Here is a 68,643-nt window from a genome sequence, read left to right as displayed (position 1 = left end):
AACTGCAGAGTGAACCAGAGGATGGAAGATTTTTCTTTTCCTTTTTTTTTATTTTTTTAAAATTAAAAAAAAAATTTTTTTTGCCAGGCAGTTAGACAGTGAGAGAGAGAGACAGAGAGAAAGGTCTTCCTTACGTTGGTTCACCCCTCAAATGGCCGCTGCGGCCTACTGCGCCGATCCAAAGCCAGGAGCTAGGTGCTTCCTCCTGGTCTCCCATGGGGTGCAGGGCCCAAGCACATGGGCCATCCTCCACTGCCTTCCCGGGCCACAGCAGAGAGCTGGACTGGAAGACGAACAACTGGGACAGAATCCGGTGCCCCGACCAGGACTAGAACCCGGGGTGCCGGTGCCACAGGTGGAGGATCAGCCAAGTGAGCCATGGAGCCGGCCACGAAGATTTTTCTCTGTCTCTCCCTCTCCCTCTGTAACTCTACCTTTCAAATAAACAAAATAAATCAGCCATACCGCTCTCTGCAGACCCCAGACCCTCAATGCAGCAAATGTCGATCCTGGCTCTTGAAGTGCACACAGGACCCTGTTAGCACTGGAGGTGGGGGTGGGGGACGGACTGTGGCCCAGGGACAGCCCCTGCTCCTAAGGGACTGACCGCCACGCTGTGGGAGGAGATTACAACAGTTTCGGGATCCTGGTCGGCTCTCTTGCATTCTCGTATTTCCATGCGCCGCACTTGGGGCCACAGCGTGGAATGGGTTCCAGCAAGCTGAGCGGAGGAGGCTGGACTTGCAAACGGATGAGGAAGGTGGTGACAGAGCAGGAAAGTGGCTTTGTCCTTTCAAAGTGACTTTCCCTTCGGTAGAGAACAATAGACGGCTCCTAGGTCAGTGAACTTCAGGTTACTTATTTTACGTGTGTGAAAGGATTAAGGTGGAGAGAACTGGATTATCATGCAGATGGAAACCCGCCTGCCGGGAGCACTGGGCTGTTATCTCCCAGTCTCCTGATTTCTAGGAAGGTCACAGCAACATCATCTCAGGGTGGTGGCATCTCCCAGTCTCCTGATTTCTAGGAAGGTCACAGCAACATCATCTCAGGGTGGTGGCATCTTTGGTGGGAGGGACTGATCTTTAGCCTGGGCTGTTGGGGCTTAGAGCAGGAGCGTAAATGAAAATAATCGCCTGCTGTAATTTTTTTAAAAAGATTTATTTATTTATTTGAAAGAGCAACAGAGAGGGACAGAGACAGATATAGAAACAGAACTTCTATCTGCTGGTTCACTCCCCCAAAAGGCTGCAACAGCTGGGGCTGAGCCAGCCTGAAGCCAGGAGCCAGGAGCTCCACCCGGGTCTCCCACGTGGGTGCCAGGGGTCCAAGCACTTGGGCCATCCGCAGGTGTGTTGGCAGGGAGCTGGATCTGAAGTGGAGCAGCCAGGACTCCAGGCAACATTCTGAAATGGGATGTCAACTTGCAAGTCGTGGCTCGACCTGGGCTGCCCCACAACACCAGCCTCTGGCAAAACAAGACAATCAGGGGACAATGGTGGATTTCTAGTGAGCACTTCCTGTGTGCTGGGCGCTGTCCTGCGTGTTTTCCTCGGGCTAACTCAGCGACTTTACACCGGGGGTGGGGGAGACAAGGCATAGGGTGTCACAGGCTGTCACCTCCACCTGATGCTGTTCCTAAAGGGTTGCAAACAGCAAACACAGAGAACCCCCAGTGAGAACACCATGGGGAGCCTTCCAGCCAGGAGGCTTCTCTGAGGAGAGAGGCGTGGGGATGAACTTCGCAAGACCTGGTATTGTCCTGCGGCAGGGCGAGGTGCTCCCTGCGACGCCAGCATCCCACACCAGAGCGCCCGTTTTGAGCCCTGGCTGCTCCGCTTCCTATCCAGCTTCCTGCTGGTGCGCCTGGGAAAGCAGCAGAGAGTGGTCCACGTGTCTGGGTCCTTGCCACCTCCGCGGGGGAGCCGGGTGGAGCTGTTGGCTCCTGGCTTCAGCCTGACGCAGTCCTGGCTGTTGTGGGCATTTGAGGAGTGAGCTGGAAGCTGGAAGATCTCTCCTCTTCCTCTCTGTCATTCTGCCTCTAGAATCTATCCATCCGTCCGTCCATCCATCCATGAAGTCGGTCATAAAAAGAAAGGCAGGAAAGGGAGCATCAACCAAAGAGGAAACATGTCCTGTGGCTCTGCCTGACCCCTCCCCTCCTCCCTTCCCCATTTCCAGCTCCTCTGGGCTCCACCTCGGCTGTGGAGACCCCTGCTGCTTACCTGTCCCTTCGAGATCCAGAGCACAGCGACCTACTGCACATCTCTGCATCCTGAACACGCAGGGACCCTCAAGAGCTTGCGGATGGGAGCTGCCACCAACTTGTTTGTTTTTAAATAGCTCTTTTCCCTGATAAAAGAAGTCTATTGAGCCGGCGCCGCGGCTCACTAGGCTAATCCTCCGCCTAGCGGCGCCGGCACACCGGGTTCTAGTCCCGGTCGGGGCGCCGGATTCTGTCCCGGTTGCCCCTCTTCCAGGCCAGCCCTCTGCTGTGGCCAGGGAGTGCAGTGGAGGATGGCCCAGGTGCTTGGGCCCTGCACCCCATGGGAGACCAGGAAAAGCACCTGGCTCCTGGCTCCTGCCATCGGATCAGCGCGGTGCGCCGGCCGCAGCGCGCCGGCCGCGGCGGCCATTGGAGGGTGAACCAACGGCAAAAGGAAGACCTTTCTCTCTGTCTCTCTCTCTCACTGTCCACTCTGCCTGTCAAAAAAAAAAAAAAAAAAAAAAAAAAAAAAAAAAAAAAAAAAAAAAAAGAAGTCTATTGAATTCAAGATACCAAATGCGCTACAGACATGCATATTTGTACAGAGCTAAAATATATGAGAACATGTGGCCCCTGATGCAAAGCATACTTGCGTGGCTAGATCAGCAGGATCACCGGAGCCAAAGTAAACCTTTTAAGTGCCTACGCCACGCAGGAGACCTGCCTTCCCGTTATCTGGGAAGTTAAGGTGGCTTTGTCTGTGAAAACGACGGTGAGTCTGCTCCTGCACTTATTGGCACCGTCTGCAGTCTCTGGGGTAACAGAGGATGCTTGCCCCGCCCCCTCTGCCTCCCCCCACCCCGCCTGCCTGTCCGTCCCCAGGGGGAAACACACAGTGGGGGCTGTTAGGGGTTGCTCTGGATGGAGCAGGCAGAGAGTGGGATGGGTTGGCACAGCAGAGGGAGACGCCCTGAAAGGCACCTGATGACCCAGTTTGGATGCTAATTCTCAAACTTCTCCCCCAGAGCTAGCTGCTCCCTAGGCCTCAGCTGCTCCCTTGGGAAGGGCCCTTCTCTCCTGCAGGATACTCCAAGGCTTCCTGGCCGGGCGCCAAGGGCTGTCGAGTGCTCTCTTCCAATGTGGTTTCCTGGAGCACCCGAGCCTGGCTCCAAGAGATGGGTCTGTCTTAACCTGCAGGGAGCCCAGCTCTGGCCCTGCCTGGATACTCCCTGCACACAGATGGCTCTGGGCTGTCTGAAACGGACTGGACTCCTTCATGTTTAAGGAGGGCCCAGGCTATGCCAGGCACAGGCACTGGAGTTGTTTGGGAAGCACACGGGCTCCTTGTGATCCAAGGGACACACACACACACACACACACACACACACCCCATCACAAGCAAACCCGCAACCAGGAACTGTGTGAGTCCCTGAGGGGTGTGAGCAGGAGGGGGTGGCCCTGCAGCCAGGTCCCCCCCCCCCAACCCCGTAGGACCTGGGGGCTGTGGAGGGTGCTGGGGAGGAGGTGGCAGACAGGGCGGGGGCGGGGCGGAGGGAAAGGTTGCAGAGGGAAAGCAGTGCACACACACCCAGGTAGGAAAGACCGTGGCAGGTGTAGGAAAAGGCCAGCCTTGAAAGAGAGCAGTATGAGGTGACATCAGAGGGGTAGGCAGGGCCGTGTGTAGGAGGTGCCGGGATCTCAGGAGAAGGGGCTGGTGCTGTGGCACAGCGGGTTAATGCTGGCAAACTACATGGGCATCAGTTTGAGTCCTGGCTGCCCACTGCTGCTCCAGCTCCCTGCTAATGGCCCTGGGAAGGCAGCAGAGGATGGCCCAAAGCTCCCGGCTCCTGGCTTTGGTTTGGCCCAGCCCTGGCCTTTGCAGCCATTTGGGGAGTAAACAGTGGATGGAAGACCTCTCTCTCTCTCTCTCTCTCTCTGCCTCTCTCTCTCTCTCTCTCTCTAGCTCTGACTTTCAAATACATAAAATAAATCTTTAAAAAACCAACTCAATGAGAAGTCATTGAAGACCACTAGGAAATGAAGGCCTAATGTAAGAGCTATGGAAGGGGCCGGCACCGCGGCTCACTAGGCTAATCCTCCACCTTGTGGCGCCGGCACACCGGGTTCTAGTCCTGGTCGGGGCACCAGATTCTGTCCCGGTTGCCCCTCTTCCAGGCCAGCTCTCTGCTGTGGCCTGGGAGTGCAGTGGAGGATGGCCCAGGTACTTGGGCCCTGCACCCCATGGGAGACCAGGATAAGTACCTGGCTCCTGCCATTGGATCAGCGCGGTGCACCGGCTGCAGCGCGCTGGCCGTGGCGACCATTGGAGGGTGAACCAACGGCAAAGGAAGACCTTTCTCTCTGTCTCTCTCTTACTGTCCACTCTGCCTGTCAAAAAAAAAAAAAAAAAGAGTTATGGAAGAGCGTGCTGTCCACGTGGACGGCTTACATCTATTTATTTATTTGACTGGCAGAGTTACAGAGAGAGGGAGAGACAGAGCGATTGTCTATGTGCTGGCCACACACCGGTGGCCCTGGAGTCGGGCTGAGGAGCTTCTGGACTACTGGCCATGTTGTGGGTGTCACACGAGTGTGTGTACTTCATGTGAGATCCCTGGGTTATACGCTGTGGTTTGTGTTCTTTTTGTATGTATAGTATATGTCCAGGACAAATATAGCGCTTGCGTGAAAAATGGGAGCTTGCACTTTAAAAGTGCTCCATGCTGTGTGGGGCAGGGTCCCAGTGCAGGAGAGGCTCCCAGGTGGGAGGACCCTCCAGGCTCGGTGGGGACACAGCAGAGTCTGAGAGGAGTGGGCCGAAAAGGCGAATGAACAACGCTCACCATTGGCAGGAATCCAGGGGTTGGGGCAAAGGGAGGACACAGCAAAATCCTGCCAGGGAGGGGCCTGGGGGAGCCTCAGCCCTGTAGTTGCGGGCATCCACTTGTGCCAGGCTGATCTCAGGGGAACCGGAGAAAAGCAACGTGATTCAGAACATGTGGGTCTTGACATTGTGGGGACGGGGACTCCCCACATTAGGGTGTGGGGATCGGAGCCCTTGCTGGGCTCAGGGGAATCCCAAGATAGGCTCAGCCCAGGTTCTTATAAGAACATAAGTAGGAGACGTGGACAGAGGTGGACAGGAGAGCAGGACTTAGTAGGAGGCAAAGGGCAGTACACACTCAGACAGGAGCCCGGGCACCCTCAGGAGAGAGAATGGCCCCCATCCTGGCTGGGGAGGGGGGTTCTGGGCAGGGCCTGAAGGAGGATCCGCAGGAGGCAGGGTTTGGGGTGGACCCCAGGTGGGTGTGCCCAAAGTCCTCAGCCCTGGTGGGTCAGCAGGGAGGGTGATGGGGTCTGGGCGGTGCATACGGCTTGGGGGTTGGCAGCTCTTGACTTGGGAAACCTGCAAGTCAGGGGATCCGGGTGGACAGACAGACGGGGCTGCAGGGGGACCTCCAGGACACGGCAAAAATCCTCCCAGTTGAGACAGTGCCCAGGTCACTGGCACCTGTGTCGGTTCAGAGGTTGTGCTTTTCAGGGACTAGACTTTAAACACCTGGGAGACGCCTTCCGCTCCTCCCCCCTTTGCTGTTTCTTCCCACCACCTGTCCCCACCCAGCCTTGCCCATTGCTGGAAGGTGTCCATCTGCCCTTTGACCTAAGAGGCATGGGCACAGTGTGAACCCTGCCATGCAGACAGGATGCCCAAGCCGCTGGCCAAGAGAGGAGAAAATGTTTTATTCCCGACACTTGCAAGGGCTCAGGGAATGTTGGCGCCTGTGAGATGATGCTGGAAGCCAGCAGCGTCCGTGCCTTCCCTCCTGGAGTGTACATCGTGGCCTCGGTGGGTTGGTGGCCTTGGCCACGGGGTGCCCGGGCTCTCGGTGCTGCCGCCTCTGTGTCCTGGCTGCTGCAAGGAACATCGGGTAGGCTGGAGCATCCAGAAATGCCACAGAAGGGCTAGGCGCGGCACCGGAACACGGCGCCTTGTACAACGGCATCGCAGACCTGAACCTCCAGGAAATGACCGCTTCTGCCAACCGCGAGCCCAGATTCAGAGATTCTCAGGATAATTGGAATATGCATCTCCCAGCCACCCTTCAGGGGCAGGGTAGATCCCGCTGGTGTTTGCCCGCCGGCTGCTGGTGACAGCAGGATGAGCCGTGTGTTACGTGTGCTTCTTGGGAATGGAACTTGTCCTGATCCCTGCGCTCCAAGGCTCAGTGCTGACGCAAGCCCCAGCCCAGAAGCTGGGGAGGGCGGGAGCCTCCAGCCCAAACTCTGTTCCACTTTCTCAGGTCTTATCAGTAGCTTTGGGGATGGGCAGATAAGATAAGGGCTGAGTGCTGTGTGAAGCCTGAGCCTTTCTTTTGGAAATACAGGCACAGGCGTGCTCACTCAATGCTGAAGGCAAGCTCTTAAATACGGCAGTGCCCCAAGGACAACTCAGGGACTCCACCCACGTGCTGAACAAACACGCGGGGTGAGCGCAGCCCTGGAGATGCACGGGGTCAGAGGGCTGAGCACTGGGCGTGTTGGGAGTTGCTAATGGTCACTGAGACCGGTGTCTGCACGCACGCACGCACGGAGCTGGCAGTCCCAGATGCCAGCGCCGGCCCACCCCCTGCTGCTTCTGTCACCGGGAAATTCAAGCGCCCCCCCCCCCCCAGGAATCTAGGCTCTTCTATCAGTCACTCCTGCTCTGTGCGTGCGACAGTCCGTTGTGTCTGGTTTTCGCGAGCCATATGGACGTAGGTCTTTAATTTCCTCTCGTGTGTTTCTACAATGGATACGTGCCTCTGCACGTGTGCAGTCACCCAGGGGAAGATGGACTCGTGTCGGCGACTTCAAGGCCAGGGGCGCTCCCCTAGCCCGTCTCCGCTGGTGGTTGCCAGCTGGGTCCCAACGCAGCTCAGCCGCCACCGCCCCTCTGCAGTTGGGTGAGGTGCTCAGTCCCAGGCTTCCCGCAGCTTTGAGTGTGTGGCTTTCCAGTTGGAATTCCCGGATTGCCCAGCCCAGGGCCTGGCCTGCCCTGGATGGTGCTCACTGGCCTCGCTGGCAGCTGTGGCCCAGCCTCCTCCCCTCCCCCAGCACCTACAGGAGGGGGAGGCGTTCAGTGTCACCTCGGGCTCCTTGGGGGCTGCACTGAACAGCGCCAGTGTCTGGAGGGGGCTGGAGAGGCTCCGGGACGGCTGGGCCTTCGACCTGGTCTCTCTCCACAATATTTGGGAAGGAAGGTTTGGCTTGGCTGGCTCCGGGCATCCATTGCAGAGCTGGCCTCTCGCGCCCTCTAGTGGGGCAAAACCTCAGCACGGCCGACCTAGAGCTCCAGCGAGGGGCCCGCTTCTCCAGGGAGGGAGCCCTGAATTCGATTCATAAATGCGCTCACGGCGCAACAGAGCCATTCGCCAAGTGCACGCGCAGCTCGGGCCGCGGAGCGCCTTGCGGGCGTCCGCAAGGGCCGCTGGTTCTTGAGTTTGCAGTGCAAAGTCTAGGAGGCTGGGGGTCCCGGGCGATCACGGAAAACGCGCCCTAATCAAAGGCAATCTCCTCGTCATTGTTGGCCTGGGAAACATTAGCTCAGGAGCTGGCGGGCAGCACGAAGGCCTCTTATCTCCCCAGACGGCTCCACCCCGGAGTCCCAGCCGCACGGAGATTGCGCGGGGTGGGGGCGGGATGGCTCCGCGAGCGAGCCAGGCGCTGCGTAGCTGAGTGTGTGTGCAATCGCTTTGTGCTTCGTGTCACATCCTGACGGTTCTTTCGGGACACTTAAGGGCCGTCTTTGTACTGCCCCAAGCATTCGCTTCTCTCCGAGGCTGCAAATTACTAGCTCCAGACTGCTTCTTCCCTCAGAACTGCACCACACCATCTTTTTAAAAAAAGATTTATTTATTTATAAGAGAGAGAGAGAGAGAGAGAGAGAGAGAGAGAGATCTTCCATCCTCTGGCTCACTCCCCAGATGACTACAATGACTGGGATGAAACCAGGAGCCTGCAGCTCCATCCAGGTCTCCCACGTGGGAGCACAGCCCGAAGCACTCGGGCCATCTTCCGTTGCTTTCCCAGGCACATTAGTGGGGAGCTGGATCGGAAGTGGAGCAACCGGGACTCGAACCAGCTCCTGTATGGGATGCCGGAGTGGCAGGTGTCAGTTTAACTCACTATGCCACAATGTTGGCCCCTGCACAAAGTTGCAAACAGCGCCTCCACAGGGGAGATTTATTTGAGCGCCAGACCAGCTGGGGCACCCACTGATGGCTTCCCACAGCGCGGGGTGACCTGGGAGCTGAGTCAGCCAGGCCAGGCCGTGGGGGAAAGCCGCGGGCCACGCTTAGGTTAGGACTGCGAGGGCGCCCTCCACTCAGATTCTCTCTGTGCGGAAAACGTCTCTGATTAAAGACCCGGGGATGCGGGAGGAGGCCAAGGCTGAGCAGCCAGAGGGCCAGGGCTGTCCTGCAGCCACGAGGTGTGCAAGGACCGTTGTCCAGTTTGTTCATTTCCTGAGCCAAAGAGGGAGCTGTCGCCTGGCCTCCCAGAGCTGAGTGTCTTAGCCAGGAGCCTGGGGGAAGCCAGTCTAGGCTCTGTGGGTTGACTCCAGGAGAGATTGTTTTATTACCTCCAAACACAGAAGGGTCTGCACTGAAGATCAAGCCATGGTGTAAGTGCGAACCTTGAGGCTCTGGGGGCGGAACTGTGAGACTAGGGGGAGCCAGGGGGGAGAGGCACTGGAGAGGGGCCGGGGCCAGCACTGGGGCGCAGTGGGCTAAGTCTCTGCTTGCAATGCAGGAAGCTCCCGAATGCATGGCTGCTCACCCAGCTCTCTGCTCCTGCAAATGAGAAGGCAGCCGATGAGGGGCCAAATCCTTGGGCCCCGCCACCCACATGCAAGACCAGGATAGAGCCCCTGGCTCCTGGCTTCAGCCTGGCCCAGCCCCGGCCATTGCAGCCATCTAGGGAGTGAACCAGCAGAAGGAAACTCTCTCTTTTTCAAATAAAGAAATTAGCCACCATCTCTTTTGGCTTCCAACATAAGCAACTGAAGACAGAATTTTATTTCTACTATGTTTTCAAGAAGACAGGGGGTGGTTTACCAGGTTCATGAAGCGAGCTCCATTGCCTAATTTCCCTGTTTGGGGGAGCCTCATGGTCCATCCTAGCTGCTGAAGCTCCAGCCACACATCTGCTTTTCACCCAGCAGAAAGACCCAACTGAGAAGCCTGTGTCCTTGAGTTTTTAGGGACCCTTGCCAGCAGTGGCAGTCACAACTTCGGCTTTCATCCAGTTGTCCTGAATTGTACCTCATTGCAAGAGAGACAGTGAGGGGGAGACTTCCATCTTGGGAAAGAAAAAGAGAGACCCTATGATGGAGAAGGAAAGACAGAACCATGGCAATAGGACAGCACGCAGTCATCGGCATTGGGTCTGCCTTGCTTGTCTGTCCCTGAGAGTGAGTACCCTGGGGTCTGCAGCCCCTGCTGGTGGGTGGAAAGCTGGGCCCCCAGAGCCTGCATCCTGGGGGTATCACGGGCGATCACGGAGTACAGGTGTGGCTATGACCATAGCTTGGGCAACCTTATTGCCGAAATACTGTGCTTGCACCATGACTCCTAAAACACAAGTCCATCAGGTGTGCCTGGCTCCAGTGCACAGTGTAGGTAGCTCTCTAACCTCAACCACCTCTCATTGTGTGGGTTCAGACAGCAGCTGACTATTTGGAGACACGGATCCTCAGGGTCTTCTCTGCCGACGGGGAAATGTTGGAGTAGCTCACAATTCTCTCCAGGATTTTCTTTGTTTTGTATTTATTTACTTGAAAGGCAGTTACAAAGAGGCAGAGAGAGAGAGGGAGAGAGAGGGAGAGAGAAAGAGAGGAATAGAGATCTTACAGCTGCTGGTTCACTCCCCAAATGGTTGCAACAGCTGGGGCTGGGTCAGACCAAAGCCAGGATCCTGGAACTCCATCCAGGTCTCCTATGTAGGTGGCAGGGGCCCAAATACTTGGGCCATCTTCTGCTGCCTTCCCAGGTGCGTTAGCAGGGCGCTGGATGGGAAGTGGAGCAGCTGGGACTAGAACCAGCACCCATATGGGTGCCAGCATTGTAGGTGGTGGCTTAACCCAGTGTGCCCCAACACCTGCCCTAGTGGCTTTTTCAAATGCTTCAAGCTAGAAGTATTTTGTTTCCTGATTGTGTAGTTCTTGGTCGTTCCTCAACATAGCACCAGCCCCTGTCCACGCCAGGGACCCCATCTCCTGCCAGCGCAGTGCCTGCTGCTTCCCTCACTCCAGCCCACTCCCTCCTCTCTCTGATCACAGCACAAGGCCCCCTGCCTCCCAGAAGTCCCCTCGCCCCCCGCTGACCTCAGGGGCTTGCTCACCTCCCCAAGCTGCTCCCCAGCGTCACCCTCCTAGGCTCCCCAGGATGCGGCCTCCCCTGCAGGAAGCCTCCAGGGGCCTCCGATTGGTGCCCGCTCTCCTGTGCGCTGTGACATCACCGCGCACCTCCAGCCTCGCTGGAGCCCAGCACTGCCACTTGGCGTTCACTGACCGCTCACCCAGGCTTCGCCGCTGCAGAGCCCTGGGCAGCCGGCGCTCAGTGAGTCCTTCCGGCGTGAAATCCCAGTGCTCTGGGATGGTGATCGGGAGCCTGCCTCGCTGGCTTGCGATGTTCTCTGAGGACCTCCGTGGAGTGGGCCCGGGCCCACCTGACTGCGCGCGGCAGCGCCCCTCCGCCCAGTTCTTCCTTTCCCTCCACCGCGGGGCTCCGAGAGCACAAGGCCCCCTCTCCAGAGGCAGGCTGACCTCACCGGAGCCAGCCCTCCTCCCTCCCCAGCCACAGCTGCGTGCTGCAGAACGGGACGGCTGAGGCCCCTAATAAACTGCAGACCTCCCCATCGCCCTGCCCCCGCCTCCCGCACGCCGGCTTTCAAATTAAAAGCAACACAAACCCCAGGCCTAAGAAGGCGCTGGGAGGAAGGGGGACCATCGCATCTCTAAATCCAGGAAGCTGGGGTCCCCAAGAGCCCGCTCCGAGGGGCTCGCAGCCCGCCCCAGCCGCGCTGGACCACCGCGCAAGCTCGGGGCCTTGCACCCAGGGCAGCCTGCGGCGGCGTGAGGACCCCTGACACAGCCGCCCCTGGAAGGAGGGCCCCCAAGGAGCCCAAGGCAGACGCTGCACCCTCGGGCCTGGCTACCGCGGCAACTGGAGGTGAGCGACGCGCGCGCCCGAGACGGGGTGAACGCCCTCCAGGTCGCCCACGCCCCACTTGCGGGCCAAGCCTCGGGGCCCTGTGAACCCCGAACCCATGGACCCCTCTGCGGGGGCGGGCCCGAGCATAGGGGCTGGGGCTCCGGAAGCTGCAGCCGGGAGCGCCAGGGTGGGAATGGGGCGGTCAGCGCCGCGCTCTCCCGCGAACCACCAAACGGCCCTTGCTTTTCAAATCCGGAGCCGAGACCTCCCCCATCCCGCCCCGCCCCCCATCCCCCCCGCGCCGGCGTCCCTGGGGGTGGGGAAAGACAACTTCACAGGTTTGCTTCAATGCGGTTTTCCCCACTAACGGCCTGGCTTCAGAAGTCTCCGAGAGCAACGGGACATCGCGAATTCCAGGAGAAAAGACGGGATCGGGGTGGGGGTGGGGAGCAGATGCCCAGGCCCCCTCCGCGGGCCACGCCCCCGAGGCCCAGGCCCGGCCCGCGGGCGCTCCCCGCGGTCCTGGGCGCCGAGGGCTAGAGACCCGCGGGCAGCGCAGGGCGGGGCCGGGCCGGGCCGGAGTTGTTTTTTTGTTTACAAGGCCCAAGGCGGTCCTCTGCAAGAGGTTGGCGAGGCCCGCACTGCAGGCCGGGCTCCTCCACGGGGCCTCGCGTTAACCTTGCGTCCAGCCCGCCCGGACACGCCAGGCCAAGGCCAACGCCCGCAGCCCCACGCAGGCCCCCGCTCTGCTTTGGCGCGGGCAGCCTCATTCTTAACTCTTCCATGGACGCTCCAGAAAAGCGCCCAGGAGGTCGAAAGTCGCGATCCCCGCACGGGTGGGCGCAGGCGTGAACCCCCGCCCTGTCCCCCGTGGCTTGCCTCGGCCACAGCCCTGGTCAGGGAGACAAGACCCCGCAGCCCGCCCGGCCAGGCCACACTTCCCGCCGGCTGCAGCCCGGAGACCACCCAGGGCCCTGGGCGTCGAGGGAGCCACGTGGAAGGAGCGTAGGGCGACCCCGGCCGCGCCGGAGCCGGGGCAGGGCGGATGGCGCGGTGCGGACCGGGCTGCGAGCGTGGGCGGGGCGCGCTGGCCTCGCCCCTCCACCCCCCACTCCCGCCGCCTGGCTGCGGGGACCTCCCGCCCGCCGCGGCGCCCGGCCACCGGGTTTATTTTGCTTTCCAGGGGGCGGCAGATGGCCGGCCCCTTCGGCCTCTGCTCCGTCCGTCCGCAGCGGGCGAAATCTGGCCCCGCCGCCCCCCGACCATTTGCCGCCCTGCGCCACCCCCCACCGGGGTGCTAGCCGCGCCGTCAGCGCCCGGGGCCTTTCAACCTGGGAGAATGTCACACATGGAAACCTTTAGCAGCCGTTTGTTAATGATCGCAACAAAGGCAGCGTTCAAATTAGGCAGGTAATCGCTACCAGAGGGTAGCCAAGGCTCGTCGGCGCATCCCTCTCGCCGCTGTCGGCTCCCGAGGAGCTGCGGCCCCGGGACGCCCCTCGGGGGTCCCCGCGAGCTGCTCCGGAGCGACCCGCGAGGTCGCCGTCTGCCGCCGAGCCCCTGAGGGGCGTCCCAGCGAGGCCGGGGTCTGAGGCCCCCAGTTGCTTTTTCTGGGGGGTGGGCGGGTAGCTAGCGGCCGTTCGTTTTCTACAAGCATTACGGTATCCTGTGCGCATTCCGAACAACGGGCTGTTCATATATCTGCCTGCCACGGCTTCCTGAAGGAACATGTGGAAGTAATAGCGAGCGAGCCGTGCAGTCACCCGGGCTGAGGACGCGCGAGAGGCGGGCGCGCGGAGGCCCCGGCCTGCCACCCTGCGCCCCTGGAAGCCCCGCTCGGCGAACCCCGCCTGTCCGCTGCCGACGAGCCCCTCCCGGGCACTGAGGTGTGGGCTGCTCGACGTGCGGGGAGCTGCTCGCCCGCCCGAGCCGTTTTGAGTGCGCGCGCGCGCGCGCGCGCGCGCCAGGGAGGATAAAGGCTGGCGCCCCCCGCCCGCCCGCGGCGAGAGAGCTGGGGAGGAGGGCGAGCCGGGGAGGGAACGCGCTCCCCTCCCCCACCGCGGCTCCGCAGCCCCGCTCCGCCCGGCTCCGGTTGCTGGAGCGCCAGCGCCCCCTTTCCCTCGCGCGCAGGATCGTCCCTTCCCGGCGCCGTCCCGGGCCTCGCGTCGGGCGGCGCTGGCTTAGGAGCCCCGCTGGCCACTCCGGGGGCACGGGCAGAGTCGGACGCACGCGGCGCGCGGGCTTGCCTAGACCACCGCCCCGACGTCCGGGCCGAAGCCCCCGGGCCCCTGGCCTCGCCCAGATAACCCCAAAACAAAGGCGCAACGAGATACGTGGCTGCGAGGGCGCAAAGGTCGCCCTGCGGAAGACCGTCCCCGGCGGACGACACAGACCCTCCATTCTCTGGACCCCACTTCAGACTCCACCCAGCCTTTGAAAAACCCATCATCCTCCCATCGGACTCGGCAGTTTGCCTAATCCCATTAAGGGATTAGCAGCTCCGCCGCACTTTCCGTCAAAGACCTCCAGCCCAAAACGGCACGGCCACTCGGAGACCGCTCCCGAGGGTCCCGTTTCGAGCTGGGCCAGGAGCCTATTACGAAAGGGACATCTCTCACTCCAGATTTATATTCTCTCTGGGCGCGGACTCGGAGTTTTATGTGTTCCTGTTGTTCTTTTCAAAGAGAATACAAAACTATTTGCAGCGCCAGAAAACAGACCCCGGGTTGCGAAGCAAAGTGGCTCTGGTGATGCTGGGGCTCTCTGCAGGCTCACGAACCCTCTTTCCCGGCAGAACGGCGACACCTCCCCCCTGACGCCACCCCCACCCCATCTGGCCCGCTTCCCCGCCCCCTCCCCTCCCCAGTTGTTGTCGAAATCGGGGGTTGGGACTGGACCCCCTGATTGCGTAAGAGCAAAAGGCGAGGGCGCCGCGCGGAGATGCAGAGACTCAGAGCGCAGGGAGCTCCGGGGAAACTTTTATTTTGAAGAGGCCAAGGGGGGGGGCTTCATTTCCTGACAGCTATTTACTTAGAGCAAATGATTAGTTTTAGAAGGATGGACTATAACATTGAATCAATTACAAAACGCGGTTTCTGAGCTCATTACGCTGGGAGCGAGCGGCGCAGAAACAGAGGCGGCGACAGCGGGCGCAGAGCGCAGGCCGTGGACTCACTTTTTACCCCATGTGTAGGATTTTCATTGTGGAGTGACATCGGAGGAGAAGGTAAGGGAGAGAAAAGGGATTTTTGTTCCACAGGGAAGTCCCTGATCGCACGCTGGGGCTGGAGGACGCAAAGTAGCTTCCAGCGTCGGAGCGCTGGGTCGCAGTCGGTGCGTCCCGAGGGGGGTGAATTCCGAATAAACCTCCCGGGGAGGGGGGGGGGAGAGCGGCGGAGGGGGAGGGGAGGGAGAACCCGAGTTACTGAGTCTGCTGATTTAAAAAAAAAAGAAAGCGCACACATTTTTCCAGACTTATTTTTGAAAGCGGTGTTTTTCTGGCAACCCTATGGCCTCCCAGTCAAATTGTTTAGGCTTACATTTTTGAGGTTTCTTTTCGGGGCGGGGGCGGTGTTCGTGGATACCGCGCTGGAGGTGGACGCAGGGGTGTGAGCGCTCCTCTTGGCAGTGGGTCTTGGAAGGCGACAGGTTTTTAATGAGTGTTTTCATTCCTGGCCCGCGGTTTGGCGGGACGGCGCAGCGGCCGGCGGTGTGGAGCGCCGCGGGGCAGCCGGGCGCGGGAGGCGCGCGGGGCTCGGCGGGAGGCGGCCGCACCTCGGGAGCAGACCCCCGGTGCACATGGCGCCAGCCGAGCGCAAGTGATTGCTGGACGGCGCTGCGCCTGCTGCGGGCCGGGGCCAGACCCAGCCAGGTGGCGGCGGCTGCGGGGCAAGCAGAAGCGCCCAGGCTGGGGCGAGGGTGCGCGGAGCTCCCGAACGGTTTGTGCGGCCCGTGAGCGGCGACGGAGAGCGGGCGCCGGCCCCGCGGAGCGCTCGGGCTGTGCGCCCTGGTGCGGGGGCGCCGCAGGCGAGCAGTCTGGCGTAATGACAAACACATTTGGCCTGGAGTGAAGAAGTCGTCATCACCTCGCGTTCCAGCAGCTGGGACTTAAGGACTTTGGAACGACGCTCCGAGGGGCCTTCGCCGTGCGCGGTGGTCCCCACCCCCACCGGTCTGGGCTCGTCTGCCGCCTTGGCGGGGTGGCTCCTGCAAAAGCCTGGGGCTGGGCCGCTGCGCCGTCCCGGCCGCAGACTGGAACGGCGAACAGGCTCTAAGAACTTAAAGGAGGAACGTCGGTGGCCTCGGGACGGAGGCGGTCGGTGCGAGGTAAGAAGGCAGGAGAGGGGGAGGTGAGCCGCCCTGGCCCCCTGCCTCCCGGCCCCTTGCCTTGCTGCCGCCGCGGTGGCCGGGGCCGTGCCCTTCTCGGCTTGGGGATGTGTGGCGCTTGTCCCTGCACTCGCCTCGAGCCGCTTGGTTCTCAGCGGCCGTGTCCCAGCCTCCCGGCTCGCTTCGGAGCAGTCCACGCGCACCCCTCCTCTCGCCGCCGTCTGTCCCCATGGAAATCGCGGGCTTTTTGTTTTTGTTTTGCACGTGAGATTAACTCCTGGCAGTGCCAAGGGAGCGGGCGGCGTCCGCTTGGCCCTGAAACAGCTGGGATCAGCGGTTCTGTGTGGACAGGGTGTCGGCCAGTTCGGAGCGAGAAGGAGCCCGGGCCGCCTGGCCAGGTGCGCGGAGCTGCCAGCCGCCTGCAGGGAAGCGCGGTGGCCGTCCCCTGCCCGTCTCTGCCGCAGCTGGAACCCTGGCCCGCGCCTTGCGCCCGCAGCCCCTGCCCAGGACCTCAGGCTTGGCGCGCAAAGCGCCCCCCGAACAAGGTGACGCTCGCTCCAGCTCCGGGGTGAGGGCCGCCGGGTCCGGGCCGAGCTGCCTGCAGAAGCCCGGGGCTTGGGCGGGGTGGGAAATGGCTCTTTGGCTCCGCGGCGGGATTGCTCAATGTTTTGGACCCGCTCGCCTCGCCGCTGTCGCTCTGGATCGCTGTTCGGCGGCCTCTGCAGCGGGAGGCGGCGTGCAGGGCCGACGGGGTCCGGTAGCCTTCGGCCGCGCACAGCCCTGAACTCAGCGCGAGGCGGGGCGGCCGCGGGCTTTCACGCGCCCCTTCCCAGCTTGGAGGGCCCTTAGGAGGGCCCCGGCCAGCCCCTGCCTCGCGCTCTGCTTCGACCCCCAACACAGTAGGACCTCGCCCGCGGGAGCCAGCGGGGACGGCTGCGCGCTCGCCCCGGTCCCGGGGCCGGCAATGGCTTTCAGCGGAGGCCGGGCTCCTGGCCGTGAGCTGGGGAGGGATGCGGGGGAGGGGCGTCGGACAGGGCCCCGGAGCCGCAAACGCGTCTGGCGCCGCGGCCCGCCCGCTCGGTGCCTCCTGGCGACGGGCCGTGGGCGGTGCGCCGCGCTGGGACGCGTCCTCCGGACGCTGTGGCCGGAGCCTTCCAGCGGACCCCAGCGGGCGGGACCTCTGGCCCTCGGGCGGCTGCGCCCGGCGTCCGAGTGGCCGGGGGAGGAGCGGTGCTGCTGGGGAGGGCGCGGCACGCCCGCTCGGGGCCCCGAAGGTGCGGCGCTCGGCGGCCCCAGAGTCCCGGCCCCGTCTCAGCCCTCGGTGACCGCGCGGGGCGCAGGGCCGGACCCGCGGTGCCCGTCTCGCGGAGAGGGCTTGGTACCAAGTCCTTTTGTTTTACTCTGAGACGCGAGCCGGGGTGGCTCGGAGGGCGGGAGACAGGAGAGGACAGGGGGGACCTGGCACTGGGGGCGCCGCTCCCCGCCGCCTCCGAGCGTCGGGCCGCGCGGGCCCCAGGCAAGCAAGCGTGGGTTCTGGAAAGCCCGCGGCCTCCCCGCACCGCGGCGCGGGCCGCGCGGCGGTCGGGCCCGTAGGAGGCGCTGGCGTGCGCCTGTAACCCTAAACCGCGGCCCGGCCCCCTGGGCGCCTCCACCCCGCCCGGGCCTCGCAGGTCTCCGTCGAAAACAATGCAAACGCCCAGCGTCTCGCCCGGGGCGCGGAGGCTTTGAGGCCGGGGGCGCGGCGCGCAGGGGCGAGCGGCCGCGCCACGCATCGCCCGGGGGTCCCTCCCCGACCTCTGGGCGCCGGAGACGCAGGGGGAACGGCGGCGGCGTTGTTGGCGTGGGCGGCTGGGCGAGCGGGCGTAGCGGGGCCCGACGGCGGTGCCGGCCCAGAACCGCGCGCCAGGGCTTTCGGGCGGCGCTGTCGGGGCGCGGGAGCCCCGAGTGCGGGGCGGCGGGCGAGCGAGGAAGGAACCGGGTAAGATCCGCGGGGCTGCCGCGCCCCCTGCCGGGGTCCCTGGCATGGGCTGGAGGCGGGGGGCGTCGTCGTGGCTCAGCGTGGCGGGTCCCGGGGGAGGGGCGGCCGCCACCGCCGGGCGCGGTCCGAGGGCTGCCGGTGCGTGCGCTTTGGCGAGGACCGCAGACGCCCGGCGGCCTGGCCCGTACGCGATGCTCGCGGGTGCCGGGGGTAGGGGTGCTCGGGGAGCTCCGGGCGCTTTCGGTGGCGGTTTTCCTATCCCTGCGCCCCCTCCGCGGGCTTTCCACCGTGGCCACCAGCGACACTTAGAAGTGCCACCCCAGAAAGGGTTGGAAACGAGATGGGTGTACAGCTCGGAACTGGTGGTGGCGGCGAACCGGGGGGCGCTCATCCTCGGAGCAACATTGCCACCTGCTGGCCGCCCTCGGGAGCTGCCGTGGCCCTGGCGTCTCGGGAGGGCGCGGGTCCACCCGGGAGCAACGCTCAGACGCTGTTTCCGTTCCTTTTTCCTTAAAGCTGCAAGAATCAGTGCACAGACAGCGTGTGTTCTGTGGATTTTTGTGTATTTTTTTTTATTTGGTTGTGAAGGCAGTTATCCATCCTTTGCTTTGATGTGCAGAGCGGCGTTCGCCTGCCGTACCTTGTTATCCTAGCACACCTGTGAGGAAGGCGGGTGGGTGCCTGTTCCTGTTTGCGCGTAAGGAGACCTGGTGTTGGCACCTTGGCGACCAGTGCGCCACTAGCTGCTGCTCCTGAATGTGTCCTCTGCAGCCACAGCAGTTTGGGGACAGTCCAACGCAAGCGTTGTCATTGCCTTCCCTGGCTCCGTAACTGGGGCAGAAAAGGTTTGAGCCAGGACTGTCCCAGCCCACACCCGTCGCTGGAATGTGCCGCCGCGCGCAGGGAAGGCAAAACAGCAGCAGGCCCTGGTGGGGCGCAGGGCTCCTGCGTGCCCCTCCCCCGCCGGGACACCAGCCCGCTGCCACCCATGCGCTCCTTCGGCCGCCTGGGCTGAAGCTGTGAGATCCCGGAGAACATTGGTCGCAGAGGGAAAAACAGGCCGTGTAATTTCCACAGTTAGAATTAACTTAGCAGAGCTGGAATTAGCTGGACCTCGGGCATCTGAGGCTTGAAGCCCTCGGTGGCTTTGGGGCCCTGAGAGCGCCTCCCGTGGTCTTTAATCAGGCCGGGGCGGGGTGACCGTCGGTGTCCCGGGCTGTGCCGCAGGAGGCGCCGTGCAGAGCTAGAGAACGGGTCCGGCTTTGCTTGCCCTTGTCCTGTCCAGCCGAGCCGCTTGTCCCTGGGTGCTTATTTCTGTTTGAGATGATCCAGGAGAAGGCGGTGGTGGCCACGGCACAGGCGGCAGCTCCCAGGGCTGTGGGAGTGGCCGTGGGGAGTCGGACGTCAGAGCCAGAGAGGCAGGGCAGCTCCCGCTTTCTTAGCAAGGAGAAGCCCAGGGAGCCGCTGAGCAGCTTGCTGCGTCCGAGGCATCGCAGGATTCTGCAGGAAGAAAGGCAACAAACAAACAAACAAAACAAAACAAAAAACCCGGAGTGCTCCGGCGAGCTGCACACCAGTCCCTGCAGTGCCAGCCGGCGAGCCTCGATGGAAGCATGTTTTTAAAAACTTATTTCCGTTGTATTTGTAAGGCAGAGAGAGAGTCCACCTGCTGGTTCACTGCCCTTCAGAGCCAGGCGCCTGGCACTCACTCTGGGTCTCCCACAAAGGTGACAGCAGCCGGCACCTGCTGCCCCCCAGGGTGCGCATGGGCGGGAAGCAGAGAACTGACCTGGATGTGGGTGTGCACGCAGCCTCACTCCTGCCCCCGGTCCTGGTTTGTAGAGGAAGAGACAGAAGCCACTCCCGCGTGAGATGCGTGGCATCTCCCCAGAGAGGAGAAGGACCAGGAGTGCGCCTGGGCCAATCTGCCTTGCTGGGCTCTCTTGCTAGAGCGTGGTGGGAGGGGATGGAGACGGAAGTCTGTGCTGTGGGTGAGACAGCTGGGATGTAGCAGGCGTGCATCAGCCCCCCCCCCCGCGGCTCCCTGCTGCTACTGCTGCTGTCCCCTGTGGTGGCCCATTGCTGTGCCTCCACCTCTGGCAGGGTCCCCAGGGTGAGCCTCCGCTCCTAGGGTCGACCCCCAGAGGGCCACTCATCGGGGGAGGCAAGGCCTGGGCGGTCACGCACGAGTCAGTGTTGTTGCCAGGAGTTGTAGGGGAGTGCTGGCCTGGGAGCGAGGGGAGCCAGGACCTGAGACCCACGCGGTCCCGTGGAGGCTCTGTGGTCCTTGACCGCTGCTTGTGCCAGGGCGTGGTGCTCATGGGGGCAGCCCCACGGGCTCTGGACATGCATGGGGAGGTTTGGTGCGGCCTGAGACCCATCCCTTGTGCCCCCTCTGAAGCTGGGGGAGTCTCACGAGCCGCCTGCCTGGCAAGGGAACCAGGAAGGGGGCAGAAGCCAGGCACTCAGAGGCCCCTGGGCTTGCTTTGAGGCACACTAAGTGGATTAGCAGTGGCAGGCACACGCATGCGCGCGCATACACACACACACACACAGCACCTCCAGCTCAGGTGGTCCTGCCCCTGGCGCATGCTGCGACCCCCAGGAACCCTCAGCCCAGCTCATCGGGGTTGGCGGGGAGGAAGAGTGGAACAGGGCCCCCCCAAATCCCACCATGCTTGTCTGTAGATAGTGGGGAGGGTCAGGACAGGGCTGAAACACAGCCCTGCCTGGGAGACCAGGTGTTTCGGGAACCTGGCTGTGCCCCCAGCGGTGGGACTTTGCTCTGTCCTTTGCTAACCCTCTGTGAGCCTCAGCTGCCATTGAAAAAGGCTATTTGTTGTCTTCACTTTTTTTCCATCCGCTGGTTTAGTCCCCAAACAAATGCCGGCCACAGCCAGAGCTGGGGCCAGGCTAAAGCCAGGATCGCGGAACGCCTTTCAGGGCTCTCCCACATGGCTGGGCGGCAGGGACCCACGGACCTGAGCCAGCGCCGCTGCCTCTCAGCGTCTGCATTAGCAGGAGGCTGGACTGGAAGCAGAGCTGAGCCCTTACCCAAGAGGTGGCTTGCCTGTGGCCCCAGACCCCGCCCACTGCCACTTCTTAGGATCAGCGGCGTCCTGGTGCTCCTACCAGCACCCATGACAACTTAGGCTCGAGGAATAATGGGCTGTCTTCCTCTCAAGTTTTTCTCTCCGGCCATCCGCCCCCACTGGCCAGTGTCTCTCCCCCCGCAGCCCCTCCATTTCCCCCGTAGAAGTCAACGCAGGAGAAATCAAGATTTCTGTAACTGGGTCGCCATCCAGCGGAAGTGCCCATCGGATGCCAGAACCCACACTTAGGTCTACGCGTGGGTCTCTGTAGCCCACCAGCCCACCTGGGGCCAGACCCCGTCCCAGGCCGAATTCTGCCCTCCCCTTCTGAAGCCAGATTCCTGGGAAGTCGTGTCCTCGCATCTTGCTTGGCGAGCTCCGGGGAGAGGCAAATCGAATCCCATGGCATGGCCGGGGTGCACCTTGGGGACGGCGGTGCCCAAGGTCGAGCCTGTGTGGCGACTTTGGGCCCTCAGCATGACCTCCTGTGGGTGAGGGTTGGGCGCCCGACTCCCCTGAGCCAGTAGCAGCCCCTGGGCGGCGACCTCAGCCAGAGCACTTGGTCCGTGCCGGGGTGTGGGAACCCGGGAGGAGCCTCTCCGAGAGCGGCTGCAGAGAGGCTCCCGTCAGATTTCCGCCTCTCCCTGCCGTTCCTTCCTTTCTAATGCCCCGCGTGGGTCGTGGTTGTGCAGTGTCAGTCCCTCCTGCTCCTCCTTTCCCCAGATTTTGTCGGGAAACTCGGGGTTCTGCAGGCTCCTTGGGGTTCGCCACATCTGCGGCGTTCCCCAGCCCCAGGCTCTGGGCACATATCGCCCCCCGGCTTGCTCTCTGTCTACTCCCGTTTCTCTGTGGCTCTCCTTCCACACGGCTGGGCCCTGGGCTGTCCCTGCCTCGTTCAGCCTGGCTGTGAATGCAGCAGGCTCTCGGAGGGGCCCTGGGAGAACGGAGCCGCACTGTGCCTGTGTCCTGGAGGGACTGCTAGTGGGAGTTTGGTTCACAACAGCCAAGTCTGAGCCGGGAGCTCCATCCAGTGCAGGGGCCCAAGCCCTTGGGACGTCTTCTGCTGCTTTCCCATGCACGTTTGCAGGGGGCTGGATGGGAAGGGGAGCAGCCGGGGCTCAAACCGGCACCCATACGAGAGTCATTATCGACAGAGGCACTGTGCTGTCTTCCAGGGGACGTGGAGACCCCGTCACCATTGCCACAGAGCAGTGGGTGGTGGGGATCCCTGGGGGCGTGCTGGGAGGGCCTGGGTCCCCGGTGGGTAAGTGCAGCCCCTCACCCCTTGGGCTGTAGCGCCTGTGGCCTCTGGAAACAGGGAGCAGGCGACTACAGGGGCGACAGCGCGGGCTGGCAAGCCCAGGTCCATGCCCCAAGCTCTCTGGTTTGCCCATTCTGAACTTCATGATCTAAAAGGCCCTGTTTCTCCTCATTTCTTGGATCAGTTCCAAGACAACAAAGCGGGACTCAAGGGCGGGAAAGCCACGTGCAGGCTCCTGGCGCTGCAGCCTGGGTCCCGCGCCACCTGGGGCTTCTTTGAACGCCTCTTCCTGTCTCAGCTGGGCCGTCTTGGGCGGGACGTCGTTGCTAATGTGGTCTCCCTTTGGCTTTGCAGCTGTGCGGCGCGATGGGACCCTCCCCTCCGGCCTTCCTGGTCCTGGTCCTCGGCTGGCTCCTGGCAGGTATGCGCCCCAGCCCCCTCTGGGCCCCTCGCCCCCGGGGAGCCATGTCCTGTGGGTGTGGTGCTTGTGTCCCGAGCGCCCGGAGCTGCAGGGACCACAAACCCCAGCTCCCTTGGCCTGGGTGTCCCCCTAGCGGCAGCTTCAGGAGGGTCAGGATCCGGCACGGGAGGTGGTCAGCGAGGAGAGCCCCCATCCACCCCAGCACATGGGCTTCCAGGAGGGGTGGGTCAGGGCCCACAAAGGGCATTCCCAGGAACCCAGAGCAGAAAGTGTGTGCCCAGGAAGTCACACCTGCTCTCCCGTTGCCTGGCCGTCTCGGAGGTGCCTGTCCTGGTCCCCAGGACTCGAGTGGCGGCTCTGTGCCTGGCTGTGGGGACTCCCCTGGGCTCTCACTGCAGGTCGTCGTTTGGCCATTGGTTGGGACATCTGTCGGACGGACCTGGCTTTTATCCACTTGTGCCTGCATCACCCGTCCTTTTCCAGTTGAGGCGCTAAGCTTACCTGCTTGCCGTTTTAGGTCCTATCTATGGGGGTGTGGTGGATATGAGCCAGACCAGAGGCTCTGCACCCACTCCGCCAGCTCCGCAGCCCCTCTGCAGGGTGCTGGGTGGCCCGGGTGCACTCGGGGGCACCCTGCTCTCACACGTCCACCCCGGGGAGGCTCAGAGCCCGTTCACCGAGATGGTGGTGTCTGCACGGCCCGTTCACCGGGGGCTTCCTCCTGCAGGGCCGAGCCTCACGCGCTGCCAGCTCCCGCTACCCTCCATCTCCCCCGGCGACAGCGAGAGGGTGGTGCCGCTGAACTCCTCTTTCACCCTGCGCTGCTCCGGGGAGAGTGAAGTGAGCTGGCAGTACCCCGTGTCCGAGGACGAGGGCCCCAGGGTGGACGTCAGGAGCGAGGAGAACAACACTGGCTATTTTGTGGCCGTGCTGGAGGTGGGCAGTGCCACCGCGGCCCACACGGGCTTGTACACCTGCTACTACAACCACACGCAGACGGAGGACAGCGACGTGGAAGGCAGCCACGTGTACATCTACGTGCCGGGTGAGTGGGTGGGGCCGCGGGCCGAGCTCCCTGTGGTCCTGTTGCAATCTCTCTCTCCCTCTCTCTCTCTCCCTCTTTTTCAGATTTGGCTTATTAGTTTATTTTTGTAAAGATTTCTTTTTATTTATTCGAAAGGCAGAGTGAGAGAGAGAGAAGGAGGAATCTTCCATCTGCCACTGCACTAGTTAGTCCCTGATAGGCGTTTTGTGTTTTGACGTTTTTATTTTTTAAACATGCACTCATCTGTTTGAAAGGCAGTGTTCAATGAGATAGAGCGCGAGCTCCTCCGCCTGCTGGTTCCCTCCTCACGTGGCTGCGACAGCAAGGACCAGTCCAGGCCGGAGTCAGGTGCCTCCTCCAGGGCTCCCCCGTGGGTGCAGGGACCCAAACACTCGGGCCGTTTTCTGCTTCCCTGGTGCCTCAGCAGGAGCTGGATGGGTAGTCAGCGCCCATACAGGACGCTGGCATTAGGTTGTGGCCCAGTCCGCTGCACCACAACACCGGCCCCAATAGGTCTAGCTCAGAACCTAAAAACTATGGTTATTTTCTCCTGTTTTGAACAGAGTTGGAGTCTGTTATTGTCCGTGTTTGCTTTTTGTTCTTTAAATGTTGATTTGAATTCCTGGCTAGTATTCCTCTGTTGTTGATACTCTTAGGATTCAGGCAGTGTGGTATTGTTCAGACTTTGAAATCCCCACCTAGGGGCTGGCGCTGTGGCGCAGATGGTTAAGCTGCTGCCTGCCACACCGGCATCCCATAGGGGCGCTGGTTCAAGTCCCGGCTGCTCCACTTCTGATCCAGCTCCCTGCCGATGCGCCTGGGAAAGCAGTGGAGGATGGCCTGGGTGTTTGGGCCCCTACATCCACGTAGGAGACCCAGATGAAGCTCCAGTCTCCTGGCTTTGGCCTTCGTGGTCCTGGCCATTGCAGCCATTTGGGGAGCAAACCAGTGGGTGGAAAATTCTCCTTCCTTCTCTGTCCGTCTCTCTCTGCCTTTCAAATAAATAAATCTTTATTTAAAAAAGGAAGCGAGCTCTGGCCGTGGCGGTGGCAGCGTCAGTGGGGTGCACCTGTGCTGAGGGTAGCTGGGCGGGGTGATTTTCTGGAAGGAGGGGTGGAGCTGGAATCCGTGCCTGGAAGATTCTTCTTCCTCTCTAACCCCAGACCCGGACGTCGCCTTCGTGCCCCTGGGGATGACCGACTACCTGGTCATCGTGGAGGACGACGACTCGGCCATCATCCCGTGTCGCACCACCGACCCCGAGACCCCCGTCACCCTGCGCAACAGCCAGGGCCTGGTGCCCGCCTCCTACGACAGCCGGCACGGCTTCAACGGCACCTTCACCATGGGGCCCTACGTGTGTGAGGCCACCGTGCGCGGGAAGACCGTGCAGACCATCCCCTTCAACATCTACGCCTTGAAAGGTGCCGTACCCCTACCCCACCCCACCCTCACCCCCGGGTTCTCGCTCCACAGTCCCCGCCCGCACGGTCGCTGGACGGCGTCAGCCTGACCTCTGTGGCTGTGACGCCACCGGGCTTCCAGGGTGCCTACCTGTGTAGGAGCTCCCGGTTACCCCGAAAGACTGCGAGGAATTCTTTTCTTGCCTAAATCTCTTAGCGTTTTGTGCACGTTCCTGGCTGCGCAGGCCCTAGAAACAAAGCTACACCCCAGGGCGAGGCAGTGGAGGCTTAGATGAATTTTATTAACTTAAGAGAAGGGATTGTGCTGGGGAGAGTGTGGTTGGGGACTTTGATGTGAGCCGAGCTGGCACGGATGGGGCCCTGCGTGCTGGACTGGCAGGTGTTTGCTCAGTGTTGTGGGGGGTGGCTGGCTGTTTAATCCTTGGTGAGGGCCTGCCTTGTGCCAGGCACGGGGCTAGGTTCTGGGGAGGAGCTGAGTGACGGGGAAGTGGGCACAGGACAGGAGCCAAGTGCCTCGCATAGTGCTGGCCAGCCAAGCCTGGCTGGTGAACGAGTCAGTGCCCGTGAGCGAGCCGGGGCACAGCTGCCCGCTGGTGCCGGGAGCCTGCGTTCTGCTCACGTGGACTGTTGTCTGCTCTTGTCATTATTTTGTATTTCTGTGCAGCTGCTGGCTGCCCCTCCGTCTTCAGGACCTCAATAGCCAGGCCTCTGAGGTTTTACAGATTCTGTCTCCCTCGAACTGATTGGTGGAGCATTTTGCGGGGTTTTCTCACCCGTGCGCACTTGAAGCCGTCTCATAAGCCGAGCGCACCGGGGCGGGGGGGGGGGATTCAGGCGCTCGTGTGTGCGCACGGGGGGATTCAGGCGCTCGTGTGTGCGCACGGGGGGATTCAGGCGCTCGTGTGTGCGCACGGGGGGATTCAGGCGCTCGTGTGTGCTCACCGGGGGATTCAGGCGCTCGTGTGTGCGCACGGGGGGATTCAGGCGCTCGTGTGTGTTCTCATTGCAGCGACGTCGGAGTTGGATCTGGAAATGGAAGCGCTCCAGACTGTGTATAAGGCAGGAGAGACGATTGTGGTCACCTGCGCCGTCTTCAACAACGAAGTGGTGGACCTGCAGTGGACTTACCCCGGGGAGATGGTGGGTGCCCCATGGAGACGGCCGTGGTGCACTTGGCTGCACGTGCATCTCGCTAGGGATCGCGGGCAGGTGCATCCCCCTAGTGATCCATGTCCTGTTGGCGTTGCTGGGCCCCTCGCCTCTGCAGTGAGCACCAGGTGGTCTTTCAGGCTCCTCCCTTGAGGGTGGGCATTGGCCCAGCTGCCTCAGACTCCTGCATCTCACCACAGTGCCTGGCGTGGAGTCCTGGCTTCACTCTGGATTCCAGCTGCCTGCTAATGCCACTGTGTGCACCCTGGGAGGCCTCAAGTCCTTGGGCCCCTGCCACCCACACAGGAGACCTGGACTGTGTTCCTGGCCCCTGGCTCCGGCGTGGCCCAGCTCCAGCGGTTGTGGGCCTTGCGGGGAGTGAACGGGCAGACAGAACATGCTAGTCCTCTCTCTGCTTCTCAGATAAATGAATAAAATAGAGCGCACATCTTCAAAGCTTTTTTTTTCCTCTGCCACTGCAGAAGGGCAAAGGTGTCACAATGCTGGAAGAAATCAAAGTCCCCACACTCAAGCTGGTGTACACGCTGACGGTCCCCAGGGCCACAGTGAAGGACAGCGGGGACTATGAGTGCGCTGCCCGCCAGGCCACCAGGGAGGTCAAAGAGATGAAGAAGGTCACCATCGCTGTGCATGGTAGGGCCCGCCTCCCGCGAGGGCTGCCGGGGCCGTGTGCACTGCGGGGGGCCGTGTGCACTGCCGTGGCCGTGTGCACTGCGGGGGCCATGTGCACTGTGGGGGGCCGTGTGCACTGTGGGGGCCGTGTGCGCTGCAGGGGGCCGTGTGCGCTGCGGGGGGCCATGTGCGCTGTGGGGGCCGTGTGTGCTGCGGGGGCCGTGTGTACTGCCGGGGCCGTGTGCACTGCGGGGGGCCGTGTGCACTGCCGGGGCCGTGTGCGCTGCGGGGGCCATGTGCACTGCCGGGGCCGTGTGCACTGCGGGGGGCCGTGTGCACTGCGGGGGCCGTGTGCGCTGCGGGGGCCGTGTGCGCTGCGGGGGCCATGTGCACTGCGGGGGCCGTGTGCACTGTGGGGGGCCGTGTGCACTGTGGGGGCCGTGTGCGCTGCAGGGGGCCGTGTGCGCTGCGGGGGGCCATGTGCGCTGTGGGGGCCGTGTGTGCTGCGGGGGCCGTGTGTACTGCCAGGGGCCCTGTGCACTGCGGGGGGCCGTGTGCACTGACGCCCTTGCTCCAATGCGCACTCTTCCCTCTGCAGAGAAGGGGTTTGTGGAGATCAAGCCCACTTTCAACCAGTCGGAGGCCGTCAACCTGCACGAAGTGAAGCATTTCGTGGTGGAGGTGCGCGCCTACCCCCCGCCCAGGATATCCTGGCTGAAGGACAGCCGGACTCTGATCGAGAATCTCACGGAGATCACCACGGACGTGGAGCAGGTGCAGGAGACGCGGTAAGGAGCCCCAGGCGCACCTGGCAGACCTGAGACGGGGCGGCGGGAGGTCCCCGGCGTGGGTGCTGTGTCGGTGGCACCAGGAGCCACCTGTCATCTTCCCCACCCCCCGTCACAGACAGGGCGCTGGCTCTGCGGGGTGGGGCAGGGAGGAAGGAGAGGGTAATGGAGACCATTTGGGTTGAACGCATTCCTTGATGTCTCCAGGAAACACAGTGTTGTTGGCTCAGCGTGGAACACAGTTGCCCTGGTAGGGGGCTCCATGGGCACTAGGAATGTCCTGGCTAGAAGTGGTGCCGGGGCTGCTTGGTGACATGGGCAGGTTGCTCTCGTCTCTTGACCACTGGTGGAGAAGTCTGGGTCTGTCACCCCCAGGGACCTGTAATGCAGCTTTGGGAAAAGCTTAGGCCCTTGGAGGGGAGGACTGGGGTCGGGTGATAGCCTGAGGTCTCCTGGGGTTTTCGGCTGTGATCGGGATCTGAGACTCAGAGCTGTGTCTGCAAGGACTGGCTCCTTCAGCTCCGAGCCTGTGCAGAAGCGGGGTGGCGCCTGTCTCCTCTGTTCCGTTAGCCTCAGCGTTTGCCTGCTTCCTTCTGGACTAAGCTCCATGTGTAATCGATCAGCAGCATGTGGAAAATGGAATTTTCTGACCTCTGTGGAGCAGGGATGGCAGATAGTGCAGTGCTCAGCCTGGAAGGTTCTTCTGCCTTTGTCTGGCTCCGCCCCGGCCGCTGTGGCTCTCTGGGGAGGGAGCCAGTGGATGGAAGACCTCTCTCTGTCTCTCCCTCTCTCTGTCATTCTGCCTTTCAAATAAAGAAAGAAATCTTTAAAAAAACAAAACAAAACAAACGCCTCGTAAGAAGGCTCACTCCTCTTTGTCCGTCTGCCCAGTCGCGCCTCCTCCCCACTTGTATCAGCTTCATTAGGTTCTTCTGGAACTTTCTGAAGTTTCTGTAGGCAAACGCCAGCAGTGGGAATGTTAGGTCCTCCACACGGGTTCCTAGAGAGCTCCCTGGCTCTTTGCTCTCCTGGGGCTCCACTGGCCAAGACGGTGGAGATCCCAGATGGTGGATATTTATAGGAAGCAGGTGTTTTGTTTAAAAAAGGTAGAAATCAAATTTTTTTTTTTTCCAAATGAGAGAAGCTCACAGGCTGTGCATACCTGGTTCAAAAGGCCACAGCAGAACTTGCAGATGACCAGTATCTGTCCCAAAAGTCTGTTTTCCTCTCGTTAGACTTCAAAATGTGGAAAGTATGGGGTGAATCCCAGAAAAAGGCAGGGCACGGACAAGGGGAGAAGATGTTTTAATTTTTTACAAACCTGGGATTTCAACCCAAGACCGTGGTGGCTCCGATGCTGTGTTGAGACGGAGTCTTCTCTTTGAAGGTATCGATGCAAGTTGAAGCTCATTCGGGCCAAGGAGGAGGACAGCGGCCATTACACCATCGTGGCTGAGAATGAAGATGACGTCCAGAGCTACACGTTCGAGCTCTTAACTCAAGGTGGGGAGCGGGGGCAGGAGGACCCCTGTGAGCAGGCAGGGGACTGGACGAGTGGGTGCCTCCCAGAGAGAGCCAGGCGCTTCTCTCCCGGGTTGTGGGGGAGAAGCAGGGTCCAGAGTGATTCTGGAAGGTTCCAGGTTACTCCACAGTGCTCTCACCGGGAGCTCCGAGGTTCCGACAGCCCCCTCTGCACCTGTAGTGTGGCACCTCCAGTTCTGAGAAGTGTGCAGTCCTGCTCTGTGGTCTGCATGAGCCTGGATGGCTCTGGGGAGTTTTGCTTAGTTTGCTTCACTTGTAGACACTGTGCAATGGTCGCTCCCCAGCCAGACCACTCGAGTCTGCTCATGTCATATCATACCCATATATCATCATATCATACCCATATATCATATCATACCCGTATCATATCCCTGTATCATATCATACCCATATCATATATCATACACATATATTATATCATACCCGTATCATATCCCTGTATCATATCATACCCATATCATATCATATCCATATATTATATCATACCCATATCATATCCCTGTATCATCATACCCATATCATATCATATCATACCCATATCTTATACCCATATCATCGTATCATACCCATATCTTATACCATACCCGTATCATATCCCTGTATCATATCATACCCATATCATATCGTATCCATATCTTACATCATACCCATATCTTATATCATACCCATATCATATCATATCATACCCATATCTTATATCATACCCATATCTTGCATCATACCAATATCATACCCATATAATATCATATCATCTTATACCCATATATCATAGCCATATCATATATGATGCCCATATTATATCATAATACTCATACCACATACTTGTGTCATATATCATATCCATATCATATCATAATTGTATCATATATCATACCCATATCATGTCATACCCATATCATCATATACCTGTATCATATACCATACCCCGTCATATCACGCTGACATCATATTGTATGATACCCAGCACCCAGTCACTGAGCCCCTCCCCCACGTGCCGGTCCTCACAGCAAGCCTGTGGTGCAAGCACCAGCCCGTCTGCCACTTAGCATCTTCCCCGCCTACTAAGACTCGACAGACGCATCTGGGCAAATGCTGATTGAGCCGAATGCATTGGCAGAATCCCCAACTCTGCATCCCTGCTGAGCAAACCAGGTACCATAGGCACTCTGCTCACCCTGGACTTAGCGCATCGCAGGTGCAGATCCCGAGACGCTGGAGCTGTGAGCGCGGGCTTAGCCCAGTGGCACAGTCGGAGCCCCAGTGCCGTGCGCACCGCTGCCTCAGCCCCTCACGGGGCATCCAGGAGCTGTGTGCCCAAGTCCCGACCCCCGCTCACTTTGCAGGCCTCACAGGTCCAATCCTGACTCCTCCCCCCCTCTTGCAGTGCCCGCATCCATCCTGGACTTGGTGGATGACCACCACGCCCCCACCGGGGGACAGACGGTGAGGTGCACGGCTGCGGGCACGCCTCTTCCGGATGTCGAATGGATGATCTGCAAGGATATCAAGAGGTATCCAGGCCGCCGCTGCCTGGGGACGGAGACCTCCAGGGCCTTCCCTTTCTTGTCACCACCCTTTGTCTGTGCTGGTGACTCCCGGTGACCAAATGCACGGTGCTCGTTAATCTGGGTGTGTGTGGGCCCACGCACAGCTGTGAGGAGCTGGCCCACGGCTTGCAGCAGCTCCCAGGGGTCTCTAGCCTGAGGAAATAAGCTGAGTTTTAAGAATGGCTGTCCTAGGAGGATTGTCACGAGTGAGGCCCACGTTTCTACCTCCTGTTTGGAGATTGGGATCAGCAAACGTGCCTTACTGAACTCTTGAGTTTGCTCAGAGGTTCAAGGTTAGGGACCCATAGTGATATTTTATTGAGCCTGCTCAGACATGGGTGGGGCCTGATATGCACCTGTAGCACGCTCAGATGTGGGCGGAGCCTGAGCTGTGCCTGTAGCATGCTCAGATGTGGGCATGGCCTAAGCTGTACCTGTAGCATGCTCAGACATGGGCGTGGCCTGATCTGCACCTGTAGCATGCCCACATGTGGGCAGAGCCTGAGCTGTACCTGTAGCATGCCCACATGTGGGCGTGGCCTGATCTGCACCTGTAGCATGCTCAGATGTGGGCGTGGCCTGATCTGCACCTGTAACATGCTCAGATGTGGGCGTGGCCTGAGCTGTACCTGTAGCATGCTCAGACATGGGCGTGGTCTGAGCTGTACCTGTAACATGCTCAGACGTGGGCGTGGCCTGAGCTGTACCTGTAACATGCTCAGATGCGGGCGTGGCCTGATCTGCACCTGTAGCATGCCCAGATGTGGGCGTGGCCTGAGCTGCACCTGTAGCATGCCCAGATGTGGGCGTGGCCTGAGCTGTACCTGTAACATGCTCAGATGTGGGCGTGGCCTGATCTGCACCTGCAGCATGCTCAGATGTGGGCGTGGCCTGATCTGCACCTGTAGCATGCTCAGATGTGGGCGTGGCCTGAGCTGTACCTGTAACATGCTCAGATGTGGGCGTGGCCTGAGCTGTACCTGTAGCATGCTCAGACATGGGCGTGGCCTGATCTGCACCTGTAACATGCTCAGATGCGGGCGTGGCCTGATCTGCACCTGTAACATGCTCAGATGCGGGCGTGGCCTGATCTGCACCTGTAGCATGCCCAGATGTGGGTGTGGCCTGAGCTGCACCTGTAGCATGCCCAGATGTGGGCGTGGCCTGAGCTGTACCTGTAGCATGCTCAGATGTGGGCGTGGCCTGATCTGCACCTGTAGCATGCTCAGATGTGGGCGTGGCCTGAGCTGTACCTGTAGCATGCTCAGATGTGGGCGTGGCCTGATCTGCACCTGTAACATGTTCAGATGTGGGCGTGGCCTGATCTGCACCTGTAGCATGCTCAGATGTGGGCGTGGCCTGAGCTGTACCTGTAGCATGCCCAGATGTGGGCGGGGCCTGAGCTGCTGCCCCCTGGTGCCCTTGTCTCCATGGGCCCCAGCAACTGGTCCGACCTGTGTGTCCTTTGCCTCTCCAGGTGTAACAATGAAACCTCGTGGACGCTTTTGGCCAACAACGTGTCCAACATCGTCACGGAGACCCACCCCCGGGGCGGGGGCGCCGTGGAGGGCCAGGTGACCTTCGCCAAGGTGGAGGAGACCCTTGCCGTCCGCTGCCTGGCCAGGAATCCTCTGGGCACGGAGAACCGCGAGCTGAAGCTGGTGGCTCCCAGTGAGTGACTCCAGAGTGAGGCCGACTCCGAGTCGTCCGCTGGGCCCCGGGTCCCTCAGGGGAGCTCGGCCTCCCAGAAGGGGCCGGAGGACTGAGGATGCCAGGGTGGGCAGCTGTGGAGGCCCCGGGCTGTCTGTGGGTTTCACCTCGGAGCTGCGCCGTGCAGAGGCCCCTGGGTGTGTGCTGGTTAACAAAGCTGGACAGGCGGGGGGGCTGCCCTTAACGCTAGCTCCGCCTCCTTCGCCGTGGGTCAGGTGCTGCCCAGCGGCCTGGCTGGGGCGACTTTGCGGAGCGTCGCGCTCCCAAGATTGACATGCGTCCCTTCCTCTCCCCGTGGAAGAGCTGGCGTGGTTTCCTGGGTGCCGGGTGGGGGAGGGGGTTGGAGGACAGCTGTGATCACCCCCTGGAATGGGCCGGGTCCCTCGTGTGCCCCCATGACTGTGCCACCCTGCTGCCCTGGGAAGCTCTTCACCAGACTCCCTCTGTCTGTCTGTCTGTCTGTCTCTGCCCCTCTAGCCCTGCGCTCGGAACTCACGGTGGCGGCCGCGGTACTGGTGCTGCTGGTGGTTGTGATTGTCTCGCTCATCATCCTGGTTGTCGTCTGGAAGCAGGTGGGTGCTTGCTCAGCTGTCACACGAGGTCCTTGGGAAGCTCACGGCACAGCCGAGTTAGGGAGACGCCGGGTGTGGGTCTAGCGTTCCTGCACCCCAGTAAATGTTCCGTTTTCCATGAACGTCCTGAAGTCCCCTGTAGGTGGCGCCGGTCGCCTTGCTGCCTGGGGGGACCTGTGGTGCCCCGGGACACTGGTGCCTCAGCCGGTGCCTGTCCTGCTTGCTCGTAGAAACCCAGGTACGAGATTCGCTGGCGGGTCATCGAGTCCATCAGCCCCGACGGCCATGAATACATTTACGTGGACCCCATGCAGCTGCCGTACGACTCGCGATGGGAGTTTCCGCGAGATGGCCTCGTGCTGGGTGAGCTCCCGGGGGGACAGCTTTGCTCCCTACTGGCCAGTGGCAGAGGAAGGGGTCCGTGCTTCACCAGAGCTACATGATAGAGCTTTGCTTTCAGAATGACATTTCTGGCTGATACGTTCACTGAGTCAGGCTTTCTCTCTTATTCCCTAACGAGTTCTGATTAACGAACTTGTGACCAAGCGAGTGGAGACCCTGGGAAGCCATGCAGAGCCACCCACTGAAATGGCTTTGCTTTAGAAGCGACACAGGTGGAGAGTGAAGTGAATTTGTGGGTGAGGCAGAACGGGAGGGACCTGGCCGAGGACAGACAGCCACAGCGTGGCCCAAGGAGGTGTTCGATGTCATGGCAGGTGCATCTGCACTGTGGGCTGTCACAGTACAAGCGCGTTTTAGGCAAAACATGTAAAAGTCAGCCAGGCAGCTCGTGTCATCCGTCTTGCCTGGGACCAAGCACAGGAGGCTGCCGTCCAGGGCAGTTTGGTTTGTTTTCCAGTCAAGTTCGGAATGCGTGAAAGCAAGATGCAGGCAAGTGGGAGTCAGAGCCAGGAGTTGTGTCTCAATGAATAATCTACCAACGCAAGGTTAAAAAACGTTCTTATTTATTTATTTGAAAGGCAGAGAGAGAGAGAGAGAGAGTCTTCTATTCACTGGTTCAACCCCAAATGCCCACAACAGGGCTGTTCCAGGCTGAAGCCAGGAGCCCAGAACTCAAGTCAGGGTCTCCCACGTGGGTGGCAGGTGCTCAGGCACTTGAGCCGTCATCTGCCCCGGCCCAGGGTGCGCATTGGTGGGAGGCTGGACCAGAAACCGAGCCAGGCGCCCGGATGAAGGGGTGTGGTCAACCTGCGGCACCAGATGCCAGTCTCAGGCTGGGCAGGAGCACCCACTCCCCACCCAGCCCCACATGCCCATCTGCACACACCCTGGTGCATTGGCCACGGCACGCAAAGCCGGGAGCTGCCGCCGTGCACCGGGGTCACGGTTCTGCTTGTCTGCAGGTCGCATCTTGGGATCCGGGGCCTTTGGGAAAGTGGTGGAAGGGACAGCCTACGGACTGAGCCGGTCCCAGCCGGTCATGAAGGTGGCAGTAAAGATGCTGAAACGTGAGTGCTGCCGTCCCGAGGACTCTGGGAACTCGGGGATAAGACGCACGTTGGGCCAGAGCACGCGGCTGGGGAGTCACGCGTTCAGGACCAGAGGCTGTATGTGTGCCTAGTCTGTTTCATCAGTTAGCTTTATTTAGATTTCTCACCAGCCCTGGGGTGAACAATTCAGGAGTTGATATTTCTAGTGTGTTTTTTTAATACATAAAAATTTATTTATTTGAAAGGCAAAGTGACAGGAGAGAGAGAGAGGAGAGATCTTCCATCTGCTGGCTCACTTACCAAATGGCTGTAACTGCTGAGCCTGCTCCAGCCAGGAGCCAGGAGCTCCTTCCGGGTCTCCCATGTGGGTGGCAGGGGCCCAAGCACTTGGGCCATCTGCCACTGCCTTCCCAGGCCATCAGCAGAGAGCTGAACCGGAAGCGGAGCTGCCGGCATTGGAACTGGCGCTCCAGTATGGGATGCCGGGGCCACAGGCAGCAGCTTGGACTCCTGAGCCCCTGCCCTGGGCCCTCTGAAAGCCAGGGGGGGGCGGGCTGTCTGCTGCAGCCTGTGGGGCAGCGCAGTGGTGGTCGGCCACAGGGCTGGCCACGTTCTCGGCTTCTGCTGAGCACTTGAGCGGGCGGGTCAGGCGCACTGACACGGGCTAGATGTCATCCGCAGCCACGGCCAGGTCCAGCGAGAAGCAGGCTCTCATGTCCGAGCTGAAGATCATGACCCACCTGGGGCCGCATCTCAACATTGTCAACTTGCTGGGAGCCTGTACCAAGTCAGGTGGGTGCACGGGGCCGGGAGCGAGGGTTTTCACCCGATCCTGGCGGTCCTGAGGAAACTGGAGCCGGGCTTAAGTCCTATGCCGTCCACCCTGGCCGTGTCGGCGAGTGGGAGCCCCTGGGCCCTGCATCCAGGCAGCCTGTCTGGCAGGGCATCCTGAGGCTTTGCTGTGCCTTGTTTTCACGGCTGTGTCCTCACCCGCTCTGGTCCCCGCAGGCCCCATTTACATCATCACCGAGTACTGCTTCTATGGGGATTTGGTCAACTATCTGCATAAGAACAGGGACAGCTTCCTGAGCCGCCACCCGGAGAAGCCCAAGAAGGAGCTGGACATCTTTGGGTTGAACCCTGCGGATGAAAGCACACGGAGGTGGGTGCAGAGAGAGAGAGAGAGAGAGGGAGGGATGGAGGGAGGGGTTGCCATGTGTCATTGTCCAACGAGCGTCGCACGTGGAGGGCACCCACGCCCCCCTGGCTCCCATGGCTGCAGATTCAGGGCAGAACGAAATGACCCTGTCCAAGGGCAAGTCCCAGGGCAGTGCCGATGGACACGTGACTTCTGCAGGGACTGGGAGCAGGACAGCATGTGGGAGGCCTCGCCGACGGGCTGGGATGAGAGCGAGTTGCGGCCCCTCCGGGAGCACCTTTGCTGCTTCTCCGTGAGCCTGCAGCTCCGGCCGAGGTGCCGAGGTCTCCTGCCTGGAGATCACTAAGCTTCACACACTGCTCCTTGCTGAACCCGGGCCTGCCAGTCAAGCCAAGGGTTGTCTCAGGAACCTGCAGGTGGTTGTAGGCTCTCTGTAGGTGGAAGGTTCTAGAAGCTCATCTGGAGTCCCCCGGGGGACACCCAGTGAGTTGCAGGAGTTCCCTGCCCAAGCCACAGGGCCCAGATTCGGGATCTGTGCCCCGAAAACCAGAGAAGGAGTAAGGAATCCTGCACGTCAAACTCTCCAGTGTCGTGGATTTGTAAGGTTTTGCAAGTCCCGTCTTAGATGGGGCACTTCAGGGCGTCTGGGCTCCTAAGCTGTGCAGACAGGTCGGTGTGGCTCCTAGACACAACCTGGCATCGGCAGGTCACGGCAGCCACCGGCGGGAGCTCTTGGCATGTGCCAGGCTCGTGTTCCTTCTGCACGATCAGGCCTCCCCAGCCCGTGGGCAAGGATCACGTATTATTCGTGGTTATTCCATAGCCATCTCCCCGCCGAGGCCGTGCGAGTGAAGGGTGCGGTTGGCTTTGCTGTCCCCCCAACCTCACTTGGAGCCCCCCCCCGCCGCCAGCCAGGGCCCTACACGCAGGCTGTAGCACCCACCTGAGCCTCACCCACCGAGTGCTGGGTGACCACCCCCGTGGGACACCCTGGCTGAGCTGTGTTCTCTGCCTTGGCAGCTACGTGATTCTGTCTTTCGAGAACAATGGTGACTACATGGACATGAAGCAGGCCGACGGCACGCAGTACGTCCCCATGCTGGAGCGGAAAGAGGTGTCCAAGTACTCGGACATCCAGCGCTCGCTGTACGATCGCCCGGCTTCCTACAAGAAGAAGTCCGCGCTAGGTAAACGCGTCTGTGCCCGCGCTGAGGACAGCGGTGCCCCTGGGAACCCCACAGGAGGGAGAGGGTGGGAAGGGGGTCCCTAACACAGGTCCCCCTCGCCTGGCGTCCGGCGTGTTTTCTGGGGAAGAATGAACAAGGCTCCGTGCAGGGGGCTGTGCGGTCTGTTCACACAATCATTTTGAAGTCTGGCTATTTCTGCTGGAATGACCTTGGTTTGGCTGTTAACGTTTTCTGCCCTCTAATGAAAGCAAAGTGATAGTTATTGATGCCCCTACTTGGCAAAATTAAAAGTCGGCCGTCTTGGGGTGGCTCCTAGACTGGTTAGCTCCTCACGTTTTCTAAGTCTCCGAAATGGGCGAGTCTGCGGAACACACAACGGGAGGCCGCCTTTGGTGGCAGGTGCTTCTGCCGAGCACCGTTTGGAGCCGGGGGAACCCGTGTCTTTCCCAGCCGAGGAGTGTGTGGCAGGCTTGAATCGGTTTGCACACACCTGGAGCCATCCTGGTGCTGGCCACACCAGCTGGGCCCCCTTGCATGCACCTGGGGAAGGCGCCCCCAGGCCTCCAGGCCGGCACAGACCTGGAGTCCAAGGTTATCGGGACAGATCTGACGCTGGCTCCTCCCACAGCCTCCTTCCCCCCTTGTCTGAACATCCGCCCATTGGGGGACGCACAGACAGGTTGAGCGGCCACGGAAGTTGTTTGGAAAATCACTGATGGTTCTGAATGCTTTCAAGGTTCCTAAGTGAGAGCTACAATCCATTAAAAAAAAAAAAAAAAAAAAAAGAACGTGCTTGCTTTGCACAGCTCGCTATTCAGTGCCATTTCCACTCCGGCCGTTCCAGGTTCCATTCACTTCTCATTGCCAAATGGGTGAACTTCCAAGCGCTTTGGAAAGATGAGCCGGTGCGAGTTATCAGACAAGTGCTTCCTCTCCCCTCCCATGTTGTTAAAAATAGTTGACATTGCCGGTGGACTTGGCACCGGACGCCAGGGGAACCGCTGGCAGGCAGCTCCCCGCCTGCTGGCTGCAGCGCGGAGAGACCGCGCCTGCCTGGAAGTGCTCATTGGGAGCGGAGCGCCGCGCGGCCTCCCTGCCTTCTTCCTCGACAGCCCTGACACTCCAGATGGGGGGCAAGGGCACAAGGAGGAGAGGGGCTCGGGACTCGGGGCAGGGCGGTGGGTCCGCTCCGGATCGGGGCCGCTTTTCTTAAGAAATGTCCAAGGGGGATTTGAAAAGCAAACAGAGCCATTCCTGGTCACTCTTTCTCAGCACCCTCATGTGTGTGTGTGTGTGTGTGTGTGTGTGTAAGCCAGTAAGTGGGGTCAATGTCCCTTATGCAAAATGCAGGGGACAGGAAGTGTTGCAGGGGTGGTCTTTGCTGAGTAGTGGGTTGCACTGCTGCCTGGGGCACCTGCACTGCATATCGGAGCTCCAGTCCCAGTCCCAGTCCCAAAGCTGCTCCACCTCCGATCCAGCTTCCTGCTAGTGCAACCTGGGAAGGCAGAGGGTGGTGGCCCAGGTGCTTGGGTCCCTGCCATCCCCATGGGAGAGCCACATGGAGCTCCTGGCTCCTGGCTCCTGGCTGTTGCCGGGGAGTGAACCAGCAGACGGAGGATCTCTTTCTGCCTTTCAAACAAGTAAATAAATAAAACTTAAAGAAAAAAAGACCTTGGGACAGGCACTGTGGTGTAGCAGGGAAAGCTATGGTGCTACGCTGGCATCTCATACGGGCACTGGTTTGAGTCCTAGCTGCTCCACTTCCGATCCAGCTTCCTGCTAATAGCCTGGTGGAAGATGGCCTGAGTGTGTGGACGCCTGCCACCCATCTGGGGGACCTGAGGGAACCTCCCGGCTCCTGCCTGCGGCCTGACTCAGCCCTGGCTGTTACAGCCGTCAGGGGGAGTGAACCAGTGGATGGAATTTCTCTCTCTCTCTCTCACTCTCCTTCTCTCTGTAACTCTTTCAAATTAACAAATAAAAAAAATTTTTTTTTTGGCAGGCAGAGTGGACAGTGAGAGAGAGAGATAGAGAGAAAGGTCTTCCTTTGCCATTGGTTCACCCTCCAATGGCACCGCGCTGATCCGATGGCAGGAGCCAGGTGCTTCTCCTGGTCTCCCATGGGGTGCAGGGCCCAAGCACTTGGGCCATCCTCCACTGCCTTCCCGGGCCACAGCAGAGAGCTGGCCTGGAAGAGGGGCAACCGGGACAGAATCCGGTGCCCTGACCGGGACTAGAACCCGGCGTGCCGGCGCCGCAAGGCAGAGGATTAGCCTAGTGAGCCGCGGCGCCGGCCTAACAAATAAATTTTTTAAAGGAAAGACCTTACCTTCTTAAACATTAAAAAAAAAAAAAAAAAACAGTTTCAGATTTTAGAACATTTGCATCTAACATAATGAATATTATGGGATGGGACAATCTAAACATGAAATTCACTTATGTTTCATATAGCCTATACACACAGCCTGTGGGTAATTTTATAAAAAATTATTTATTTACTTGTTTGGAAGGCAGCTAGGGCTTCCATCCGCTGGTTCATTCCCCACATGCCTGAAACAGCCGGGGCGTAGTCCGGGCCTCCCGCGTGGACGGCAGGGACCTGAGGAGTGAGCCGTCCCCGGTGCCTCCGAGGGTGCCCAGCACATTCACAGGAAGCTGAGATCAGAGGCAGAGCTGGGCTTCAAACCCAGGCCCTCTGACGTGGGCTGAGGCATCCCACAGGCGTCCTGCCCACTGCCCCCAGTGCTCACTCAGTGCACCTGTGTCCACAGCACTCGTGTGAGGTCTGGGTGGAATCTTCCACTGGCGGCTTCAGGCTGGCACTCCAAAATTTCAGAATTTGAATCATTTCAGATTTCAGGTTTTTAGGTAAGGGGTGTGTGTGTGTGTGTGTGTATTCGTTTATTTGAGAGGCAGAGTGACAGAGAGAGGGAGAGAGAGCAGTCTTCCATCTTCCTGCAACTCCATCCAGGTCTCCCACGTGGGTGGCAGATTCTGTTTCCAGGCCTGTTAGCAGGAAGCTGGCTCGGAGGTGGAGTCGCTGGGACTCAGACTGGAGCTTCAGTCGGGTGCGCGAGTCCCCGGCAGCCGCCTAGCGTGCTCAACCCGCCCCAGACTCTGTTCTTTCTGGAGCTGGAATCCGCACAGCTGAGCTCGCTGCCGTGGGGGTGGAGTCCGTGGAAGGCAGTGCTGTGGATCCGTGCTGTGGGGGGGCGGCGGGGCTCACGGGGCGGCGGGTCAGGCCGTGCAGCTGCCCTGACGTTGCATTCCTCCCCTGCAGAGTCCGAAGTCAAAAACCTCCTTTCGGATGACAACGCGGAAGGCCTCACCTTGTTGGATCTGTTGAGCTTTACCTACCAAGTCGCTCGAGGGATGGAATTTTTGGCTTCAAAAAATGTGAGTTCAGGGAGCAGAGACTCCTGTAGACCTGGCTGTAGGGGGCAGGGTGAGGGGAGCATGGGAGGAGGCGCAGAGAGAGAGAGAGGTCTGGGCCCAGCTCCTCGGCCTCCGTGCTCCCCTGGGCAGCAGGGGGTGGCGCCCACAGAGCTCTTTCCTCCAGGGCGGACTTCCTGGGTGCGGACCCGGATGCTCCCGGGCCCCCTGGGAGAGGCTTATCCCGCCAGGGTGAGGCCGCAGGTGCAGGCCCCTAACATCGCGCCGCCCCCTTTGCACACAGTGCGTCCACCGGGACCTGGCCGCGCGCAACGTGCTCCTGGCGCAAGGGAAGATTGTCAAGATCTGTGACTTCGGCCTGGCCAGAGACATCATGCACGACTCCAACTACGTCTCCAAAGGCAGCGTACGTGCCGGGCACCTAACACGGGGTCTGCAGGGGCTGCCTGGGCGGCCGGGTTCCCGTGCCTCAGTCTCCCCATCTGGAGTCGGGGGGAGATGCGCTGTACCTGGTCCTGGTGCTGTGGGGGCTGAGCCAGTAGTCGCTGAAGTCCTTGGGGTGGTGCCTGGTGTCTGGCCACACCCTGTGTCAGCCGGTAGCACGTGGAACAGGTGCATGTGTGGAAAGGCACGCGTTTGCAGGGATGGTGTCCCGACGTCTAAGATGTCTAAGCTTTTATCAGAGTTTCAGAAGGGAACTGTGACCCTCTGCTGCTGAGAGCTCCTGGTGTCCAGGTGGCCGGTGCAGCCGTGAGCGTGCCCAGGCGGGGGCAGGTGGCCTGTGCCGGCTGTCTGAGCCTGCTGCCGTTGCCCGTGGTGCACGGGCCCGGGGTGACTGTGCCCCCTGTCCCCTGCAGACCTTCCTGCCCGTGAAGTGGATGGCCCCCGAGAGCATCTTCGACAACCTCTACACCACGCTGAGCGACGTGTGGTCCTACGGCATCCTGCTCTGGGAGATCTTCTCTCTCGGTACGGGCCCCGCCCTGCTGGCTCCGGCTGCCCTGGGTCCGACGGGAGCCGGGTGCTTTCCCAGCTCCGGGCTGGGGGCCGTGTGATTTCCCTGGTGCGGGTCAGGCCTCTGCAGGCTGAGTCGGGGTCCTGGGGCTGCACCATCCCTTCCTCCGCCCAGCCTCTGCCTCTGCTCCCCTCTCTGTCCTGATGCCACCCCCCAGGGAGATCTGGAAACAGGGGACAAGTCCACACAGGGCAGCCTTGCCTGTTCATCACACATGTCATTGTGACTTTGGGTCACGTGAGCTTCCTGGGGGAGTTGCCCCTTGCTCACCGGCTGGCTCTGGGGCTCAGGCGAGGGCTGGCGTGTGTTGGGGGAACAGGTGTGGCTCCCTTCCTGGTCTTCGTCTCTCTCCCTGCCGGTCACCACCATCTCCCCTGGGCGTGGCTTAGCAGGGTCTCACACCCCCTTAGCGAAAGCAGGGAATGAGCCAAGGCCTTCCAAGCCCCGACTCTGGCCTTAGCCACTGGTCCGTGTCTGGGGCACGTGGCTTTGCTGTCCCTTGGCTCAGTCCGTCCCTGCCCGTGGCCTCAGCAGCCAGCACGTGGACCGACCCTAGTGCTTTTCTGGAGATGGGGGACGTGTGCCTGCGGGCTTGGACTGGACCGTAACCGCTCACTGCCTGGGAGGAACACGCACTTCCAGATGTTAGGGCTCGCGGCTCCCTGTCCACAGGGTTCCCCGTGTCCCCCATGTCTCAGCTCAGTGCTGAGTCCTGCCTGCTCCCTCTCGACTTCACAGGGGGCACACCCTACCCTGGCATGATGGTGGACTCCACCTTCTACAACAAGATCAAAAGCGGCTACCGGATGGCCAAGCCTGACCACGCCACCAGTGAAGTGTGAGCCCCTCCCCATGGCGGGGGGGCCGGGGGGCGGGGCGCCCGGGTGCTCCTCCCCGAGCTCATGAGGCGGCCGCCGCCCTCTGCCTCTCCAGCTACGAGATCATGGTGAAGTGCTGGAACAGCGAGCCCGAGAAGCGGCCCTCCTTTTACCACCTGAGCGAGATCGTGGAGAGTCTGCTGCCTGGACAGTATAAAAAGGTCTGGGCCCTTGAGGACGGGGGGGAGGGGGTGGGCAGGTGCTCAGCGCCGCGGTGGGGGAGGAGAGAGACCTCACGTGCCCCAGGGCTGGGGCTTCCGGCGTGCGCTGGGGTCCCTGGTGGCAGTGATGAATGGGAAGCCCCTTCCCGCAGCAAGCAGCCCCCATAAGCCCCGGCTTCTCCAGATGTTTGCATGTGCACGTGGAAGTCCCCGGGCGTCCGCGGCCATTAACTCGCGAAGTCGAACGCGCCCAAATCCATGGAAAACTGGCTTTGAGCTGCCGACTCAGAGGGGCGGCCTCAGCTGTTATCTGCGGCTCCAGCTGGTGCTTTGTGGAACAGGAAATATTGTTTGAGGAGCGAGCGAGATTTCGGGGCACCTAGCAGGATATGTAAATGAGCGAGGCACCTTCCTGAAACCCAGCGGCCGGTTTCCCGCCTTCAGAACCGTGGCTGCCTAGGCGTCCCATCGCGGTTGCTTCTTTCTCGTCCTCGGGGGGATGTGCTGGAAGCACCCGCAGGTTGAACTTGAACTTGAAGTTCTCCTGCGTCGACAACTCCCTGCCCTTTGCAGAGGCGCAGAAGTGGGGTGGTGAGGGCGGGAGGAAGAGCTGGAAGCTGCAGGGGGAGACAGGGTCGTTCTGACTTCCCAGTGTGTGGACAGCAGGGCTCGGGGCACGGTGTTCCCAGTGCAGGCCTGGCCGCTCCCTCTTGGGCCCCGATGGGGCTGGAGGGGCCGGGCAGGGTACATGGCCTTGGCTGCTGACTCAGAGGAGGGGCTCCTAGTATATATATATATATTTATTTATTTATTTATTTATTTTTTGACACAAAGAGTGGACAGTGGGAGAGAGAGAGACAGAGAGAAAGGTCTTCCTTTGCCTTTGGTTCACCCTCCAATGGCCGCTGCGGCTGGTGTGCTATAGCTGGCGCACCGCGTTGATCCGAAGCCAGGAGCCAGGTGTTTCTCCTGGTCTCCCATGGGGTGCAGGGCCCAAGCACTTGGGCCATCCTCCACTGCACTCCTGGGCCACAGCAGAGAGCTAGCCTGGAAGAGGAGCAACCGGGACAGAATCCGGCACCCCGACCAGGACTAGAACCCGGTGTGCTGGCGCCGTAAGGCGGAGGATTAGCCTAGTGAGCCGCGGCACCGGCCCATATATATATTTTTAAGAGTAATTTATTTGAAAGGCAGAGTTAGAGAGAGGGAGAGGAGGGGAGAGAGAGAGAGATCTTCATCTGCTGGTTCACTCCCCAGATGGCAGCAGTGGCCATGGCTGGGCTGAGCTGAAGCCGGGAGCCAGAGGTTCGGGCACATGTGCCACGTGGGTGCAGGGGCCTAACCACTTGGGCCATCTTTCCCAGACGCATTGGCAAGGAGCCGGATCGGAAGTGGAGCAGCAGGGACTCAAACTGGCATCCATGTGGGATGCTGGAATCACAGGCTGTAGCTTAACCCCCTGGGCCCCTGGCATCTTGAGACCTAAGCAGGAGGGCCTGTTGGTGGGCCCCCTCTCTGGGGATGGCTGGCCCATGCCCTTCCGTCGTGTGACGCTCGCAGCCAGGAGCTGGTTTGCAAGGGGCAGTGACCTCGCCTGCGTTCTGAGGGTCCAGTCGGTGTCTGTTGGCTCCGGCACGTGCTCACCTGGGTCCGGCGCGTGCTCACCTGGGTCCGCGCGTGCTTGCAGAGCTATGAGAAGATCCACCTGGACTTCCTGAGGAGCGACCACCCCGCCGTGGCGCGCATGCGTGTGGACACCGACAGCGCGTACCTGGGCGTCACCTACAAGAACGAGGAGGACAAGCTGAAGGACTGGGAGGGCGGCCTGGACGAGCAGAGGCTGAGTGCCGACAGCGGCTACATCATCCCCCTGCCCGACATCGACCCCGTGCCCGAGGAGGACGAGGAGGACGGGGGCAAGCGCAACCGGCACAGGTAGGCCGCCCCCAGCGCTGCCGGTGCCCCTCGCGCCGCCCACCGCGCCCAGCACTGCCAGACCCCGGGGTCTGTGCGGGGGGGAGGGGGGTCTGCAGGAGCCGTCAGCCTGCCGAACGCCGGGGGGCTGCATGGCTTTGAAGATGCGCCCCAGGGGACTCCGAGGCGTCTGCTGGGGCTGGGGCTGGGGTTGGGGGCGTGTGTGAGTGTGTGCATGAGTGTGCATGCGTGTGCATGTGTGAGTGCATTCTTGAGAGTATGTGTGTGTGCATCCGTGTGATGAGTGAGTGCATGCGTGTACATTTGTGTGTGTGAGTGCGTTCATGAGAGTATATGTGTGTGCATGAGTGTGCATTCATGAGTGTGTGCTTGAGAGTGTGAGTGCATCCATGAGAGTGCATGCATGCGTGTGCATGCGTGTGCATGTGCGCATTCTATGAGAGTGCACACGTGTGTGCATGTGGAGTGCACTAATGAGAGTGTGCATGTGTGTATGCGTGTGCACACGAGTGCATTCTTGCGTGTGTGTGTGTGTGTGAGTGCATCCATGAGAGTGCATGCATGCGTGTGCATGTGTGTGCATGTGCGCATTCATGAGAGTGCACACACGTGTGCATGTGGAGTGCATTCATGAGAGTGCACATGTGTGTGCATGTGGAGTGCACTCATGAGTGTGCATGCGTGCACATGTGTGTATGCGTGTGCACACGAGTGCATTCTTGAGTGTGTGTATGCATGTGTGTGCGTGTGTGTGAGTGCATCCATGAGAGTGTGAATACATTCATATGAGTGTGTGTGTGCACCTGCATGTGTGTGGGGGGGCACTTCCCCAGTGGGTCCAGACCTTTGACCTGAGCCCTCGGGGACCTGGTCAGTAGCTGCTGTGCTGAGCGCAGCCTGTGCCGCTGTCTGAAATGGGCCTGGAGCTGAGGGGACGTATGGAGGAGACGGATGGAGGGAGGTGGCTCTGGGGCCTCTGACGCACCCCCGTGCTTGCCACGCCTTGGAATCACCTGGCAAGGCTTTCTGTTTATCTCCTTAAAAAAAATTATGGGGGCTGGCGCTGTGGTGTAGCGGGTAAAGCTGCCACCTGCAGTGCTGGCATCCCATACGGGCGCCGGTTCGAATCCCAGCTGCTCCGCTTCCCATCCAGCTCTGCTGTGGCCTGGGAAAGCGGTAGAAGATGGCCAAGTCCTTGGGCCCCTGTGCCCACATGGGAGACCCAGAAGAAGCTCCTGGCTCCTGGCTTCAATGTGGCCCAGCCCTCTCCCTCTCCCTCTCCAATTCTGCCTTTCAAATAAACAACAAATAAAATAGAAATAAATAAAAATAAACAAAGCATTCTTGAATTCTTAGTCCTCCTTTGAAAGGCAGAAGGGCACAGACGCAGAGAAAGAGAGAGAGGAAATATGCTCCGGTCCACTCATTCACTCCCCAGATGTCCCAGTGGCCGGAGCCGGGCCAGGCCGAAGCCAAGAACCAGGAGTTCTACCTGGGCCTCCCCTGTGGGTGGCAGGGACCCAATCATTGAGCCTCCCGGGGCGCACAGTCGCAGGAAGCTGGAACTGAAACCCAGGCGTCCAAACGGGACGTGGCCATCGCAGGCGGCGTCTCAGGCGCGCACCGAACCTGCACCCGAAACTCGCCTGGAGTTCCGTTTCCAGCCAGCTTCCCGCCTGGATGCGTTAGTTCATTACCAAGACGCGCAATGGCATGAGAACCTTGGTTCCCAGCGCCCAAGCCCCAGGCGCTGATTGTGGCCTGTTTAATTAAGGTCCACGTGGCCCGGGGTCCTTTTCTTTCCTTCCTGCCTGCTTGTTCCGTGAGCCCATGCAGGAGCACGTGGCGTGGTCGGGGCCCTCGGGAACCCCTGTAGGCACAGCTGCAGGCAGCCCTTGTTGATCTGCGTGCACCCGGTGATTTTGCAAAGTACAGCTTTGGCTTCTTCTATTTTGGGAATCCTCGACTGGGGGATGCTGTTTTACTGTGTGTTTATGTTCCTTTAGTAAACAAACCTGGGGGTCTGTGTTGGAACGGGGGCGCCAGGGGGAGGCTGGGTGGAGGCCTGGGGGCTCTCTCCCCTTGGAGGCTTTGTGTTTGGGGGCTCTGAGGCAGTGTGCCCCAGATAACAGCCCCAAGTCAGGTGGGACTGTGGCCCTGAACCGCAAGACGAACTGGCCCTGGGTGAGGGCATCCCAGAGCCGGGGGGAGCTTTGGGCTCAGCTGTGCAGTCAGCCCCGAAGTCACCTCCTTCTAGGCTCAGGACATTGACCTTGGGGAGGGAGTGGGCTCAGGGGCACTGGCCACTGGGTGTGGGCAGCTGGGCGAGCCGCGGGAATGGTCTGGTACTGGGTCTCGGGGTGGTCAGTCCTCCCTGCCCACACCCCTGTGTCCTCCAGAGGAAGAGCAGGGCCAGGGCCCGGCTCGGCAGTGCCCATCCCAGCGCCCACGGCTGGGCTGGGTCCACATCCACATCAGGTCCCGGGCGAGGGGCCGCCCTTGGACGGTTGTCGGGATCAGCAAGTGGATGGGATTCGGAGGCTCAGGACAGGTGTAAGTGCAGGCAGAGCTGAGGCCTAAGGAACCCGCAGCCCGGCAGCCTCCTGGGGCCCAGGAGGAGTCAGGGCCGCAGGAGTCGTGGGTGGTGGCCGCCGTGTTCCCCAGCAGGACGTGAGCTGTGGGACTCAGTTCTCTGCTTGGCAGGGGATGGGGAAGGGAGGGGACCCTGTGTCCTCACTGCTGCCGGTCCCACGTTGGACAGGGACCTCCTCGCCGGCAGGTGATAATCTGGAGGGGCAAAAAAGACCTAACGTGGACAGCAGCGCAAGGCAGGATGGCGCTAAGACAAGAGGTCTCGGGTCACAGGTCACAGGTCACAGGTCGCAGGCTGGGTCTTCAGGGAAGAAGCCAAAAAAATAGTGCATGAGCCTCCCTCCCACTTAGATTGCACAGTTGTTGGCAGGTATTCAGCTCTGTGTGGCATAGGTTATTGCGTGTCAGTCACATAGAGGGGACTCCAGAAATGGCATTGGAGATAAGCTGTTTTTGGTGCCGAAGTGTTGGAACCCACGCGTGGTGTGTTCATGAGGCACGCCCCCTGCGTGCGTCCTCACGTTTTGCTAGTGGTTGAGTCACTTGGAACTAAGTAAGGGACACCAGGACATGGCTCCCACGCACGTGCCCGTGAATAACACCCCTGCCCGCGCCCGCCGTGCCAGCCTCCTGTGCTGCGCGCGTGGGCCCAGCTCAGCCGTGGGTGAGAAGACAGGAGGGGCAGCACCCACTGCCGCGTGCCCTGCCCGTGCTCGGCGTTCACGGCTGGTACCTTGCTCATCAGCCGAGCAGGCGTGCTGTGAGTGTCCTTGGCATGCCCTTCGTGTAGGCAAGGAGGTACGTTCAAGTTCATCAGGCGGAGGGTGCCACCCGGGGGAGTCCACTGCAAGGCCCCCCCTCCCCCTCTCCAGGAGGCAGAGAGCCTTCCCCTGGGAGGTCCGGACTGGGAGCCCTGGGGTCACAGGGGCAGGGGGCCTCTCGGCACACAGGCGCCCCTGTCCCCGAGAACAGGTGGCTGGCCCGGCTGCACCGCCCCCAATGCCTCCCTCTGCTTGTCATTCCTGCTGCCTTGTGTTCGTGCATTGCTGGTTTCTCTTCTGCTGGGATTGAGTAGGGAAGATGGGCTCGGTGGCCGCCGGTTGCCCCGCGTGGCGGGAGGGGCGGTGCTGGGCGCCCCCTGCAGTGCGGCTGCGATGTGCCCGGTGCTCAGCCTCGTGCCCTCTGTCTCTATCCTCCAGCTCGCAGACCTCGGAGGAGAGTGCCATCGAGACGGGTTCCAGCAGCTCCACCTTCATGAAGAGAGAGGACGAGACCATCGAGGACATGGACATGATGGACGACATTGGCATGGACTCCTCGGACCTGGTGGAGGACAGCTTCCTGTGAGCCGCAGGTCCCCGCGCGTTCCCGGAGCTGCCCTGGGATCCTTTTCAGAAAACCACTTTATTTGCAAGGCAGAGGTGGAGAGGACGACGTGGGGGATGCGGGACGAGGAGGCCCTGGCCCGGGATTCCCCGGGGCGGGGCGGGGGGAGCCGTGTGACCAGCCTCGGAGGGGGAATGGGACGCTTGGAGGTGGACGCTGCTGGCACTGCCTCTGGATTCGCCAGCCTCGGTGGCGTGGGGGGTTCAAGGGCACGGTGGACCCCGGGAAGCGAGCTCTGGGTCTCAAGTCCACGTGCACAGCCGGAGTCGCGCTGAAGTTGCAGCGTCGCTGTTATGTACATAAATCTGAACGCAGCCCTGGTGAGAGATGCGTCCCGTCTCCTCTGGACTTCTGAGACACCACTCAGCCCAGCCGTGTCTTTCCCTGTCGGAGCCTGGCTGCCACTGGCTCTGGACTCCCAGTGTTGTACAAAACCACTTCGGAACCTTCAAAGGTGCTGGTCTTGGAGCATCTTAGTCGTGCGTAGCGCAGAGTCATTAACCAGCCTCGTTTAATAGACGTGTGTCGTTTAGAAGCCCCAAGCCGCGTTTTCGTATCGTAACCTATGTTTGTAATCATACTACTGTCATTAGTGATGCTAAGTGTGTAACACGTAACACGGGCTCCTGCCCGAGAAAGCACAAGTTAAAAAACAAAAAAAAGAACCCTAAGTAGGTGACAGGTTTGCAACTTTTGACACTTTCTTTTTTTAAAGAGCTTATGTTTCCCCATAAATGATGTTGATCACCGCAGTGGGTCGGACATCAGAGAACAAGGTCACAGTTGTCCCGGAAGTCATGGACTTTGGTTGTGTACAAGTCGCTCCCCCTGCCCGCGGTACTGAACGGGACGAGAGACGAGCCCAGGTCCCCGGTGTCAGAGTCCCCCGGGCCGGCATCACCCTGAGGGAAAGAGCAGCAGAGATCCTGTCTGGCCTCAAAGAGAAAGTGCTAGAAACCCGAGGCTGGGAGTGGGGGTGGTGGTGAGTGACGGCCGTGTGTGTGTGCCCCGGCTCTCTGGCCCCCAGGGAGCTGGCAGCCCGGATCTGGAGTTGGGAGTGGATGGGCAGCCGGCACCCGTGTTCTGTTCTGATGAGCCAAGTTTCAGGAGTGCTGGCTTGGGTTCCTGGGGGTTGCCGTGGGAAAAGCAATGATTTGCAATTTGGAGCTGGGCTGGAGGGCCACCATGCGGAAGCCTGCTGTGTAAGTCCCCGGCGCCTGGCTGTGCGTCCAGATTGCTACCCTCAACTTAATCCAGCCGGCTCAGCTGAGGGTCAGGGTCAGGGTCAGGACACTGGGCGTGGGCAGGTCTTCTTCAAGGTAAGGCCACTGCTTCTCCCTGCCTGGAGGGGACGGACCGGCTCCTGCCCGCCCGCACCCCCAGCCCGTGGACAAACACCTATAGAAGTGATGCCACTCACACTGCTGCCTCTCTGCACAACGAGGCCAGCATTTTGCTCCAAGAGGTGAACCATTTCACTGCTATACCGGGGTTAGACGGGACGATGCACCGTGACTCACGCCGGCCAGGGTGGGTTCATGGCGTTCTCGGCCGTGTTGCTTAATTGCTGACACCCAGGGCGCGACACGTGCCAGGTGCGGGAGCCACCCCGAGGTGCTTTCTCAGCCACCCTCTGCGTGGCCAGTGTGTGCTCTGAGCTGGATCGGCCAGCTAACAAGCTGACCGGGTTCTGTAGCACCAGCGAAGCCTCTGTGTGGCTGGAACCGCAGCTCGGGGGTCCTCGCTCCGTCACCTGCCCCTTAACAGTCACTGTTGTGGCCACTCTGGTCATCGAAGCCCCAGGCTTGCACGTCACCACAAGACTGGGTGCAAATCCGTGGCCAGGCTGAGCCTGGGGCCGCATTGTTAGTTTTTGCTTTTTTTAAAAAAGTGTCCCGTGTATCTCCAATCTGTGTCCCGTTTGCTTCCTGCAAAATCCCCAGAGAAAGACAATTGGCCACTGCTTCCCACTCTTTGATTTTTTTTTTTCCTGATGACAATCAAAGCCGGCGTGGGCGACGCAGCGTGCGGCCGTGCCCGCGCCGTGGTCTGCCCGCGTGCACAGAGCGGTCCTGTTTGTCTGAGAGGGACTTGTGATGCAATGATGTTATACATCGATGTGTACATATGTGTATCTACGTAGGCCTGCAGAATACTGCCAAAACATGTACGACGAGCTGTCTCACTGCCTTTGTTTATATTTTTTTAACTGTGATATTCCCTATAGGCACATTAACTGCTGCACTTTTGAATGTCCAAAATTTATATTTTAGACATAATGAAGAGAAGAAGACTTAAGGTGTTCCCCAAACAGTGGCGTGGAGAGTGTGTGAGGACGAACTGGTTGGGGAGGGAGGGTCTCCCAAGACAAAATGTGTTACAGATGCCCCCTGCCCCATGCCCGTTTTCATTTTATGACATGTAAATGAAGATCTTTATATTTCAATAAATGATATGTAATTTAAAGTTACGCCGAGTCCCTGTTTTTAGTTTAATCCTAAAATGAAAGCCAGGGCAGCCGTCAGGTCGCTGCTCGGGCCGTCCGCGTCACAGAACGGAAGGTGCCTGGGTTCGAGTCCTGCTCCCACCTGGGAGGCAGCAGGTGGGGGCCCTGCTGCTTCAGGTGCCGTCTGTGTTGGGCTTTTTGGCGGGTTTTGGAGTTCAGGCGTGGCTGGGGCGTGCTGATCCCTGGGCCGGGCCCCTGAGCTGTCCCGGATCCAAACTTGGCGGCTCGTCTTCCGTGTCAGCTGTCGGTTCTCCTTCTCCGCCCCGTCCGAGCCCTGTTCTGTGTGTCCTCCAAACGTTCTGCAAGTGCATGAAGGGAAACGCTCAGACCTTTTCCCTCCCTGTCTTCTTCCCGGTCCCTGTGTGCCTCCCCGCCCCGCCCCTCCACTGCTGAGCCTTCTTCTCGCCTCCCAGCCCCTCTCTGCCTCTGCACACTCATGTACACACATGTCTTTGTTTCCTTTCTGGGTGGCACTTGTAATACTTTGCAGTGTGCTTCTCTTTGTTTTTTTTTTTTTGTTTTGTTTTGTTTTTAATTATTTTTTATTTATTTGAGAGGCAGAGTTAGAGAGAGAGAATCTTCCATCTGCTGGTTCACTCCCCAAAAAGCTGCAACAGCCAGGGCTGTACCAAGCTGAAGCCAGGAGCCAGGAGCTTCTTCCCGGTCTCCCACAGGGGTGCAGGGGCCCAGGCACTTGGGTCATCCTCTGCTGCTTTCCCAGGACACAGCAGAGAGCTGCATCAGAAGTGGAGCAGCTGGGACTCGAACCAGTGTCTTCCGTCAGCTTCATAGTATCCTGTTGTGTACATCTACCACCTGTTATGCAACCATGTTCCTGTACAGTGAATTGTAGCTTTTGATCGTTTCCTATTAAAATAACTTCTTGGGGCCGGCATTGTGGTGTAGTGGATATGGCAGCTGCCTGTGGCGCTGGCATCCCATACCAGCACCAGTTCAAGTCCCAGCTGCTCCACTGCTAATGTGCCTGGGAAGGCAGCGGAAGATGGTCCAAGTGCGTGGGCCCCTGCACCTGCGTGGGAGACCCTGAAGAAGCTCCTGGTTCTTAGCTTCAGTCTGGCTCATACCCAGCCATTGTGGCTACTTGGGGAGTGAACCAGTGGGTGGATGGAAGACCTCTCTCTCTCTCTTTCTCTCTCCTCCTCCTCCTCCTCTCTCTGTAGCTCTTTCAAATAAATATATCTTTAAAAAGATGACTTCACAAACATCATTGCATGTCCATCCTCATGCACTTACTGTAGTGTTTGGGACCCCACAAATGAAATTATGTGGCCAGAGGACATGCATTGCCCAGCTCCTCGAACAGGACCGCGCAGCAAGCTCTCGGCCATGGGAGTCCCGGGCTCTCCAGAGCCCCTGCAGTCTCCCAGCCTCCTCCACCGCACCTCCCTCGGGGGCCGCAGTCTTCAAGATGGGGCCAGAGGGGATACGACGAGGTAGGTGCGGGAGCAGGTGCCTTCTGGGTCCTGAAGCTTGGTCATCAAGCAGCTAGGGTCTTTCAACAAGGCTGCCACTCCTCGTGTCTTCAGCTCACGGGCAGTAGGAATGGGTCACGTTGTCAATAATTGGAGGACAGTGCCCTCTTCCACAAATTCAAATAGCCTGCAGCTCACAGCACACCAGCTTAGGGGTGCCGCTGTAGGCTGGGTCCTGGCTCCAGCTCCGGCCCAGCCGCAGGGAGGAGGCAGCCCACTGGGACCCGTCGTCCTGCTGCTGGGACAATGATCCTAGGCAGGGTGGGGCGGGGTGGGGGCCACGCTGGCCCGGGAGCTCCTCACCTGTGCAGTTCCGCTTCCTCAGGCTCTGCCTGCTCCTGCCACGACCACAAGGGTTTTACAGTTCTCGAAGATCCTTTGACACTGGCTTCTTTGGATACTGTGGTCCTTTTTTTTGGATTTTGACAACGGCAGAGAGGACGTGATGGATAGGAAATCAAGGGCTTTTCTGGAAGTCGTGTAGCTGAGACATGACAGCACTGGGGTTAGGGGCTAGGACGTGGGGTGGCGTTGTGGTGCAGTGGGTTAAGCTGCCGCTTGCAATGCCTGCATCCCAGATCAGAGCGCTGGTTCAAGTCCCAGCTACCCCACGCCCCATCCAGTTTCCCCCTAACTCGCCTAGGAAGGCAGTGGATGACGGCTCAAGTGCCTAGGCTCCAGCCACCCCTGTGGGAGACCAGGATGGAGCTCCTGACTCCTGGCTTCCGCCTGACCCAGCCCTGGCTGTTGTGGGCATCTGGGAGGTGAACCAGTGGATGGAAGGTCTCTGTCTCTCTCTGTACTCCCTCTCTCTCTCACTCTACCCTTCAAGCAAATAAATAAATCTCTTATAAAGAATTCCAGATAAGTGAATCCCTCTGTCTACCCAACATGCCACGGGAAAACAGGAGATTCTGGGACACATCCACAAGCGATGAGTGATCTTACACATTTGCAATCAGAACAACTTCTCACAACAGTCCCAGTGAGGGGCATTACAAACTCTAACAGCTGTGTGCGTCCTAAGAGGCGGCTCGGGACCGTGGCTCAGAATATCCGAGTCCATCATAAACTGAGCCTGATTCCCTGGGGTCGCTGAGTGGCAGGGCTGCCTCCTCATCTCTGACTCCAAGAGGATCCGATCCAGCTGCATTGTTGTAGCCAAACCCTTAGACTCTGCCTCTACCAGACATGATCTTCTCAGCCCCACAATGTAGGGAAAATCCCCGCGTGCCCTGGGTGAGCAGATTATCGCTCACGGGTCCTCGCGGTTACGTGAAGAGCAGGCGTGTCCCGGAGAACAAGGCACGTCAGCTCCAAAATGCATCCTGCGTGGTTTTCCATCATCCACGTCTTCGTTTCCATACGAAGCGATGGAGGCAGCACGGGCCACAGCTGGAGCGACGTCGCCGCTCCCCGTGTCTGGCTTACGGGCAAATCGGAATTTTAAGAAGATGTGCTGCATTGCCCCGGCAGATGGTATCTTGCTCTGTCATTACTCATGGGCGTTAATGACTTCCCTCTGCAGCGTGCGGCTGCTGTCTGTTCTGAATCGCATCGCATTTCACGCTGGCTGCTCCAAGCACAGTCGGATCCAGCGTTTTCCCTGGAGCTTGTGCCTTTCAGATCATTCGGTCAGAGTTTTAGGCCTGGTTGGGCAGCGAAGAGAATCTTTTCCGTCTTCTTCTAAGTGCTCCGTCCCAGAGGAGCCCAGAGGACCAGGTGTGGAGGAAGCGCACTCCGGAGCAGATGCCTCTCCCATTAGCTTGGCCACTTGGTTTGTGATGAAAACGCGTGAGAGCGTGACGTCATCTTGGGCCACAGAAAGTCGCTTGTAATTCACCCCACCCACACACGCTTACTGGGGCATGGTCTGCTGACGGCTGAATCGGTCCCTGGGATGCTGAAGTCCCAGCCAGCTGCCCACCTGAGGGACCACGACGTCACAGGGCAGGACACAGCAGGAGGAGGAGACACCATGCAGCTGTGACGGCAACTAAAAGCCCAAGGAGTAGGATGTGGAGGGCAGCTTTCTAGAATCTTCTGATAAAAGCGACCAGAGGACACAGAGCTGTGAGGGCTTCTGAGAACAGGGGCGTGGGCTGGAGGAGCCATACAGTGGCCCCGCTCCCTGCACGCGCTGTGCCGGCTTTGGCCTCCATCAAGCGCAGCCCCCTCTCTTCCTCATTGCTGTTGAGCTAGGCAGTGCTGGGCGTCCGGGGATTCAGAGCCTTGTCCTGAATACAAGAGAAGATCCTCACATTAACGGAACAGAGAGTCTCTCTGCAGAAAAATATCTATTTATTTGAAAGGCAGAGTTACAGAGAGAGAGGGAGAGAGGGAGAGAAGGAGAGAGGGAGAGAGATCTTCCATCTGCTGATTCACTCCCCAAATGCCCTCAACAGCCAGCTCTGGGCCAGGCTGAAGCCAGGCGCCAGGAGCTTCATCTGGGGCCCCCATATGGGTGCAGGGGTCCAAGCACTGGGGCCCTCTCTTGGTGCCTCCCAGCTCATTAGCAGGGAGCTGGATTGGAAGCAGAGCAGCCCTAGGGGATGCTGGCAACACAGGTAGCAGCTTAACTCGCTGCACAATGCCGGCCCCCCCTAGTTTTTTTTTTTTTTTTTTTCCAGAGACCATGAAATCTCTGTAAGTTAAAGACAGTGTTACAGAGAGAGGTAGAGCCAGAGAGAGAGAGGTCTTCCATCTGTTGGTTCACTTCTCAAATGGCCGCAATGGCCGGAGCTCAGCCAATCCGAAGCCAGGAGCCAGGAGCTTCCTCTGGGTCTCCCTTGTGGGTTCAGGGCCCAAGGACTTGGGCCGTCTTCCACTGCTTTCCCAGGCCATTAGCAGGGAGCTGCATAGGAAATGGAGCAGCTGGGACATGAACCGTGTCCATATGGCACTGCAGGTGGTGGCTTAACCTGCTATGCCACAATGTTGACACCCAGGACTCTTTTTAATATAAGGTTTTAATGTTGTAAATCTCCCTCCAAGCATTATTTTATTGCATCTTACAAATGTTGGTCAGATGCAGTGTGTTAGGTAATTCAGGGTATTATCAGAGCCCAGAAAAAAAGGGATTTCCTCAGGCGGGCTGCGGAGGTGCAGAGAGGATTCTGAGTGGGCTTGGGAGGGTTTCCTGCTCCGGGGCAGAGAAGGAGGTAGGTGCAGCGTGGGCCAAAAGAGCAATAAGCCAGGGCTCGTTGGCTGGCTGTTCCCTCGTGCAATGTGCTCATGAATATTTGACACCCACCATCTACGGATGGAACAGCTCTCTGAAAGGCAGGGACGGAGCGAGTGGTTCCTGTAAGCCTGAAATGATGATGGGCTGCAAGGTGATTTGGCTCTTGAGTCGCCCTCGTAGCTGATCCCACTTCAGATGAGAACGGGCTGGGTGCCATGCAGAGACGTCGGCAGCACGGTTCGGTGCTGCACGCTTGGGGCTGATCAGCAAACGGGCACAAGGGGGCAGGGGTCTGGTCACGACTCTTAGCCGGGTGTGCAGCGTCAGCGGGCAGGCTCCTTTATCAGGGACCGGCTACGTCAGGTGCTCCAGCTTCCTGCCTGATTCAACAGCTACGAGACGCTGCCCTCCGCCCACTCCCTCACCTCCAGCGGCACGTGTTGGCAATAGCAGCGAGCAGATCAACTCTCCTAACATCCTCTCTAAATACCATGTGTATTGCTTTTCTCTAATACCAAATTTGGAAAGCAAAATACTTCTTTTTTTAAAAAAGATTTATTTATTTGAAAGTCAGAGTTACAGAGAGAAAGAGAAGGGGGAGAAGAGAGAGAGAGAGAGAGAGAGAGAGAGAGAGAGAGAGAGAGAGAGAGAGAATCTTCCATCTGCTGGATTACTCCCTCGATGGCTGCAACCAGGAGCCAGGAGCTTCATCCAGGTCTCCCACGTTGAGTAGCAGGGGCCTAAGCACTTGGGCCATCTTCTGCTGCTTTTCCCAGGCCATTCACCAGGAGCTGGGTTGGAAGTGGAGCAGCTGGGACTTGAATTGGTGCCCACATGGGATGTTGGTGTCATAGACAGCTTTACCCGCTGTGCCACAATGCCGGCCCCAGAGCAGTCACTTCTAACCAAGAAGTTCAGATCCACTCCCCTGAAAACAGCAGTGTGGGGACAGAAGGCGGGCTCGGGCTCCTGACCACACAGGTGCCCTGGTTCCGAGCTAACTGCTTCCAGGTCCCCCCCCCCCCCCCCAACCTTTTTTAATCTTATCATGAGCAAGATACCTTATAAGTGACTATTTTAATATTTTCTAAACCCTGTAACAAATGCATGCATCAATGATGCAACTTTGTTGCAACAAACTAGGACGTTGTAGGCACTTTGATCTTTAACCCATTCTCTTCCCTGGCCTTCCAAGCCACCCGTCTGTCTCGGCTTTTCTCTCTGCTGAATCGTCTCTCCCTGAGCCTCAGATGCCCTCGGGGCTCTGTCTTTCAAGCCTCCTCTTTTATTGATTTAGTCTCATCTCACCTCCTGGCTTCCTGTCTTCTCTGGGCCTTACAGATTCACGCCCCCACCCCCACCGCCATCTTCATCAGGATGCCCCAGAGTGGACACCTTCCATTCAAAACTTGGCTCCTGTCCTTCCCTGGGGCTGGATGTACCCCAGCCTCCCTCCTATCAGCCAGCGGCCGCTCCTCTCCCAGCTGCTTGGGCCCTGGCTGCTTGTCACAGCGGCTCCTCTGCTCACAACGGCTCCCACTGCCCACCCCTCTGCCCCGGTACTTTCTCTTTTCCCCATGAAAACCCTCTGTGGTTCAGCGCAGTCTATCAGTGTGCTCATTCCAACGTCCCACCTCCTGTGCTAGAATGCGAGCTACCCAGGACAGGACTTGTGTCTGTTTTGTCCATGCTGTCTCCCCAGTGCCCAGAATGGAGACCGGCCCTTAGCAAGGGCTCTGCAGCATGGCTGCACGCGCTAACGGATTCCCCACGCACAGAGGGAGGAGCAAAGGTGCCACAGGGCAGCATACTGATGGCGAAAGCAACGCTGGGGTCTGCGGCAGCTCCTGCCCGCAGGCACCCAGGTCCCTGCCCCGGAGCCCCAGCCCCCGGTGCTCGCTGCACGTAGCTTTGCTCGTCGCTGATAGAACAGCAGTCGTGGTGCGGGAGTAGGGGAACTTTCAGCAGGGGCAGAGCGGCACGGTCTCATCCAGCCAAGTCTGCGCTCCATGCACGCGCTCTCTGGCCGGCAGAGTTAAGGCAAGAACTGCGTGTCTCATTTCCAACAGAACACAAGAGTTTACTGGCAACGTCAGCAAGGCGGGAGTGCACGAGTCCAAAGAAAGACATCCCACAGGCAGGGGGCTTCTGCTGCTCAGCGGAGTTGGGATGCAGCCCATGGCTGGGTCTCTCCGGTGGCGGCTGTTGTCGTGAGACACGCCGATTTGTCACGCGTGGCTTCACGTTCAGACCTCACCAAGGCTTGGAATTTCTTCCGCTTCTGGTCTGCACAGGCACATGTTGTGCAGGGCTCCCCTCTCTTGAAATTCAAGGCTGAGGCTCTGCTCTGCTGGGAGCTACCTGGCGCAGGACCAGGCCGGGCACAGAGGGTGCACGCCGTCCCCTGCGTCCAGGTGACGTCACCGCGGCTGAGGGCTCCTCACTCGACGGAGCTTCTCCATGGCCACGGCATCTGAAATGCCCCTTCCCACGGCCATGCTGGGCACTCCCAGAGTGAGGAGCCTGAGGGTCCCTCAATTCTGCACCCCAGGCACCTCCCTGGCCTGCAGGAGGTCGCAGCTCTGCCACCGATCTTGCCTCATTGGGCACCGAGTGGAGTGAGCATTCAACGCCCCGGGAAGTCTGGAATGTCGCTCTCACAGGCTCCACTTCTGCAGTGGGCTTGGATGAAATTTTCTGGCTCACCCTTGGTGACTGCAGAGGGCTCCGTGGACGCTCTGCCATTTTTTGGACTCAATAATATTTTGCTGCTGGAAAAGGCCATTTCCCCCTTGTTCCCCATCTCCTTTCTGTGGAAGGCTTTATTTTTTTTTCCTCCCCAAACTGTCCTCAATTGCTCTCGTGTTCCTGCATCATTGCGTTTACAGCAATAACAATTCAAGTCGGGCGAGACGTTTTTATAAACCAACAACAGAGTTAAGCAAAGGCTGAGTGCTGGTGGTGGGGCTCCTGGACAGCGCCTACTGAGACGATCAAAACCACCCACCAGTATACACCAGGGAGTCCTCTCCATGGAGGCTTCTTTCTTTTTAAAAAAGATTTATTTATTTATGTATTTGAAAAGCAGAGTTACAGAGAGGGAGGGAAGGAGAGAGAGAGAGAGAGAGATCTTCCATTTGCTGGTTTATTCCCCAAATGGCTGCCGTGGCCGGAGCTGTGCCGATCCAAAGCCAGGAGCCAGGAGCTTCTTCCCAGTCTCCCACGCAGGTGCAGGGGCTCAAGGACTTGGGCCATCTTCTACTGCTTCCCCAGGCCACAGCAGAGAGCTGGATTGGAAGTGGAGCAGCCGGGACTCGATCCGGTGCCCATATGGGATGCTGGCGCTGCAGATGGTGGCTTTACTCGCTATGCCACAGCACTGGCCCCTCAATAAGCCTTTTGACAATCACCGGGAGTGATTGCAGTAGTTCCATCTTTTAGAGGAGCATAAAGAAGTTCAAGGGCGGTGGGGCTCATATGGACTGTGAGGGAGGAGGTGAGGTTTGTGCCAGGGGCCTCAGGGTCCAGTGGGTGCCTGAGCGACAGCTGGAAGGCTTCCGTCAGGGATTCCTCAAGAAGGGCTGCAGAGGGGGGCTCCAGAGTGGGTGGGGAGGCAGGAGACGGGCCGTGCCCACGCCAGCCACGTGCCACGCTGCACCTGCGAGTGCCCTCCCACTTGCAGCAGCGTCTTCTCCATCCCAGCCCTGGCCCGCCGGCCTGCTGCCTGCCCAGAGCACCAAGGGTGCTTCTCCATCTGCCTGGCTCCCGACCGTGACACTGTGTCCATTTATTGAGCTGAGCCGCAGTCACGGGCGGCACACAGGAGGGTATTGTTAAACGTTTGGTTAACGCGGGAGACATGGAGAGGCTCCCAGCCCGATCGTTTCTAATGAGCCACGGCCAGTGCCGCCTTTGGTGACTGTGAGCCTTTCCGGCGAGATCTAGAAAGTTCTAATGCCCAGGACTAGGCTTTCGATGCGTTCAAAGCTGCCGGTTCTCAGAGCTCAGACCTCTTGCAGAGGCACTGGGCTGCAGATCGCCGCCAGCACCACAAGGGGCCGCTAGAGAGCAACAGAAGCGGCCAAGAGTGGACAATGTCCCTTAGCCCGGGAGGAAGGAGACGCCGGCCACTCCTGGGGCTGCGCCCACTCACGGGACTCCAGTCTGACCCAGCCCATGTGCTCGTCCTAATTCCCCAACTCCCTGTCCATGATCCCTGCCCCCACTGTGAGGGCGTTGTGGGGAGGGAGGTGGCCCAGCGGGCAGGTGAGTCCAGCAGCTCCATTGCAGGCCTTTGCCAAAGGACGGCTCTTACGGGACGAAATAGCCAGAAGTGCCGCTGCCTCCAGGCAGCCCCCACCTTCCGCCTTAGAGAGAATTCTAGAAGCGCCTGGGAATAGCACGGGCTTTTCATACGAAGCTGGTTTTCAGGGAGCGCTTACGGCAGTGGACACACCTGTGCTTTTTAATGTCCGGCCATGTCCTTGCCTTGTCATCAGCGGCTGCAGCTGTCAGGGCTCGCTCAGGCTGAACACCGCTCCTGGATGTCTTCCCTGTGGTGGAGTGAGCGCGCTCTCGCGGGTCCCGGACGTCCGCGGGGAGGCACTGGTGATCATTCGCCCTGCGCTCAGGTCAAGACTTGCAAAGAAGGGGCCGGCGCTGCAGTGTAGAGGGGCAAAGCCGCCGCCTGCAGTGCCAGCATCCCCTGTGGGCACCGGTTCAAGTCCCGGCTGCTCCACTTCCCATCCAGCTCTCTGTTATGGCCTGGGAGACCTGGATGAATCTCCTATGTGGGAGACCTGGACGTATCTCCTGGCTCCTGGCTTTGGTCTGGCCCTGCCCCGGCCATTCTGGCTGCATAAACAACAAAATATAAGCACCAGTGGCTTACACAATGTAGAGACAGTTTTTTTTTTTTTTTTTTTTTTTTTTTTTTTTTTTTTTTTTTATCATTTCACATCAGAGAAGCCTGGCGGTCACCCAGGTGGGTGTGGTGTCTTCGCAGCCATCAGAGAACCAAGAATGTTTTGTCTATTCCTGCAACCTTAGTGTGTGACTCTGTCCACAGGTTAGCTCATAGCCCAAGGTGGCCACCACAGCTCCAGCCATCAGGCCTACATTCCAGGAAGGAAATCAAGAAGGCAGAAGAGCTAAAGTGTATGTGTCTCCTCACTGAGTCAGTTCCCCAGGGAGAAGTCTCCTGTCTTAGAAATCTCATTCAACAACTTCCGCCTGCATCCCTTGAGCCATCCGCTTTGCCCAGGATGCGGGGGAATGCAGGCCCTAGCCGGACAGACCGGGACGTGGACAGCTGAGGGGTCTGTTACCAAGGCAGCAGGAAGACAGCTGCACGGTGAGCAGCTAGCAGCCTCGGTGCCCGTGGTGCTGCCGAGGGCAGGAGACAAACCGCGGCAGGCCTTGTGGCACAGGCTTCGCGCTGTCTCCCGACGCCCGTCCGGCCCCAGGCCTCTCGCACCTGAACTCACACAGCTGCGTTGACCACCTGCCTGCTCTGTGCCCAGCGCAGTCGCCTCTCTGGGGCCCTTGGGCTCCCCTTGGGGGTCACCCAGGACCCTCACATCCAGGAGGACCTCAGACGAGCTGGGAGACCCGCTGCACCCCTGCGGCCGTGCGCGGCTGCTGCAGCCCAGCTCGTCCCCTGGCTGCCTCCATCTCTGCCCACGTCAGCCTCGTGCCCTCCCCGTCAGTCCCCACTACGAGCCCCGCCCAGGGGAAGCTGGGCTCATCCCACCTGGACAGATACCCGCGCCTCCTCTCCCCTCCAACCGTTCTCCACACAGCTGGAACAATAGCAAGAATTCTTTTTTTTTTTTAAAGCAGATTGATAGAAAAAGAGAAGAGAGAGGGAAGGAGGGAGGGAGGAGGGAGAGAGAGAGAGAGAGAGGTCTTCCATCCAGCCGTTGGTTCACTCCCCAGTTGACTGCAACAGCTGGAGCTGTGCCCATCTGAAGTCAGGAGCTTCTTCTGGGTCTCCCACATGGGTGCAGGGGCCCAAGGACTTGGGCCATCTTCTACTGCTTTCCCAAGCCATAGCAGAGAGCTGGATCAGAAGTGGAGCAGCCGGGACTTGAACTGGCGCCCACATGGGATGCCGGCACTGCAGACTGGAGCTTTAACCCGCTGCACCACAGCGCCTGCCCCTCACTTTCTCATTAATGCAGCAAAGCAGTCGGCCCCATCGCAGGGTTTATTTGTGGTCGGTGGTGGAGAAAGATGAGCAGAACAATGGCCCCCAGTGGTCACTTTGTGAGAGTTCTCACCAGGGCTACATATAGGGGGACAGGGCTTGTGAATGACCCCACGGGGCATAGAAGGGAGGGACGGGGAAGAGGGAGGGGCAGCTCCCACCAGGTGGGAACCCCATTTTCTGTCTCCATCCCCACCCCTGCCTTCCACGGGACCAGCGAGTTACCCAGACACTGACTCGAGGGAAGTCCACTCGGCAGCTTTTACACTCAATTAGCGACCATGACCTTGAAGCCTTGGATTTCAGGACAATGACCCAGGAACATGCTGCCTGCTCATTGCCCCCCCTCGCCCTGTTCCCCATCCCGCTCCGGCCCCTCTGTCTCCCTCAGCCTCACTCCCGCATCATTGCCTGGTCCTGCTCCTGGGGCTCCCATGCCACAGGGCGTCCTGTGGTTCTGTGAGCTTGCAGAGAGACAGGGGCTTAGAGGAGGCACGGGGGGAGCTGGACGGGGCCCCGCTGACCCGTCTCAAAGCTCCCTTTGTTGGCCGAGGTAGACAAAGCAGCAGTGTTGTAAGCAGTTTCCCTTCCATTGCAGAGACACCCCCCCCCGGCCCATGAAGGAAGAAGAGCACCAGTTGGAGGTTGGAGGCAAGGTGGGGTCGGTAGCTTCCTCTGCCATCAGCCGCTGCCACTGTACAGGAGTCACGGCCACGTGCTGACTGTCCCACTCAGGTGCGTATCCGAGGGGCAGCTCCTGGCTGGGATTTGGGGTCAGGGACTGTGTCCTGCAGGTTCAGCTCAGCTTCCTCCCACAGGCCCTGCCCTCCACCTGCCGCACCTGCGTGGGAGTAAGGAGAACGAGGAAGCCAGGCCCTTACCGAAAACTCTGCGGTGGGGCCCTGGGCCCAGGGGTCTCACCTGAGCAGGTGAGCCGTCTTGAAGCAGGGGAGACTTTTGGAGAATCTGTCACTTCCTGGCTAGGAGGCAGGTTGGCCAGCAGGGGGAAGCATCGCCCAGGGCCAGAGCTGGCCCCAACCTGCTCTTTGTTCTGGCTTCCCTATTGTCAGCCGGGCCGGAGCAGGGGAGGGGGATGAAGGCCCGCGCGGGCGGCTGCTGTGGGGCCTTGACCGTCCCACCCGGGGCCTTGACCATGGCCGTGCGGCCCCTGGGCACTCGGTGCGGGGTGCCCGACGTTGATGCATAGCTGGCATTGTGATTTATTCATGCGACTGAGCCGAGCCTGAGACTGGGAGGTTCTGAAGACCTCCTGCAGAGAACAGAGACGGAAAATCTGGCTCGTGGGGTCCTGCTGGTGGTCATCTGCTGCAGGCTGTAGGTGCCTGTGCCCCCGCCAGCCTGCGTGGCCATGCTGTCGTGAGGATGAAGCGAGATGGCACGGCCAGGGCCACTCGGAAGGTGTGGAGCAGGGCTGCAGAGGGAGAGGGACCGTTGCTGGCGCTCCGGTGACGCGCAGGTGAGCCGGCACCTGCAGCTGGGAGCCGCGCCGCCCTGAGACGTCTCCCTGAGCTGGGCAGAGCATGACGTGGACTTGGCATTAGTTTACATCCTAGCAGAGTTTAGTCATTTAAACAATGTCTTCGGGCCATCATGCCGGTCACTCTGGGTCACCAGGATTTTCTTGGTCCCACAGAAGCTGAGTCTCAGCTGCAGGTGTCTTCGGTCTGGGGCTGTGGCTCAGGCTCTCCAATCCCCCTCCTACCCCGGTCTCTGGGAGGGCTCTGGGGTCGGGGGAGGGGTGGGTGACCCCACTCTCAGCTGTGAAGGGCAGCCTGGGCCGGGGCTCCCTGTGGGGTCCTCGCCTGTGAGCTTCGTCCTCTGCCTGGCTCCTGCTCCACAGCCTTTGGACTCGGTGACGCCACCTCCTCCATCCCCCAGCTCTGCCCCCCAGCCCTCTGCCCTCGGGACCTGTGTCCAGGCCTGAGCGCTTCCAGGTCATGTCAAGGAAGCTGCCTGAGGCTTGTGGGACCCCTACCCTCGTCTAGAACCAGGGCTGATGTCACCCTTTGGTGAGGCTGTGGCAGGCGCTGCTTTGTCAGGGACCTGCGACACCCCCATGGTGCCCGGCGTCTTCGGCCATGATCGCCCCTCGCAGGGGCTCCAGGACCACCCTAGGATCCCAAGCCCTCACCCCCCTCCCAGTGTCCACCCAAAACCCATGGATTCTGTGCATCTGATCAGTCTTGTCCTCCAGAGGGGGCTACCCAGGTGGGGCAGGTGCACCTGCACTAGCCCTTTAAGTCTCTGGAGGTTGGGGTGGGAGTGAGAAATGCCCACTGGGGATGGCCTAGGAGAGCCGGGGGCCCTCCCGGGCTTCAGGAACAAGGCCAAGGGAAGGAGTGGGCTCCAGCCTGGCTCATCTTCCAGATGGAAACACGGCCGGGCACCGGCTTGATTCTGTCCCGCGGGAGCCTGGCTGGGGCCCGGGAGGCAGTGCCTTTGCCCGTGTTCATCTGTTACTCTGCACAGCATGGGGAGGGAGCGTCCCCCCTACAGTCTTCCCACCTGGCTGGGCCAGAGGAGGTCCACGATGCCCAGCCTGCAGGCGTGAACCGAGCCCCGCCCTGAAGGATGTGGGATCGGAGCCTGCCGAGGGGTAGCACTGGACTTCAACGCGCTCCCATGCACCCAGCACCCACTGCCAAGATGCGGGCATTGAGGCCACCTCCAAGAGTGCGAGGGGCTGGCTCGCTGTTCGCTCTCTGACACAGATTCATTTCACAAACATCGTCTCAACTCCCGGACATGAAGGCGCCACTGTGGCTGGCAGCGCGGCTTGGCCACGCAGACCTGGCGTCGGCAAATCCCCTACCTGTGCTTGACACTGTGCACGTGCGCCCATGGGGGGCGCTCGGCCACGTGTCTGCGCTCCCTGGAAGCCATAGCACCAAAGCAGTGCTTTGTACCGGAGGGCGAATGCTATTTGCCATAGAAAGGCAGCATTGAGTATTTAAAAATATTTTTAAAATTTTACTTGAGGGAGAGAGAGAGAGAGAGAGAGAGAGAGAGAGACAGCTGTTTCACCTGCTGGATTACTCCCCATTCCCTGCAACAGCTGGGCCAGGCTGAAGCCAAGAGCCAGGAACGTGATGTTGGTCTCTCACGTGGATGGCAGGGACCCGAGCTCTCTCTTTTTTTCCTAAAGATTTATTTATTTATTTGAAAGTCAGAGTTACACAGAGAGAAGGAGAGGCAGAGAGAGAGAGAGAGAGAGAGAGAGAGAGCGCGCGCGATATCTTCCATTCGCTGGTTCACTCCCCAAATGGCCACAATGGCTGGAGCTGAGCTGATCTGAAGCCAGGAGCCAGGAACTTCTTCCTGGTCTCCCCCGTGGGTGCAGGGGCCCAAGGAATTGGGCCATGATCCACTGCTTCCCCAAACCATAGCAGAGAGCTGGATCGAAAGTGGGGCAGCCAGGACTGGAACCAGCGCCCATATGGGATGCCAGCACTGCAGGGGGTGGCTTTCCCCGCTAAACCACAGCGCCGGGCACAAGGACCTGAGGTCTTGAGCCATCCCCTGCTGCCCCCCAGGTCTACATTATCGGGGAGCTGGCACTGGGAGTGAGCAGCCACCTCACTGCTGAACCAAACGCCGGCCTCCCTTAGCCAGTTTCAGACGTGCACCTGGTTCTGTGCGATTCTTTCTCGTACATCATTGCTAAACATCCAGTCAGAGGCACAGCCCCTCAAGAGAGATCAGACTTTCCATCATTGGGTGCGAAGGAAGCGACAAGTCCAAGTTGAGATTTCAATGATGAAAACCAGATTCTCGATGCCTGTTTCAGCCTTGAGAGTAGCTGGGGAAGCCACCCGTGGGATTGCAAGAGCCAGGCGCTGGAGAGAAAGATACAATGTATTTTTCCGAATTCCCAAAGCCTTTATTTAAATATTCAGTACCAGAGCTTGCAGGACTAAGCATACATTTTTTACTATAAACAGGAGAGTTAGAGGAATGTGGAATACAACACATTCAATTTTCTGCCACCCAGGAAGGCAATTTCAAACTTTGCGCCGTGGGAGGAAGTGTGTGGGGAGAGAGGAGAGAAGCAAGCCAGGCAGAGGGGGAGGGGGCCATGGGCTGAAATTCTGTGGGAAGGAGCTCCCCAAACCTCCTGAGCCTTTGTGAGAGATGTCAGAACTAAATCCCTCAACCCCGAGGTCTTCCTGGCCTGACGGCCCGCGGTTATAAACCATCCAGTGCCAATGGAGTGCGCACTTCGAAAACCCAGACGCTGGGCCCCGCTGGGAAGTCCGAGCGCCGCCTGTGTGAGTGTGCGTGATATGAGGTTCCGCGCACCGCAACAGCGGGAGGTGGGGAACAGGATCCCCGCTCCCAGCCCCCCTCTCGGCTGTGGACCCGCCTCCCGAGATCGCTTCTGAGGACCACTGTGAGAACAGGGTAACAGGGCCTTTGATTCTCTACTTTGTGTTTGGAGAGTGGCTACAGAAAGTGCAGTGGTGACCAGCAGAGGGAAATGCTCTCGGCCCTAGGTGGGCTGTCCGTCCACTCCTTATCTGTTTATTCATTTTTATGAAGCTCACAACTCGCCCACTGAAGCGTAGCAAAGGTTCTAGCACATTCAGCGACGTGCGCTCACCACCAATCACCTCAATTCTGCGTGCACTCACCACCAATCAGAAGCCTCAATTCTGAGCTTCACCACCCACAGCAAACCCGTGTGCCCCACCCAGCACCTCCGCCCCACCCCTAGGCAACCACTCACCTATCCCCCGTCTCTGTCTCTGTAGATTGTCACATTTACGGAATTACATAATTTATGCCCTTTTGTTGTTGTTGTTGGGTTCACCTCACTCGGTGTGATGTTTCCAGGTTCGTTCATTGGTAGCATGGATCACAAGCGTGCTCTTTTTCATGGCTAAATAATATTCCACCGTGGACGGGCTACGCTGACGGACACGTCGTCTTCCTATCCAGCCTTTTCCATGCCTACAGCGTGTGCAGTTCTAGTGCTGGGCAGCTGGTGATGAATCTCGCGTTTCTCTTTCCCGGGCTTCAGACAGATCGGATTATAGATGTGTGCGTGTGAGTGGTGGACACACGGACGTGGGGTACATTGAGACAGTGCCCCAGCACGGAAGCTGGACAGGTGCAGGGTCCGCTGTCCCCTAGGAGTTGTGCAGGCTCAGGAGCTGCATCTCATCTTCACCCAACACAGCCACCCTGCCAAGCCGCCGCTACAGCGGGAAGCCTGTTTTTGCCTTCACAATGTCCCAGAGCAGGTGCAGAGCCGGGGGCTGCCTGGTGCCCGCAAGCATGCGGACCCCCAGAGGAAGGTCTGCGTGAGAAGCCAGCTCACCGGGAGGCCCCTGCAGACACCTCTGGAGTTGGCGTCTGAGCCACAGAGGCTGGACCTGCTCCTGTTCGTGTCCTGGGAACTTTATTCCGGCCACGACAGCTGCTTCTCGGGCGTGCTGGCTAAACCCTGATCCGCTGTTGCGACTGCAACACCTTCTCCTCCCGTTCCCAGTACAACAACGATCTACGCACACAGAGGTATGTTTGTTTGTTTGTTTGTTTGTTTTTATAGGCAGAGTTAGACAGTGAGAGAGAGAGACAGAGAGAAAGGTCTTCCTTTTTCCGTTGGTTCACCCCACAAGTGGCTGCTATGTCTGGGGCGCTGCACTGATCCGAAGCCAGGAGCCAGGTGCTTCCTCCTGGTCTCCCATGGGGTGCAGGGCCCAAGGACCTGGGCCATCCTCCACTGCCTTCCTGGGCCACAGCAGAGAGCTGGACTGGAAGAAGAGCAACCAGGACAGAACGGGCGCCCCAACCATGACTAGAACCCGGGGTGCTGGCGCCGCAGGTGGAGGATTAGCCAAGTGAGCCGCGGTGTCGGTGGATTTTTTTTTTAAGATTTATTTATTTAGGGGCGGACACCGTGGCTCACTTGGTTAATCCTCTGCCTGCGGTGCCAGCATCCCATATGGGCACCGGGTTCTAGTCCTGGCTCCTGGCTTTGGATCGGCACAGCGTGCTGGCTGTAGCGGCCATTTTGGGGGTGACCCAACGGAAGGAAGACCTTTCTCTCTGTCTCTCACTGTCTGTATCTCTACCTGTCAAATAAAAAAAGATTTATTTATTTATTTGAAAGAGTTACACAGAGAGAGAAGCAAAGACAGAGAGAGAGAGGTCTTCTATCCACTGGTTCACTCCCCAATTGGCCGCAATGGCTGGAGCTACACCGATCTGAAGCCAGGAGCCAGGAGCTTCCTCTGGGTTTCCCACATGGGTGCAGGGGCCCAAGCACTTGAGCCATCTTCTACTGCTTCCCCAGGCCACAGCAGAGAGCTGGATCAGAAGTGGAGCAGCCAGGACTCGAACCGGTGCCCATATGGGATGCCAGCCCTTCAGGAGGTGACTTTACCTGCTACACCACAGCACTGGCTCCTATATATATATATATATATATATATATATATTACATACATGTGCACCTATCAATTTGTAGCTTAAAATGAAGACTTGTTTCTGTATTCCTATACATTAGAATCTAGTTGAAATGGTCATCTATTCCCTATGGTCGGCAGCAGCACCTGGGGGTGGCCCAGGATCGCCAGCACGCAGGCCCTGTGCGCCCACCTCCGGACTTCACGTGGGCTTGTGTGGAGTGGGCTGCAGCCATGCGCAGAGGAATTGCATCCAAGCTGGGCGTGCTGGTTCCAGAAAATTCTCTGGTCATAAATGACAGCACAATGGAGAGGCACCAGTGAATCAGAGTTTGGGCTCGAGAGTTTTTAGATGCAAAGGAATTCCTCCGGCCCTGGGACCCGTGTCCTCCGACTGCGCCCGCGGCTCATAGCGGGGCTCACCCGGGGACCTATGCTGGCGCGGCGCTGGGCGTTCTGAGACGAAGCCTGGTGCTTGGGGCTGAAAACAAAACAACGCACTTGGAAGAAGATTCTAACGTGCGGCGGAAGCCGGGGACCCCTGGGTGGAAGGCGGCGGATCGGAGCCCAGGAGGGCTGAGAGCTGGGCCCAGGCCGCCTCGCCTCGCTTTGCTGTCCAGGTTCCCACGGACACTGGCAGGCAAAGCAGCTGGGCAAGGCTGGGGGTCCCCGGGCGTCCCAGGGCGGCGCGGTGGGCTGGGCGGGCGAGAGCAGGTGTCTCCATCCCCAGCCCTGCCTCCGTCAGCTCCACCGGTTTTCCAGGTTTTCCAGGCGTGCGG

The 68,643-nt window shown here is 59.6% G+C and overlaps 1 protein-coding gene across 4 annotated transcripts; it reads left to right on the top strand.

Annotated features, from left to right (window-relative positions):
• The first annotated feature begins 11,325 nt into the window (after window positions 1-11,325).
• Window positions 11,326-50,512, top strand: PDGFRA (platelet derived growth factor receptor alpha). Of its 4 annotated transcripts, none has more exons than XM_070048112.2 (23): window positions 11,326-11,415; window positions 22,409-22,475; window positions 23,203-23,520; window positions 24,684-24,944; window positions 25,954-26,084; window positions 26,576-26,747; window positions 27,325-27,514; window positions 28,902-29,017; window positions 30,441-30,567; window positions 32,081-32,274; window positions 32,791-32,885; window positions 33,116-33,248; window positions 34,250-34,354; window positions 35,018-35,128; window positions 35,345-35,498; window positions 36,516-36,682; window positions 39,963-40,078; window positions 40,359-40,481; window positions 40,933-41,044; window positions 41,829-41,928; window positions 42,024-42,129; window positions 43,817-44,064; window positions 47,856-50,512. In XM_070048112.2, the coding sequence occupies exons 2-23, from the start codon at window positions 22,421-22,423 to the stop codon at window positions 48,001-48,003; spliced, it is 3,282 nt and encodes a 1,093-aa protein (XP_069904213.2). In that variant the 5' UTR covers window positions 11,326-11,415; window positions 22,409-22,420; the 3' UTR covers window positions 48,004-50,512. The 4 variants fall into 4 exon arrangements, with proteins under 4 accessions (XP_069904213.2, XP_069904211.2, XP_069904212.2 ...); XM_070048110.2 differs by lacking the exon at window positions 11,326-11,415 and adding an exon at window positions 14,331-14,623; XM_070048111.2 differs by lacking the exon at window positions 11,326-11,415 and adding an exon at window positions 15,485-15,723.
• Window positions 50,513-68,643: the final 18,131 nt, after the last annotated feature.

The sequence above is a fragment of the Oryctolagus cuniculus genome, chromosome 8, assembly GCF_051225735.1.
Source record: "Oryctolagus cuniculus isolate XC-2025 breed Fujian yellow rabbit chromosome 8, ASM5122573v1, whole genome shotgun sequence".
Lineage (NCBI taxonomy): Eukaryota > Metazoa > Chordata > Mammalia > Lagomorpha > Leporidae > Oryctolagus > Oryctolagus cuniculus.
This window is presented reverse-complemented; position numbering and strand designations above follow the sequence as displayed.

What these genes read in the sequence shown, in the direction of transcription:
- PDGFRA (XM_070048112.2), top strand. Translation starts at nt 22,421, where the DNA reads ATGGGACCCTCCCCTCCGGCCTTCCTGGTCCTGGTCCTCGGCTGGCTC. An exon ending in CAAGAAGAAGTCCGCGCTAG is followed by an intron (nt 36,683 to 39,962) that starts GTAAACGCGTCT and finishes CCTCCCCTGCAG; the next exon opens with AGTCCGAAGTCAAAAACCTC. An exon ending in TGCCTGGACAGTATAAAAAG is followed by an intron (nt 42,130 to 43,816) that starts GTCTGGGCCCTT and finishes GCGTGCTTGCAG; the next exon opens with AGCTATGAGAAGATCCACCT.